The sequence below is a fragment of the Mycena indigotica genome, assembly GCF_014461135.1.
Source record: "Mycena indigotica strain 171206Taipei chromosome Unknown Mind.scaff0003, whole genome shotgun sequence".
NCBI classification, from domain to species: Eukaryota; Fungi; Basidiomycota; class Agaricomycetes; order Agaricales; family Mycenaceae; genus Mycena; species Mycena indigotica.
The window spans coordinates 3,750,341-3,820,275 of NW_023503002.1; the positions used below are offsets into that span (position 1 = coordinate 3,750,341).

The following is a 69,935-nucleotide window of genomic DNA, read 5'->3' on the forward strand; positions in this document are numbered from 1 at the left end:
TATTGATTATACCAAACACACCTACCTGTTTGGCCCATTGGGAGTCTATCACACTGGTAACAAACTCCTACCATCTTATGAATCCTCCCTTTACCTTGTTCAACAGAGCCATCACTTGATCACCCATTCAGTTGACCCATCATTTGATCAAGCTCTGTTTGTGACAATAATATGTATATTGGGGGATAAGAGCTAAAGAACAGGGAAGGTCCACATATGATTGGTAATAAGGGGTAGTATGAAATAGGAAATTACCTGCCAACCTGCACGGCTCCATCTCCAACATATTATAGCACTATGAAGTACAGCCAAAGTACAATATCTCATATAAGTCTGGGTTAAACTCCAAATTTTGATAGAAGGAAAATTGACCGCATCAAAAGACTGTAAGTGTTAAGTATGGCAAGAAGAGAGTTTTATGGTCAATTATCTTCATCTCATTACCCAATTTCCTCTTGAACTAATATCTGTGTATTGGCTTTTTTTTCCATGATATTTGACTATTTAAAGCCTTAGTTAACTTCAATATCAGGGGTCCCCAGAGGGTCAGAAAAAACTTTCTGACCCTAATTTTGAACCCCCCTTGTTGAACAGTATACATTGTCCTGGTTGTTTCCAAACGAGGCATGATATCGATCCCGTCCGATAATCAATGATTATCGGATAAATCAAATGCGGTCGTCTCGAGATCCGTGTGACGTGACGTCACGGCTATCGACGGTGCTTTGCTCTCAGATCCCCAAAATGCTTCTCATGTGGCTATTGACCACTGAAGACTCAATGACGACCCCCACGCCTCCCCCTTGGTGATGGTCGACTCCCCGCCGAATGTCCCTGCGGCTAATCGCCACCGATGGCGGTGTTGACATGAGAACTTTGCGAGCCGGTGCTTCTCTTCCGCCATGACCACCAGCAATGCGAAGGCCGCGACGCGCGCTCCCCGTCGTAAGCACGTCTTCCTGCTCCCTCTGTGTCCACGCGCGGCTCACTATAGACAACGCCAGGCCTATGGGCCCAGACAAAGACGCTGCTGGGCAAATTTTTGCCGCCCGGCGTGCTTGGCCGGCGCTCCAAGCTGCAGCACCCGCCCTCGCCGTCGTCATCCTTCGCCCGCCTCTACACGCGCTCCCCTCCCCCACCCAGCTTTACACGCTCCCCCAAGTCCATCATCTCGTTCGAAACGCCGCCCCGCCCGCCCGCGGATCCAGCGCACAACCCCAACAGGCCGGTCAATCGCCTCCCGCCCGAGCTGCTGGCGCACATCTTCCTATTGCTGTCGGAGGAGTGCCTGCCAAACGACATATCCTGGGTCGCGTGCAGCCAGGTCTGCGCTTCGTGGCGACAGACTGCGCTTGCCTCCCCACAGTTATGGGGCAAGGTTATCTGCTCGTCGCGGGCGTGGATGGAATGCTGCCTTGAGCGGGCCATGTCGGCGCCATTGCGGGTGGAGGCGGACCTGACGGGCTGGAGTCCGAATGTTTCGAAGACGGCCCCGCGGATCGCAGAGGTGTTAGCTCTGGCTCAGCGCATAACAAGCATCGACCTGACGTTCTACTGCACGATACACGCCACGGAACTCCTTGTAGCGCTGCTTGCGGGGCCGTTTCCTGCGCTAGAGGCCCTCGCCGTTCGGGACAACCATGATGACTGGCTCTGGGGTGTGATTGACGCCGACTTCGTCTTCCCTCATGGCGTTGAGGCATACCCGAAGCTGCGCGATTTGGCCATCGGCAAGGGTTCTCGGCTGTTTGCGTCTCTCCCTGCACTTCCTCAGCTAGTTTCGCTGCGACTGGACGAGATCTCGTGGAATGACCCGTGGGATCGTGTCGCCAACGCCCTAGATCCGATGGTCAGCCTGGAGGAGCTGTCCATCGGCTACCTGGCGTTGTATGAAGCAGACGACTATCCCAGAAAAGTGTGCCTTCCGAGTCTGAATAGACTGGGCCTATGTACCGAACAACCTGCCAATGCGACCAAGCTACTGCGCGCACTCATGTTGCCGAAACTACAGGAAGTGCAGATCGAACTCGATACAGTGACAGAGACGAAGCAGCTGTTGTTGGCGCTGTTCGCGCTGGTGGGCCAGCCACGCTCGATGCGACTCGAGTCGGTCTACGGAACGGACCAAAACGTCCGCGGGGCGCTTCCTACCCACTCGCCCCTGCCCGGCTACTTTCAGAACGCGAAACTCGCCTTCTCGCCGCGGCATCTCAAGGAGGCCTGGGCGAGTAGCCAGTATCGCTTCGACGTCTGCCTCGTATGGGAAACGCTTTCCCTGCCCGACGGCGACATGTGCAGCATCATCACCGCCGTGTTCGACACTGACGCGGCGCTCGCCGGCCTGCAGTGGCTTGTGCTTGTCAACTGGCACATGATCGCAGAGGGCTTCTGGCGGCAGTTTGCAGCGCGGATCCCGAGCGTGGAGACGCTTGCTATTGTTGGTGCCCCGCCGTCTGGCCTGCTCTGGGCGATGCTGCACGACACGGAGGCGGACGGCGCGCTCCTGCCGGCGCTACACTCGCTAAGGCTGAACGGCATTAACCTCGGCACGGGTGGCTGGCTGGCGCCGCTGATTGGCCCGCCTGCGGCGACGATTTCGTACTTCGAGCGAGACAACGCGCGCTTCGTAGAAGTGCTTATATGCTACCTCGAGGCCCGTGTTGCACGCCGGCGGAGGACACAACTTGTCCAACCACCGGCAGAAGCACAGGATGTGGACAGCCTGCGACTGGAGGTGTTCAACTGCAGCTGCTTCAGCGTTCCGGAGTTGAAGATCCTGCGCATGCTCGCGAAGGATGTGTTCTGGGACGGTGTTGGCGCGGTCGTTGCGGCGTACGGCATGCATTGGGACGAGGCGGGCGGCGCGACGATATATCATAACCTGTTAGGCAGTCAGCCTGGGTATATGGAGACGGAGAATGTGTGGGATCACGAGATGGGCCGCCGCAGGAAGGAGTTTTGGCGGTAGACGTCACAGTGGGCTTCGACTGTTTTGTGTACTGATATCTTTGTTTTGTGATGGGTTCGGGCGGTGTATCTGGATGGATATAAACACACCGGCGCCGCAAATCCAAAAATTTCTTTCCCAACAGAAAGGTGAATTGAAATTACCTACTTAAATCCATATTTTCGTGCAAAAGAAATAATATATTTCATTTGAATGGAAACAGAAAAAAAAATAGTTACTTTTTGGCATTTTGTGTCATGGATAAGACCCGGCCCGTACTCTCCGGCGCTGGTGTCGGGCCACCACGGGCCCATAACACGCAGCACGTGACGACGGGGAACATGCGCCCCAGTAGGAGGAACACACACGTGACTCGGAGAAGCATGTGACTGAGAACAACGCATCGAGCCGTTGCCGAGCCCAACTCGACACCAGGGGTTGGGGAGGAGTGCTAGGAGGTTAGGAGTAGCGCCTGGCCCGCAAGGGATGTCCGACCATCCCCTCTGCGGCCAGGAACGGGAGAGAGGAGGAGGAGGAGGGGCCTGTAAGGGCAACCCCGGAGGCCTGAGATCAAGGTCCTAGCAGGGGAGGATCCAAAGAGTGAATAGAAGTAAGCAAATACAAGTGAGGCTGACCTAGCAGGGGAGGATCCAAAGAGAAGAAACTCTAAGGGTCCGCCTGCTAGGTAGCGGAACTATATACTGCGCTCTTGACGCGCCAAGGTTGATCGTTGCTCCGTGCAGTATGCCTGCGCCATGTCGCAGGCCAGGTCCCAGGGGGATCGCCAGGCGGGGGCGGCGATGCGCCTGACGGAGGCGGTGATGCGATCACCGGAGTCGGACCGGAATCGGAATCGTCTCCGAGGGGCCGAAAGGGAGGTTCCCCTGACATCACCCCCCCCTTTGAATGCGGCGTCCCGACGCATAGACCGGAATGGAATCGAGTCGAAGGTTGCAGAGGCGATGTGCCGTGGTTTGCCAGGGTACTTACGATAGAACTCCGCGATTTTCTCCGGGGCGAAGACGCGGTCGAAGCGGACCCACTGGTCATGCGACGCGTCGTAGCCTTTCCATCTGACGAAGTAATTCAGCCGTTTATACCTCACCCTTGCGTCCAGGATTTCCTCTACTTCCCACTCCGGGACTCCGTCCTCGAGGTCCGGAGGGGGCTGGTCGTAGCCGGGGCGTCCGTCGAAGGGGTCGTCTTGGGCGAGCTCGAGCTTGACGACGGGGAAGACCGGGTGGAGCTTCGAGTAGCGCGGAGGGAGGTCGAGCTTGTAGGCACCTTTGCTGATCTCCGCGACTATCTTGAATGGTCCGAGGCGGCGGTGGGAGAACTTCTCCGAGGGGCGAGTCGTCCTGATGTCAGAGGCATCCAGCCAAACACGGTCGCCAACCTTAAACTCCGGAGACGGAGTGCGTCTCCGGTCGTAGTAGCGCTTGTACTCCTCTTTGGCCTTAGTGAGCGGCCTTGGCTTCGGCAACACCAGTGGCAATCCGGTCGCGGAACTCGTTCACGGACTCCATAGCGGAACAGACTCCGGGTTCGAAGCCCATCGCGGGAGTCGTCCCGTGTCCATCATGAAGGGGACTTGTTGCGTGGAGGAGTGAACGTGGTTGTTGTAGGCGAACTCCGCGGCCGGAATCAGCTCATCCCAGTCGTCCTGCTGATAGTTGGTAAAGATCCGCAGGTACTGCTCCAGCTCCTGGTTGACGCGCTCTGTTTGACCGTCTGTCTGCGGGTGGTACGCGGTGGACGTGGCAGGCTTGATGCCGATTAGACGCCAGAGTTCTCGGGTGAAGTCCGCGATGAACTGCGAGCCGCGGTCGGAGACGTACTTCTCCGGAGTCCCGTGATGGCGCCAGACATTCCGGTAGTAGAGGCGAGCCGCCCCTACTGCGTCGACCGTGGTGTGACACTCCGAGAAGTGGGCACGCTTCCCAAGGGTGTCGACGACGACCATGATCGCGTCGTACCCATGGGCCTCCGGAAGCTCGACGATGAAGTCGACGGAGACGGTATGCCAACGCTCTGGGGGCGTTTCCGTCGGGTGCAGCTCTCCGTGGGGCAGTCTCCGGAGTGCTTTGGTGCGACAGCACAAGTCACAGGTCGCGACGTACCGGCCAATATGGCGAGACATCTGAGGCCACCAGTAGTTCCGGGAGACCAACTCCAAGGTCTTGAAGCGACCCGCGTGTCCGGCAACTCGAGTGTCGTGGCAGAGCTCGATGATGCGTCTCCGGAGGTCCTTATCCTTAGGTACGACAATCTTCCCACGAAAGTGAAGAAGACCACCGGAGACAGCCCACTCGTCGGAGCGCGAGGAGCGGGGGCCTCGAGCTTGACCTTGGACCTTTAGGAGTTGCCGGGCCGCTAGTGCGACGGGCTCCTCCAGGTCAGGCTCACCGGAGAGGGCATCGCGGATGTCGCGAAGGAGTTCAGAACCAGGGCCGGAAACGGAAACGCCTTCGAGCGCGGACATGGAAGAGTTCGGGCCGCAGAAGGACGACGTCGGAGTTGTCGGAATCGATTCCGTGGTCTGGTCTCCGAGAGAGGGCGTCAGGTCGGCCCATGTCGCGGCCGGGCTTGTGGTGCAGCGTGAAGTCGAACCGGGAGAGGTAGAGGGACCAGCGGGCCTGTCTCCGGTTGAGGTGCTGCGTCTTCCTGAAGTACTCCAGATTCTTATGGTCAGTCCAAATCTCGACGGGATGGCGGCGCCCTCGAGGAAGTGTCTATACTCCTCGAGTGCGCGGATGATCACCAGCATCTCCTTGTCGTGGATTTTGTAGTTGCGCTGGACATCATTTAAGCTTTTGGAATAGAATGCTACAGGGTGCCACTTCCCGTCCGGGGCGGATTGTGAAAGAACCGCCCCGTCGCATAATCAGAGCTGTCCGCCTCAAGTCGGAAAGGCCGTGCGTCATCCGGAATCGCCAGGACCGGTTCCGAGGTGACTGCGTCCTTGATCGCTTGGAACGCGGAGGCCTCCGCGTCGCCCCAAGTCCATTGCTGGTCCTTCTTGGTGAGCACAAAAAGAGGGCGCGCAAGGGTCGAGAAGTCCCGAATGAACCTGCGGTAGAAATTAGCGAACCCAAGGAACTGCTGAATGTCCTTCTTGTTTTCCGGAGTCGGCCAAGCGGAGACGCCTGCGACTTTGACGGGGTCCATTTCGACGTGGTTGTGGGAGATGATGACTCCGAGGTACTCAATTGACGATTTTTCAAAGTCGCACTTCTCCGCTCGGAGGTACAACTTGTGCTCTCGGAGTCGCTGCAAGACCTCCTGAACGATCTGCCGGTGTTTCCGGAGGTCGGAATGGGCGATCAGGATGTCGTCAAGGTAGATCATGACGTCTCCGGAGAGGATGAGGTCCTGGAAAATGTCATTCATCATCGTTTGGAACGTCGCGGGAGAGTTTGTCAGGCCGAAATACATCACCAAGGGCTCGAACAGGCCTCGGTTAGTCCGGAAAGCCGCTTTCCACTCGTCACCTTCCTTGATCCGGACGTTGTTGAAGCCCCAACGGACGTCGAGTTTGGTGAAGTAACGAGCGCCTTTGAGCCGGTTGATGAGGTCGTTGATCAGCGGAAGGGGGTACCGGTTTTTGACAGTCATCGCATTGAGAGCACGGTAGTCCTGGACGAAGCGGAGTCCGCCGTCCTTCTTCTTGACGAAGAAGACCGGAGACGCCATCGGAGACTTGGAGGGGGCGAATCCGGCCCGTCGAAAGCCCTTCCTCGATGAGAGCGTCGAGCTCGCGTTGCTCGAGGGGCGAGATGGGGTACACCTTGCAGTTGGTGGGCTTAGCGTCGGGGACGAGTTCAATGGCGTGGTCCCAGGCTCTCCGCTCCGGTAGCGTGTCGAAGGACTCCTTGTTGAAGACGTCCTGAAACTCCTTAGCCCAGTCCGGGATCTCGGAGGGCGGAGGGGCGGAGTTCCTGGCGAAGGCTTCGGCCAGGCGCTGTGAGACAGTACTGCCAGCGCGTATCTCCTCCGAGGGGCGGAACGAGGTGTAGAAGATGCGGTCACCATCTTCAAGCTGACCATCGTCTTCATCGTCGTCGGAGTCCGGCATCAGATCAGGCAGGGCGGAGTCGTCACCGGGGATGGAATCGTCTCCGTCGTCAGGCCCAGAGAGGTCCATGGCGCAGACCGAGGGGAACGGGCCGGAGCGGAGTCGCTTCTGGAGCAGCCGGAGTCGCCGTAGCTCAGTCCGTTCAACGCGTTCTTCCTCGCGGCAAGTGGAGCAACCGCGGGGGCACCGTGTCATCTTGACCTCCTTGGTTTCCCAATTGATTTCCGGGTTATGCTTCCGCAGCCAGGAGTACCCCAGAATAAGGTCTTGTTTACCAAGATGAGTGACGGCGAAGTTGAACGCGCTCGGAATGGCCTTTGTAGCGTAAGACCAAGTCCGCGATCTGGTTGATGGAGCCGGCGTCGTTCGGAGTGCCATCAACGTTAAAGACCGGAATCCAGCCAGGAGTACCCCAGAATAAGGTCTTGTTTACCAAGATGAGTGACGGCGAGTTGAACGCGCTCGGAATGGCCTTTGTAGCGTAAGACCAAGTCCGCGATCTGGTTGATGGAGCCGGCGTCGTTCGGAGTGCCATCAACGTTAAAGACCGGAATCGGTTGCGCCAGGGTGCGGACCGGAATGCCATTCCGAGCGACATAGTTCGTGTCGATAAAGTCGGAGGTGGCACCACAGTCAACCAGGCCAGAGAGCGAGAGCTTAAGCGCGCTGGTAGTGGACTCTAGCTCCAACGGGAGGTGGAGGGAGTTCACTCCAGGGGAAGCAGCGACAGTGTACTGCTTGGGCAGTTTCTTTTCCCAGGCAGTGAGGCGGCGAAGGACGATGACCGGAGTCGCGGGCGAAGTCGGAGACGGAGTCGAAACGGGGGGCGGGGAGGGTATGTCTTTCGTTTCAGGCTCGTTGTAGGGCAAAGGAATTGATTCGTCATACAAACAAGCGAAACGATTTACGGACGCGAACGAGGGCACACCAGTCACTCGTCGCGGGGACAAAATCCTCTCCGGCCATCGACTCCGCGACTGTTTCCGGCAGCGCAGCTGTGTCCGAGTAGCGGGCGATCAACTCCGCTAACATCTCGTCACCGAGTTGTTGGATCACCTCGTCGAGGATGTCCATTGAGCGGACGTCCGCGGGGAGGGGGCAATCCCGGGCGAGATGGTTTGGGTCGCCGCACCTGAAGCAGGCGCGACGAGGGGCACCCCGAGCCCTAGTGCGATCCAACTCCATGGGGACGGGAGCTGGAGGCGCCGGAGCGGGGGGCGCGGGCCACGGGTGGCACGACCCGAGCCACCGGGCGGAAAGGGGCCGGAGCCGGGATGCGGTTGACCGGAAACGGAGTCCGAATCAAACCGCCAGGCGTCTTGGGGGCGGCTGACTTGATCAGCTTGGCCCGGACCAGGGCCTCGTATTGACGGAAGGCCCGGGTGCGCCAGCTAAGGTAGTCCCGGAGGTCCGGGGGGTCGTTCGAGGACGTGATTCCGTTGTTGATCAGGGGGTCAAGTCCGTGGCGGAACTTGGTCACCTTGACCAACGCGTCTTCGAATCCGGCGAGGTCCATTAGGTCCTCGAAGTCGTCGGTGTACTGGTAGACATCCTTTGTGCCCATGTGATAGGCGGAAGTCTCCAGTTTGGAGAGAGCATGATCTTGCTCATTCTCCTCGACGAACCGGAGTCGGAACTCGGAAACGAACGAGCCCCAGGACGGAAACGGAAACGGGGCTTTGCTTCCGTGGCGCTCCGCCCATTGCTGAGCGGGTCCTTCTGCCATAAACGACATGGCATAGCGGACGGCCTTTTCCTCGCTCGCCTCTCCGTTGACCACGAAGGCCTCAGGGGCAAGGCGGGCGTAGGTGCGGACCGCATAGAGAAACGCGCGGCCGCGTTTCCGATCGCCGCTGAAGGTGAACGGAGGGTTTGGTCGCAAGACCAATTTTGAGGCGAGGTTGATGTCGCCAAAAAGGGCCTCGGAACCGCCCTGAACCGGAGTCGGAGTCGGAATCGACGTCTCCGGGGGTGGTGTTGTTTGGGGTCCGCCAGCAGTATTAGCGGCGGCAGCGGCAGCGGAAGCCTGGGTGGTGAGAAGAGTAAGGGCCTCAGTTAGGCGGTCGATTTTCGCCTCGAGTGCATCCAGCCGAGTGTCAGCGTCAGGAGTAGCTCCGGAAGGCATGACAGGTGCGGGGATGACAGGAGTGACAGAGGAGGAGGGGACAAGTGGTAGGGGGGGTGACGAGGGCGGAACGGACTCGTATTCCGAGCCTGAGTCAGCGCCGAACCTAGCAATCTTGTCCGGTTGATCCCGTAGAGAGTTTCTTCTGCTGTAAGGGCAACCCCGGAGGCCTGAGATCAAGGTCCTAGCAGGGGAGGATCCAAAGAGTGAATAGAAGTAAGCAAATACAAGTGAGGCTGACCTAGCAGGGGAGGATCCAAAGAGAAGAAACTCTAAGGGTCCGCCTGCTAGGTAGCGGAACTATATACTGCGCTCTTGACGCGCCAAGGTTGATCGTTGCTCCGTGCAGTATGCCTGCGCCATGTCGCAGGCCAGGTCCCAGGGGGATCGCCAGGCGGGGGCGGCGATGCGCCTGACGGAGGCGGTGATGCGATCACCGGAGTCGGAGCCGGAGTCGGACCGGAATTGGAATCGTCTCCGAGGGGCCGAAAGGGAGGTTCCCCTGACAGGGCCAGGGTGTCCGATTACCCCCTTTGCGGGCCCGCGTATATAAGGCGCGATAGTGTACCATGTACTCTATCGCTTAGATCGTCTGAAGAACTACCTTACTCCATGCAAGGAGGTGCCATCGACTTATCGGGCCCGACACGACCCGATTCGAACCTTCGACCATTACTGACGACAAGGGACCGAGTTAACGGGCCCTTTCAGCTTTGATCTACCCTGCTTGCCATACTCGCGGGCCCAAATATCTGTCTGTTCCGTTCCGGGCGCGCGTTCTTAGGAGAGGACCTTGCATGGCCCAACCCGCAGTCTGACATTTTGCATCCCTTTCAGCTACAAAAAAAATCATCTTTCTCTGCTCATGAAAGGTTATCTAAAATATGACGTTTCTGCATGTCTTTCTGTCTACTAAAAAAGGTGACCTTTTTGAGCGAATGAAAACTTGAAGCTCCCTGGAAATGCCCCTCTTTCAAACTTCCTTTTTTGGCCACACAAAGAACTCATTTCAATGACACAGAAAGTGCACAAAAAGATGTTCTTTCTTTCTGTCTTTTGTCGTTGCACAAAGATGTTCTTTCTTCCTGCAAGAAACTTAAAAGTTTTGCTGCACCTTTCCAACTCAGCAAAAGATAAACTTTTTGTAAAAACAGAGCAATTTTTTTTCAATCTGGACTAGTTTTTTATCCATTCATCAAGGTACTTCCTAGAAATCCTTGTTTCAACAAATCCCCCGCTGTTGAAGATCCAGGTCCTCCTGCATCATTATAAATTCTCACCCAAAGTACAGAACCAAAGCTGTTTCCGGATCATCCTGGAAAAATATGAGCTTTCAAATGTGAATAGCATAAAATGCACCTCTGGCCCACTGATAATGATGCTTTCGTTGTTCATATACAAGAACTGGCAGTCATATCCCGCCGCCGCGGGGGCCGTGATCTCCACATACGCAAGGGCGGACTGTGTGGGCGGGTCGGCGAACGTGTTGAATGCATCCTGCGTGACCACAGTGACGGGGTCGCTGGGGAGTACGAGCCGCAGGACGGCGCCGCTCTCGGTGCGCAGGGTGCCGTCGGCTTCAATGCCCGGCAGGATGCCGAGCCGGCGCCAGATCGGCGGATCAGGACCTATACTGGGCCCTGAGTACATAGCTGTGGACGCCCGGGCGGCGCGCTGTACGAGCTCGACTGTCCATGGGTTAGCATCGATGACGAGAAGCGGGACGGGCCCCATGAAGTTTTCCGGGTTCTGAAACCCGGCGACGCGCTGCCCGGAGTCGGCGAGATGCTGGAGGTGCCAGGTATAGGCGCACAACGGCACGTCGTCCGGCGGCAAGAACGGCGCGGGATCTATCCAGCGTGCACACTGCGGGAGCCAGGCGTCCGGCGTAAAAACGGCTGTGGACGGTGTGGCTGCAAGTACGGCAAGCAGCTTGTCTACCCGCACAATCAGCGTGTGTTCAAACATTATGCCCCCCGTATATAAATCGACCCGGTATGTGATGAACAGGAGCGAATCGCGGTGACGTGGAAGGAAACGCAGCTCGGCATCATCATCGCGTGATGGGAAGCGGGCAGCGCGGTCGAGAGATGCTGTTGGTCGGCAGAAGCAGAACTCTGTCTCCATTGCCACATCGCCATCAAATAGAGGGAACTCCAAGTTGGCCACCGGCTTCACTGCCACGGGCTCCGCTTCCAGCGGCGGAATTAGTACAACCTTAAGGCAACTTGAAGCCTCTGAGGCGTGGGCGATGAGGAGCACGTCCGGGCGGAGGAAGGCGAGTACGGGTACGTTGCACTCCATAGGTCTCTGCAGCCAGATGAGTTAGTTGTACGCGACTGTGGGTCTATGGACCATTGACGTCAACGTACAATAATATCTCTACCGCTCGGCCAGTCGAGCACGTGGAGCCGTAGGACCTCGTTGCCAGGAGTCTCATACCAGAAAACAATCACCGCAAGCGTGCTACCAGCGCGCTGCATTGAGCTCGTTCTCCCGAGCGGCGTACGGTCCCAGAATTCCGGCGATAATGTACATTCTTCGAGAATGATGGTAGCTTGTGCCCCGCTCGGATGCGGGAGGCCTGTCGAGAGCGAAAGGAAACGGAGCTGCGCCACCAACACCTCATTCGTTAAATCGGGTAGACTACAATGAATCAGGTAATGAAGGTAATAGCGGGCAAGGATGACGCAACTGTTCCAAGACGATGATCAAGTCTTCCTCCTCGGACACGCACATCGCCGCGAGATGGAAGGTGAGGGTGCATTCGGCCCATTCGAGCCGCCGCTGCAGCTCGCGCTGTGGGCCCGGAGTGGCTACTGCTGCTACCCTCGTGGTAACGAGTTTCACCCCGTAATCCTCGTCGAACTTCTCCTCGTTCCACGATGATTGTTCCTGGGAATCAAACCCGGACGTGCAAACGAGTCCCCCCGGGACCACGTGTGCTTCCATGTCTCCCGGCCAGCGCAGCATCGCCGTCTGCGCTGGCGCTAAATTGAGCCAGCGTCGCTCGCGCTCAATGAGGAGCTCCAGCTGGCGCGCGGTTGGCGGGTCTGGCCCGGGGCCCGCGGGCAATTGCTCTTGCACGGCAAAGCATTCGAGGTAAAACTGGTATTGGAGCCGAATGGACGTGGAGAGGATAAATGTGCGCAGTGCACGGTTGGTCGCGGTGAGGGAGATGAGATCGCGAAATGACAAGCGAGACAAAGCTAGCTCGAGGAGCTCCTCCGGCATGTCGAGGAGCTGGGGCATGGCGATCCACTGGCAGAGTGCCATGTCGCACCGCCCGCGGTATTTAAACGGACACGGGCTTATTGTTTCTGGGTGGTCTGGTGAGCAATGAAACAGAAATAGCGAGATACCGACAAAGAGAAGCAATGTCAATTTGGACAATTGGGCTGGGCCCAGTGGCGGTCTGTGTACGCGTGTGTATCGGAAGCAGAGGTTGGAGCCAGCCTGAGAATCAGAAGACGATAAGCAGTCATGATCTGGCCCGGCGGACCGCGGTCGCGGTGGCGAAGGCGTGGGAGTTTGGGATTAGGAGCCTGGAAGTTAATATCTGGGGTGTCCGCAGTCTGACCGTGCGTCGTGAGGCGAGTTCGTTGTGGGGGTCGCTTTTGACACCGCCGGAGAGTCGGAAAGACTAGTGTTCGTCACGGGCCACCCGCGGGTAAATCCGGGGTGGCCCGTACCCGTCCCCGCCGATGGCCCGGGCCCGTGGCGGCGGGTGCGGGTACCCGCGCTTTGGCGGGCGGGCCGCGGGTAGCCCGGTTGCCCACGGCCCGCACGATCTGATCAGCGGCGGATCTCGCCGGATGCACTGCCAAATGTGTGTCGATGTCGAGTTATCGCCCGACAACGAGGTCTGGGCTGCCCGGACCTTGGCCAGACCTCCGTTCAAGGGACGCGACAGCTCCCGGCCTTGCCCGCCGACCACCGGTATGCCGGTCAGCCGGGCCCGGCGGGCCAAGGTGCGGGCCAGCGGGTTCAAGGCACCAGGCCCGTACCCGTACCCGCACCGGCCCGTCCTCGCGGCCCGTCACGGGTCACGCCACCCGTGACGAACACTAGGAAAGACTGCCGCACCCTGAGGTTATGTCGCCGGCGTAATTTCGACAGACTGTCAATGTGAGAGACTTGGGCAAACAATAGTTGCGACCGGCCGAAGCTCTGAGAAGCCATGATGGCCGTTGACGACAAGCAAGGAATGTGACGTGCTGTGTGACGTGTGAAGAGAGGTGAAGAGGCACGTCACACGTCACTTTTTTCCCTCCCTAACTTCGTCCCGACTCCCGACCATGAGTGGCCCGCGGCTGCCACTCGAGCTTCTCGGCCTCATAGTGGAGCACCTCCCGGACCGTGCCTGCCTACAGAACTGTGCGCTTGCCGCGTCCGTATTCGTCCACGCCTGCCAAAAGCGGCTGCACAACCAATTGTCGTTCACGACGTCGAGCGACAAAGACGACGCCCGTGAGGCCAGCCAAGCGATGCCCGAGCTACAACCGGTATATACCTATGTGGAAGCGGGGCGCCATTTAGCGGCAACGCCCCATCTTGCGCGCTATGTCCTGAGGGTCAACATCCTCCTGGCGTCCGAGGAAGGGGACGACCCAGCGGACGCGGAAGAGCTGGTGACAGCGATCTTCAAAGGATTGATGCGGGTCACACGATGCGCACTCTTCGGGGCGGATGGGATCATGTGGGGAACTGTGAGCAGCGCAGTGCGGAGTTCGTTGCTCGAATGGCTTTTGGCGCAGGCGACGCTGGTGCAGATCATGCTATCGCGCATTGCGGAGCTATCCAAGGCGGCGCTACTTGTGCTCCTCATCTCCAGCCCGACTTTTCATGTCATCGAAGTCAGTCTCAGCGTCGACCCCGAACCGGGGACCGAGAGTGCAGAAGAGGAGGCGGAGTGGATTCGGCGGGTGAACGAAAGGGAATGGCAGCTCATTATTCGGGAGCTGCGCATCGCGTATGCTTCAAGTGCAGAGGACGTACTGCAGCAGTCTGAATTCACAGAACACCTCAACCAGCTCCACATGCTAGAGACGAGAGCGACGCCGATGAACCTGAGCACACTGTGTTACCCATCGGCAGCAACACTCACCATGCTCCAGTTGAACTGCGTCTGTGCGTCAAGCTTTGGCCTTCCGCATGACCATACTGAGCGCACATTGTAGGGTTAACAGACGCAGCTCCCGTAGCGCTCCCCGCCCGCCTTCCCCAGCTCCGCGCTCTCCAACTAACCATCGGATTGTACCATCTCTATAGGCCGACAAACAACCCATCTGTGGCCCCCCAGTCCCAAGTCCTTCCGCGCCTCCTGCGCGCCGTCGCAGCGGATGAAGCATGCCCCAAACTTTCGGAAATCACCCTCGTCGTTCTGCTGGGGCCGCAGTCCGCGCTCCCGCTGGCGCCGCTCTCTGACGACATAATGCACCCGCTCGACGACGCGCTGCAGGCACTCACGTCACTGAGCATGCTGCGATGGTTGCCGGTGGCCGGCGCCTTTGAGGACCGGAGACACGAGGCCGTGGTGTCATTTGAGCAGGTGGTGCTGCGCGGCCTACCGCACATGGCCAAGACGGGAAAGATCGTCGTCCAAGATTCAAGTTACGAGCCTAGATTGATTCTGTAAGATTATAATAATGCTGATGCATTTACTGGCTCCGACGCATGCTCCGAATCTCGTTGAGCTTTTACTCCGGTGCAACGCGGACCCGGACGTGACGACTCCGCCGTTTCCGGACCGCCGCCCCCGCCCATCGTCCCTCTGTTGTACTTGAATGGTAGCCATGTACTTGAATGGTAGCCACCTGGAGCACCCGTGGTCGAGAGCTCAAGCTCGGAGATGGAACCCGCTCCTAACTAAAAGAAACAGATCAAGACGACGTTGGCGATGCCGATCAGCAAATGGCGTAAAGCCGACGTCGACAACCAACCGCTGGACAGGTTTCGGTGACCAGGCAGAGGCAGGATAGATGTGGGGCCATTGACGAGCTATCTTGCCTTGGCATTGAAGAGAAGGCAAATTTTGGGAGAGGCGGAGGAGTTCAAGTTGATGTGCGCATCTCGTTGGAGTAACCATGGGTGTGGGTACCACTCACACGGATGACTATTTGTGGTCTGACGTCTCGAATGTATCATTCATATCATTCATATCATTCATACAACTGCTGATGAGCCTGACTTCAGGAGGCGTCATTTCAATAACTCTGCCACTTCTCCCGATCATGGACAGTGACAGATGAAACCCACAAGGTCTCACATTGTATCTGCTACTCAACGTCTTTCCTCCCAACTACCATGTTGCCACTCCCCCTCCCCCCTGCACAGAAGTCTGCACAAAAGACAATTGAAGCCCTGGATGTTGCAGCTGAAGCAGTCGGACTGGCTGCTAAGGTTACACCGAGTATTCCGGTTGCTGGTCAAGCAATCAGCGCAGCACTGGCAGGAGTCCAAAGCCTTCTGCAGCTAGTCTCGGTAAGGCAAGACTATTGTTATGTTACATATTCTCACAGGCCATAGACTGCAAGTTCAAACAAAGAGGAGCTTCCTGAGCTTATCAGACGGCTTGAAGCCTTGTGTGGAATGCAAATAGTCCACATGAATCAAGTGTCACAGTCCCAGAAGGATTTCAATGAGTTGCAGAGGTTAGACATCAATTATAAGACCCCCTGTATGCTGAATCTTTGAGTTTAGTAATTTGAAGCCATTTATCTTGGAATGTCAAGCACTTTATGAAGCTTCAAAAAAGAAGAGAAATCTTTTAAAGAGTTCCTTTATCAAGAAAAGTATAAGTGATATCAAAGTCAAGCTTCAGGAACTATCTCAAGACTTTCTGGTAAGATCTCAAATAAACCTTGTCATAGATAACTTAAATGGCTGGTAGCTAAGAAGCATCAGTATTTTAAATGAAGCTGTTCACAGAATAGAGACAGATAGTGAGTCTAAAACTATGGTAATATTCAATTAACTCTATTATTAGATAAAATCAACAGGGTCATGGATAAACTTGCTATCAAATATAAAGTCCCAGCCCAATATAATGCCGAAAACACTCCGGACTTATGTCTTGAGGATACACGAGTGGAAGTTATAAATGATATCATTGATCACTTGATTTCCCCCAGTCACACATCACAATTTGTACTTCTTAGTGGATCTGCAGGTTCTGGAAAGTCAACTATTGCCAAAACTATAGCAACACTACTAGCAAAAGACAAGAATCTTGCTGCATCATTCTTCTTTTCATACCGCTTTCCTGGACGAAGTGATAGTTCTAGCTTGCCTGTTGCACTTGCATGTCAGCTAGCCAAGTACAATATGCAGTTTAAGAAGCTTCTGGTAGACTTTCTTCTTGAAACCCAGTTTCAGGTTCTAGATGAAAACACTTCGGATCAGTTTGACAAACTTGTGGTACAGTTGTTAGGCAAACTAAATTTTACCTCTGGGTCACCATTTTGGATTATTTGTCTAGATGCCCTGGATGAATGTGGGGAAAGTCATGGTGACATCATAATATCATGGCTTAATGCTGCAAAGGGCCAGCTTCCTCCATATGTTCGGGTTTTTCTTGACTGGTCGGCCAGAGATTCCTAGGTCTATCATGAGAGAACAGCATAATTTGTCACTATTTCATGTGAAATTAGACAATTTGGATAGGACAACTGTACAAACAGATATTAGCAAATATCTCAACTCTAAATTGCCTAGCACTTCAGTAAAATGGCATGACAAGTCAAAAGCTGCTTTAGCTCTCTCATATATCACACAACATTCAGCTGGACTATTTATATATGCGGCCACTTGTGTACGTTTTATCCATAAGGGACATAAAATATGGGATAGGCAAGCAGAGTATCTTCAGACTCTTCCAAAGGGTCATAAAGCACTGAAGGAACTCTATAATGGCATTATTTCAGTGGTAATCCAACCACTTGGTCAAGATCCTGATCCACAGGAGCAGGATAGATATCAAGAACAACTTGCTGTCTTGCACACTGTTCTGAATTTGGTAGAGCCATTAGATCTTGATAGTCTCTCTACATTTCTCAATATGACCAGAGAGGATACTCACAGCACTCTGATGGAATTCAGTGCAGTAATACACATTCCTGATGAGAATGATCATACTGGACTAGTACAGATATATCACTTATCCTTCAAAGATTTCATGCACTTGCCACCTAGAGACCACTATAATCCAGATCTAAGTTGCAGTGCTGGGAAAGCTCAGACATATGTTATAGGACAAGTGCTACAGATATTATCAAAACAGTTGAAATTTAACATTTGTAACATCCCAACATCTCACAAATCAAATCAAGAACAGATGATTGATATCAGGGGAAACATTTCCAGGGTGCTAGAATACTGCAGCAGGCACTGGATAGAGCATATCACTACACATGATCAAAGTTTGGAGAGTATTCTGAACTTCTTAAAGCTCAAGTGGTGCTTCTGGGTTGAGGTGATAAGTCTGGTAGATCATGTTGGCAAGACAATACAGCAGATCCAGCATTGTGCAAAAGAGATTAAGGTCAGTTATGTCTCTATCTATTCAGAGGGTTTATAATTTTAAAACATTTGCAGAACCCAGGACTCAAAGCCCTGCTACTAGACATTGGTAGATTTCTCCAAGTCTTTGGGAAATGTATTACCAAGAGCACACCACATCTTTACATATCAGCATTGTCTCAACTTCCCTTACAGGCACTGACATATGAGCTATCAAATCCTCAACAGCAAGCATTGGTCTTGGAGACAGGTCGCTGGAGCAACTGGTCAACAATCCTATCTGAAATTCAGGTTGGGTCTGGGTTATGTGCAGTTGCATTTTCACCTGATGGCAATATGATTGTCTCTGGGTCTTATATGACATCTATCTGCCTATGGAATGCTACAAGTGGGGAGCAAATTGGAAAGCCAATTGGAGCTCATCTTGCTGAAAACAGAGACTGGGTAAATTCTGTTGCATTCTCACCAGATGGGAAGATTATTGCCTCAGGGTCTGGTGATGGGACTATCCGCATCTGGGAAGCCACAAGTGGGAAGCAGTTAGGAGAGCATCTAACTGGACACAGTGATGAAATCATATCCCTTTCATTCTCACAGGATGGCAACACAATTATGTCAGGGTCTAAGGATAGAACAATCTGCATCTGGGATATGACAACCAAACAGAAAACTCAGTGTAGTATAGCAATGCAAGCTCAGGCCATCTCCCCCAATCACACAAAAATTGTCTCATTGTCTGATGATCAGAGTATCTGTATATGGGATGCAATTAGTGGAGAACAAATTGGGGCTTGTTTGTTCAGCAATAGTGAGCCTGTAATTTCTGTTGCATTCTCACCAGATGAAGACAAAATTGCCTCTGGACATAGAGATGGGACAATCTGTATTTGGGATGTTACTAGTGGAAAGCAAATTGGAACTCCTTTTGCAGGGCATGATGCCAGTGAGCAGGTTATATCTGTTTCATTCTCACCAGATGGCAATAGAATTGCCTCTGCATCTAGTTCCAGTATCTATATCTGGGATGTCATAAGTCAACAGGAAGGTAGAGTGGCTATGAGTGAGCACACAAGTGCCTCAGTGAGGGCAGTTGCATTCTCACTAGATGGTAACAGAATTGTTTCTGGGTCTAGTGACAGCACAGTCTGCATATGGGATGCCAAAACTGGGAAGCAAATTGGAGCTCCTCTTTCTCGGCATACTGGTCCAGTGAGGTCAGTTGCATACTCTCCAGATGCTAAGAGAATTGTCTCTGGATCTGAAGACAGGACAATCAACATATGGGATGCCACCAGTAGAGACCCAATTGGACCTCCTCTGATTGGGCATAATGACTCAGTGACATCTCTGATATTCTCACAAGATGGCACCAGAATGGCTTCTGCATCTCTTGATAAGACAATTTGTATATGGGATGTCATAAGTGGAAAACAAATTGGAGCACCACTTGTGGGGCATGATGGCTGGGTATTGTCAGTTACATTCTCATTAGCTGGTGATAGAATTGCCTCTGTCTCTAATACAACAAGCCTTATTTGGGATCTTACAAGGGAGGCACAAGGTAAACCTCCTGCAGCTAGAATTGTATCTGGATCGCCCGATTTAAAGGCTTTTGTGTGGGATGCAAAGACTGGAGAGCAGATTGTGGCTCCTCTTGTTGGCAAGGGTCAGCTGGTGATATCTATTGCATTTTCCCAGGATACCAAGAAGATGGTTTGTGGGTTTCATGATGGAACTGTCCACATTATAAATACTGCTGGTCAAGAGCATACTGAAGCAGTTCTTGTTGGAACTGGGCATAGTAGCTCAGTAGAATCAGTTGTATTCTCACCTGATGGTACCAGAGTTGCATCTGGTTCTCAAGATGGAATGATCTGTATATGGAATGTTCTAACAGGAGAACAAATTGGACCTTCTCTTGTTGGGCACAGTGGTCCTGTGATCTCTCTTACATTCTCACCTGATAGTAGTATAGTTGCCTCTGGGTCTCATGACAGGATGGTCTCCATATGGGATGCTACATATGGAAAACAAATTGGAATTCCTCTTGCTGGCCATACAGAGCGGGTACTGTCTGTTATATTTTCACCAGATGGTGATAAAGTTGCATCTAAGTCACTTGATGGGACAGTCCGTATATCAGATATCACAAATGAAAAGCTAATCTCTGCCCCATTCTGGAGGACTGAAGAGAGTGGTTGGGTGATGTCTGGAGATGATGACTTATTGTTGTGGTTACCTCCAGATCGCATACATGGCCTTTAACTACAAAGGTTATTGGTGCTCCTCAGGTTAGCTTCAACTATGAGAATTTTATTCATGGGAAGGATTGGGCCACCTATTATGACAAACAATTTTCTTGATATCATCCTAAATACTAATTTAATATGTATGAGAAACTGTTTTTTTATAACTTGAAAGGAGCAGATACCAGTTTTGCTAAACAGTAGTCTTCAAAGCAACATTTATTAGTCAAGAATGGTAGGAGAACAACAAAGGGATAGTTTAGCAGGCTGTTACACATGCATGCAAATGTGTGTTTGAAAGTTTCAGGTACATATATACCTACACACATATACAAATACATATTTTTGTTAAAAAAAAGTTTCATGAAGATTAAATTTTTTGGCTCACTTTTTGATCGCATCAGTGGTCACATGATGCTAATCATCGGCACATATTACCCTATATGGCAGGAGGGGGTCGAAACAAGACTTTCCAACCCTATATTCGGATCTTGAATTGGTTTCAACAATGATGTCTTCAACACTTCTTATGAGTACAGGTACTACAGTCACGTCCAATTCCACACGTTAGGGCTTGCTGGGCCTACAAGCAGCCGTGGCTCTCGCGGCAGTGCGAGCGGTCGTTGCACTCGGGGAGCGTCGCGCACTTGCTGCTCCCGCCCGCGTTGCACGTGTTCCCGTTCGCGTCGTGCACCGTCTGGCACACCGCTGCGCAGTCCGTGTTCGTGTCGCCCGCCTGCGGGACGGGGCAGTCAGCAACTGCGGGAGCGACGAGGCTGGGAGAGGGGACGCACGGTGTAGAGGCAGCAGTGCCCGCCGCTCGCGTTGAGGCACTGGCACCAGCGGCACGCGGAGGCCGTGGCCGCCGCGGCGAGGAGCGCGAGCGTCGTGGTGAGGAGGCGCATGTTGTCAAGTTCGGGTTTTGGGTGCTGTGGGTGTGCGATGCCGTCAGACTCAGCAGGGCGACGACGCAAGGGAGCACGTACAGTTTTTGCGACGAGTCAAGTTTGTTTGTTTGGGGGTCTGGGGAGCTACGGTAGGGTGCTGCTCCTTTATATACGCAAAGAAGATGGTGACTAGCGGCGGGATGCGGACGGCGAAGCTGCAGCTGGACGCCGCTTCTGGCGCGGGTGGGTGGAGCGAGCGTTGTGCGTTGCTTGTTTCTACAAACTCTGGATCTGTTGCCGCGGCGAGCGGGCATTGGGAGTCCACATAAGTAAGTAGTACCATTATCCATACCGGGGCATAGAGCGATTTAGTGGCGGGACGCGGACGGCGAACCCCGCCCTTCTTGCTCCCTCGAGTTCCGAAGCGGGCGAGCGCAGCGCTGCAAGTGGGATGGGGCGTCACCGTCGTCCCCGCCCGGGCCCGGTGCTTCGCTTAATCTCCTCGAGGAGCGGAGGCGGCTTAAACGGGGGCGGGCGTGAATGCGCGTCAAGCCAGTGTGCGCTCCGCAGTTTTGAGGCCCAGCGACTGGAGCGGAAAGAACGTGGGTATCGAGGCCAAGTTGCGACCCGATCACGCCCTGGCCGTGACGTCGACGTGCTGACGTACCCATCCACTCTGTCCGCCCAGCCTGAGCCTGCACCCTCGGCTTGCCCCAGCCAAGTGCCAACGCGGGCCTGACGACCGTCGAGCGGCGACCGTCGTCCGTCGTCCGTCGCGGGGGGCTAGGCGTAAGATGTGCGGCGATGGAGAACCGCACGTCTGCGTGATGGCTTCGCGGGCTGCTGATTGTGTTCTGGCCCCAATTTAGCCGCGGTCGGAGGACGTGTGCGGCGCCGATCTTCCCGCACGTATAGCATGGGCATGATCGCCGCGATGGGCATGTGGCGGCGCTGGGGCGTGATATGCTGATGGCAGACTGGTTGGCTTGGGCCACAATTAATAGGAGTTGGTGAGTGCGAAGCTAGCCCTGGGATGATCATCTCGTGCGGTGTGCCTCCCGTCGAAGGCGCACGACGTTCACTGCTGGTGGGCATGGCTGCGGCCATGGCAACGTCTTGTCGCAACGCCGCAGCGCCACTGATGTGATGTGATATGCGATCGCTTCTCCGCTTGGCACGCGGCACGGTATAAAGGGCCTTGTGGAGCGTCGGACGGGCAGAGCTCCCGGTCTCCCTCGCCCTCGCCCTCACCCCGCCCCTTTCTTTTTCCTTTCTTCCAGAGCACACTGCGTGTGTCTTTGTCTGCCTTTTTCCCGCCTCTTCGCCAGTCCCGCTTATACTTCTTTCCTAACGACTACGACTACCTACTCTAACAACCATGGTCGCGACTTCTTTCCTGAGGGTCGCGTTCGCCGTTAACAGTGCGTCTCCCTTCCTTCCTTGCCACAGATGCTGACATGCGCTTGCAGTGGCGCTCGCCGTCTCCGGCATGGTAATCCCCCGTGTCCCCGCTGGCACGCAGTTCATCACGGGCCCCTGCTCGTCCGACGCCGACTGCGCCTCGGGCTGCTGCACCAAGAACAGTGCGTCCCCTTCCCCTTCCTTCCTCCTCGCTGACCTTGGCCACAGCCGGCAAATGCGGTGCCCGTGCAGTCGCCGAAGGCCCCGGCGGCGGCGGAGGCTGCGGATTCGGCGCCGGTGGTGCTGCCGCCGCCGCGCCCGCCCCGGCAGCCGCAGCAGCCGCCGCCCCACCGCCCAACGTCGGCGGCCCGCCGTTCGACCCCGCCGGCGTCCCCAACGTCGGCAACGGCGCGGGCAAGCAGTTCATCGGCGGCCAATGCCTCTCCGCCGCCGACTGCAACTCCGGGTGCTGTGCCGGCCCGTCGGGCATCTGCTCCGGCGTCGGCGCGCAGACGCAGGCGGGCAAGACCGGGTGTGGATTTGTTGCTGGCGGTGTTGGCGCGGCTAAGCCTGCTGCTCCCCCGGCCGCTGCTGCGCCCCCCGCGGCCGCCGCCCCCGCTACGCCCCCACCGAATGTTGGTGGCCCGCCCTTCGACCCCGCTGGTGCGGCCAACGTCGGTAACGGCGTCGGCAAACAGTTCATCGGCGGCCAATGTCTCTCCGAGAAGGACTGTGCCTCCGGCTGCTGCGCCGGCCCGTCCGGAATCTGCTCGGGCGTCGGCGCGCAGACCCAGGCTGGCAAGACCGGATGCGGCTTCGTCGCTGGCGGCGTCGGCGCCGCTAAGCCCGCTGCACCCCCCGCCGCCGCTGCTCCTCCCGCCGCCGCCGCGCCCCCCGCTGCAGCTGCTGGAAGCGGCAAGCCCGCGGGCACGCAGTTCATCACCGGCCCGTGTGCGAACGACGGCGAGTGCGCGTCTGGTTGCTGCACCAAGAACAGTGCGTCTTGCTCCCCTTCCACTCTCCCACTGAACTGACCGCGTTTAGCTGGCAAATGTGGCGCACGTGCTGTCGCTGAAGGCCCCGGCGGTGGAGGAGGCTGCGGCTTCGGCGCTGCCCCCGCTGCTGGAGGCGCCCCCGCTGCTGCTGCACCCCCTGCTGCTGCTGCACCACCCGCTGCGGCGGCTGGCAGCGGCAAGCCGCCCGGCACGCAGTTCATCACCGGCGCGTGCGCGAACGACGGCGAGTGTGCGAGCGGGTGCTGCACCAAGAACAGTGCGTCTCTTCTTTCTACTTACGACTGAGCGTTCCGTGCTGACGGTGTTGTAGCTGGCAAGTGCGGCGCGCGCGCGGTCGCGGAGGGCCCCGGCGGCGGAGGCGGATGTGGATTCGGCGCCTAAGTTAAAAGTATAGTCGATTTGGAGTGTATATTGAGACGGAAACAATCAGAATGATAGGATCGAGCTGTTGATTCTCGTTGTGTGGTGTTGTTGTCCCTCGGTCGCTGTCGCACTGAAGTTGTTATAAGAATAGCCTTGAAGTATACTGTAGTCTGGCAATCAAGTTTCCATGTTACCTATTACGCAGCCTATACTAATAGCCTTGAAGTATACTGTGTAGTCTGGCGACCAAGTGTCCAGGTTACCCATTACACAGCCAAAAAGAAAAGACCTTGCCAAAATCAAAATGAAATTTTTCAGTCTTCTTGGGCACATAAAAAAATATAAAATCAGGGGGCAGTTAATCAAAGTACTACTGTAGCTGTTTGTAGGAGTGAAACAGTTTTCCAACCATGATGCACTTGCAACGGACTGAAACAGGAAACAGTGGTTGCATTGAGCGTGATGGGTGTCATGTGACTGAAACAATGAGTGCATGAGGGACGGATGAGTTGAAGTGGCAGGGATGACTCTCATGCATTGTTTGACACATTCTGTCAGTGCTTCGACAATTTTACTGCTGATCATATATAAAGAGAATATTGTACTGTCTGTACCTACTTTCACGCTCACTCCGCACCCTGCATCGCATCCGCATCCGCCATGAAACGCAAACATATATCTACTCCTCGTCCATCAACTATAATATGCTTCATTGCTCAAAATAATGTATTTTTTCGTTTGGTACAAAACCTGACACAGTATGACCGTTGACCGTGATGCGTTTCACGATACTGCAACGAAACACCCCAGCCGTTCTGTGTGATGTTTCACTCCTACAAACAGCTACAGTATGTCTAAATCCTACATGTATCATCCTTGGCTATATACACTAAGCAGACTTGCAGGGCTAAGTATTACACATATCATACATGCAAGTACTATTGAAGTATATCAAGAAGAAGGAGGCTTATAGTAGGAAGCCCAATCCTCTCCATGAACAAAGTGCTGATAGTCAAAGACAACTTCAGGAACACCAATGACCTTGGTGTTCAGTGGCATGCGGAAGCCAAGGCGGTGATGTGGAGGTAGCCAGAACAGTAGATTCCCAGTGGAGGAGAGAACCCAACCATCATCATCAATATTCCAGGATAGGGAGAGATTAACCTGTGCTGTGCTACTATCCCATATGCGGATTGTGGTATCATATGACCCAGAAACAACTGTATTTCCATCTGGGGAGAAGGCAACAGATTGAACCCCATGTATGTGGCCTGTGAGAGGAGCTCCTACTGGCTCACCACTTGCTGCATCCCAAATGCGAACTGTTTTGTCATATGACCCAGAGACAATTCTCTTGCCATCTGGGGAGAAGGCAACAGATCGAACCCAATTGCTGTGTCCTGTGAGAGGAGCTCCCACTGGCTCACCACTTGCCGCATCCCAAATGTGAACTGTCTTGTCATCTGACCCAGAGACAATTCTCTGTCCATCTGGGGAGAATGCAATAGATTGAACATAATCAGTGTGTCCTGTGAGAGGAGCTCCTACTGGTTCCCCACTTGCTGCATCCCAAATGCGAACTGTCTTGTCATCTGACCCAGAGACAATTCTCTGTCCATCTGGGGAGAATGCAATAGATTGAACATAATCAGTGTGTCCTGTGAGAGGAGCTCCTACTGGCTCACCACTTGCTGCATCCCAAATGTGAACTGTTCTGTCAGCTGACCCAGAGACAATTCTCTTGCCATCTGGGGAGAAGGCAACAGATTGAACCCAATTGCTGTGTCCTGTGAGAGGAGCTCCCACTGGCTCACCACTTGCCGCATCCCAAATGTGAACTGTTTTGTCATATGACCCAGAGACAATTCTCTTCCCATCTGGGGAGAAGGCAACAGATCGAACATCATTACTGTGTCCTGTGAGAGGAGCTCCTACAGGCTCACCACTTGCTGCATCCCAAATGCGAACTGTTTCATCATTTGACCCAGAGACAATTCTCTTGCCATCTGGGGAGAACGCAACAGATTGAACCCAACTATTGTGTCCTGTGAGAGGAGCTCCTACTGGCTCACCACTTGCTGCATCCCAAATGCGAACTGTTTTATCATCTGACCCAGAGACAATTCTCTTCCCATCTGGGGAGAAGACAACAGATTGAACCCCATATGTGTGTCCTGTGAGAGGAGCTCCCACTGGCTTACCACTTGCTGCATCCCAAATGCGAACTGTCTTGTCATCTGACCCAGAGACAATTCTCTGTCCATCTGGGGAGAAGGCAACAGATTGAACCCAATTGCTGTGTCCTGTGAGAGGAGCTCCCACTGGCTCACCACTTGCCGGATCCCAAATGCGAACTGTTTTGTCATATGACCCAGAGACAATTCTCTTCCCATCTGGGGAGAAGGCAACAGATTGAACCCAATTGCTGTGTCCTGTGAGAGGAGCTCCCACTGGCTCACCACTTGCCGCATCCCAAATGTGAACTGTTTTGTCATATGACCCAGAGACAATTCTCTTCCCATCTGGGGAGAAGGCAACAGATCGAACATCATTACTGTGTCCTGTGAGAGGAGCTCCTACAGGCTCACCACTTGCTGCATCCCAAATGCGAACTGTTTTATCATCTGACCCAGAGACAATTCTCTTGCCATCTGGGGAGAACGCAACAGATTGAACCCAACTATTGTGTCCTGTGAGAGGAGCTCCTACTGGCTCACCACTTGCTGCATCCCAAATGCGAACTGTTTTATCATCTGACCCAGAGACAATTCTCTTCCCATCTGGGGAGAAGACAACAGATTGAACCCCATATGTGTGTCCTGTGAGAGGAGCTCCCACTGGTTCCCCACTTGCTGCATCCCAAATGCGAACTGTTTTGTCATATGACCCAGAGACAATTCTCTTCCCATCTGGGGAGAAGGCAACAGATCGAACATCATTACTGTGTCCTGTGAGAGGAGCTCCTACAGGCTCACCACTTGCTGCATCCCAAATGCGAACTGTCTTGTCATCTGACCCAGAGACAATTCTCTGTCCATCTGGGGAGAATGCAATAGATTGAACATAATCAGTGTGTCCTGTGAGAGGAGCTCCCACTGGCTCACCACTTGCCGCATCCCAAATGTGAACTGTTTTGTCATATGACCCAGAGACAATTCTCTTCCCATCTGGGGAGAAGGCAACAGATCGAACATCATTACTGTGTCCTGTGAGAGGAGCTCCTACAGGCTCACCACTTGCTGCATCCCAAATGCGAACTGTTTTATCATCTGACCCAGAGACAATTCTCTTGCCATCTGGGGGAGAACGCAACAGATTGAACCCAACTATTGTGTCCTGTGAGAGGAGCTCCTACTGGCTCACCACTTGCTGCATCCCAAATGCGAACTGTTTTATCATCTGACCCAGAGACAATTCTCTTCCCATCTGGGGAGAAGACAACAGATTGAACCCCATATGTGTGTCCTGTGAGAGGAGCTCCCACTGGTTCCCCACTTGCTGCATCCCAAATGCGAACTGTTTTGTCATATGACCCAGAGACAATTCTCTTCCCATCTGGGGAGAAGGCAACAGATCGAACATCATTACTGTGTCCTGTGAGAGGAGCTCCTACAGGCTCACCACTTGCTGCATCCCAAATGCGAACTGTTTTATCATCTGACCCAGAGACAATTCTCTTGCCATCTGGGGAGAACGCAACAGATTGAACCCAACTATTGTGTCCTGTGAGAGGAGCTCCTACTGGCTCACCACTTGCTGCATCCCAAATGCGAACTGTTTTATCATCTGACCCAGAGACAATTCTCTTCCCATCTGGGGAGAAGACAACAGATTGAACCCCATATGTGTGTCCTGTGAGAGGAGCTCCCACTGGTTCCCCACTTGCTGCATCCCAAATGCGAACTGTCTTGTCATCTGACCCAGAGACAATTCTCTGTCCATCTGGGGAGAATGCAACAGATTGAACATAATCAGTGTGTCCTGTGAGAGGAGCTCCTACTGGCTCACCACTTGCTGCATCCCAAATGTGAACTGTTCTGTCATCTGACCCAGAGACAATTCTCTTGCCATCTGGGGAGAATGCAACAGATTGAACATAATCAGTGTGTCCTGTGAGAGGAGCTCCTACTGGCTCACCACTTGCTGCATCCCAAATGTGAACTGTTCTGTCATCTGACCCAGAGACAATTCTCTTGCCATCTGGGGAGAAGGCAACAGATCGAACCCAATTGCTGTGTCCTGTGAGAGGAGCTCCCACTGGCTCACCACTTGCCGCATCCCAAATGTGAACTGTTCTGTCAGCTGACCCAGAGACAATTCTCTTGCCATCTGGGGAGAAGGCAACAGATTGAACCCAATTGCTGTGTCCTGTGAGAGGAGCTCCCACTGGCTCACCACTTGCCGCATCCCAAATGTGAACTGTTTTGTCATATGACCCAGAGACAATTCTCTTCCCATCTGGGGAGAAGGCAACAGATCGAACATCATTACTGTGTCCTGTGAGAGGAGCTCCTACAGGCTCACCACTTGCTGCATCCCAAATGCGAACTGTTTCATCATTTGACCCAGAGACAATTCTCTTGCCATCTGGGGAGAACGCAACAGATAGGAGCTCCCACTGGTTCCCCACTTGCTGCATCCCAAATGCGAACTGTCTTGTCATCTGACCCAGAGACAATTCTCTGTCCATCTGGGGAGAATGCAACAGATTGAACATAATCAGTGTGTCCTGTGAGAGGAGCTCCTACTGGCTCACCACTTGCTGCATCCCAAATGTGAACTGTTCTGTCATCTGACCCAGAGACAATTCTCTTGCCATCTGGGGAGAATGCAACAGATTGAACATAATCAGTGTGTCCTGTGAGAGGAGCTCCTACTGGCTCACCACTTGCTGCATCCCAAATGTGAACTGTTCTGTCATCTGACCCAGAGACAATTCTCTTGCCATCTGGGGAGAAGGCAACAGATCGAACCCAATTGCTGTGTCCTGTGAGAGGAGCTCCCACTGGCTCACCACTTGCCGCATCCCAAATGTGAACTGTTCTGTCAGCTGACCCAGAGACAATTCTCTTGCCATCTGGGGAGAAGGCAACAGATTGAACCCAATTGCTGTGTCCTGTGAGAGGAGCTCCCACTGGCTCACCACTTGCCGCATCCCAAATGTGAACTGTTTTGTCATATGACCCAGAGACAATTCTCTTCCCATCTGGGGAGAAGGCAACAGATCGAACATCATTACTGTGTCCTGTGAGAGGAGCTCCTACAGGCTCACCACTTGCTGCATCCCAAATGCGAACTGTTTCATCATTTGACCCAGAGACAATTCTCTTGCCATCTGGGGAGAACGCAACAGATAGGAGCTCCCACTGGTTCCCCACTTGCTGCATCCCAAATGCGAACTGTCTTGTCATCTGACCCAGAGACAATTCTCTGTCCATCTGGGGAGAATGCAACAGATTGAACATAATCAGTGTGTCCTGTGAGAGGAGCTCCTACTGGCTCACCACTTGCTGCATCCCAAATGTGAACTGTTCTGTCATCTGACCCAGAGACAATTCTCTTGCCATCTGGGGAGAATGCAACAGATTGAACATAATCAGTGTGTCCTGTGAGAGGAGCTCCTACTGGCTCACCACTTGCTGCATCCCAAATGTGAACTGTTCTGTCATCTGACCCAGAGACAATTCTCTTGCCATCTGGGGAGAAGGCAACAGATCGAACCCAATTGCTGTGTCCTGTGAGAGGAGCTCCCACTGGCTCACCACTTGCCGCATCCCAAATGTGAACTGTTTTGTCATATGACCCAGAGACAATTCTCTTCCCATCTGGGGAGAAGGCAACAGATCGAACATCATTACTGTGTCCTGTGAGAGGAGCTCCCACTGGCTCACCACTTGCCGCATCCCAAATGTGAACTGTTTTGTCATATGACCCAGAGACAATTCTCTTCCCATCTGGGGAGAAGGCAACAGATCGAACATCATTACTGTGTCCTGTGAGAGGAGCTCCTACAGGCTCACCACTTGCTGCATCCCAAATGCGAACTGTTTTATCATCTGACCCAGAGACAATTCTCTTGCCATCTGGGGAGAACGCAACAGATTGAACCCAACTATTGTGTCCTGTGAGAGGAGCTCCTACAGGCTCACCACTTGCTGCATCCCAAATGCGAACTGTTTCATCATTTGACCCAGAGACAATTCTCTTGCCATCTGGGGAGAACGCAACAGATTGAACCCAACTATTGTGTCCTGTGAGAGGAGCTCCTACTGGCTCACCACTTGCTGCATCCCAAATGCGAACTGTTTTATCATCTGACCCAGAGACAATTCTCTTCCCATCTGGGGAGAAGACAACAGATTGAACCCCATATGTGTGTCCTGTGAGAGGAGCTCCCACTGGCTTACCACTTGCTGCATCCCAAATGCGAACTGTCTTGTCATCTGACCCAGAGACAATTCTCTGTCCATCTGGGGAGAATGCAACAGATTGAACATAATCAGTGTGTCCTGTGAGAGGAGCTCCTACTGGCTCACCACTTGCTGCATCCCAAATGCGAACTGTCTTGTCATCTGACCCAGAGACAATTCTCTGTCCATCTGGGGAGAAGGCAACAGATTGAACCCAATTGCTGTGTCCTGTGAGAGGAGCTCCTACTGGCTCACCACTTGCTGCATCCCAAATGCGAACTGTTTTATCATCTGACCCAGAGACAATTCTCTTCCCATCTGGGGAGAAGACAACAGATTGAACCCCATATGTGTGTCCTGTGAGAGGAGCTCCCACTGGCTTACCACTTGCTGCATCCCAAATGCGAACTGTCTTGTCATCTGACCCAGAGACAATTCTCTGTCCATCTGGGGAGAAGGCAACAGATTGAACCCAATTGCTGTGTCCTGTGAGAGGAGCTCCCACTGGCTCACCACTTGCCGGATCCCAAATGCGAACTGTTTTGTCATATGACCCAGAGACAATTCTCTTCCCATCTGGGGAGAAGGCAACAGATTGAACCCAATTGCTGTGTCCTGTGAGAGGAGCTCCCACTGGCTCACCACTTGCCGCATCCCAAATGTGAACTGTTTTGTCATCTGACCCAGAGACAATTCTCTTGCCATCTGGGGAGAACGCAACAGATTGAACCCAACTATTGTGTCCTGTGAGAGGAGCTCCTACTGGCTCACCACTTGCTGCATCCCAAATGCGAACTGTTTTATCATCTGACCCAGAGACAATTCTCTTCCCATCTGGGGAGAAGACAACAGATTGAACCCCATATGTGTGTCCTGTGAGAGGAGCTCCCACTGGCTCACCACTTGCTGCATCCCAAATGCGAACTGTTTTATCATCTGACCCAGAGACAATTCTCTTCCCATCTGGGGAGAAGACAACAGATTGAACCCCATATGTGTGTCCTGTGAGAGGAGCTCCCACTGGCTTACCACTTGCTGCATCCCAAATGCGAACTGTCTTGTCATCTGACCCAGAGACAATTCTCTGTCCATCTGGGGAGAAGGCAACAGATTGAACCCAATTGCTGTGTCCTGTGAGAGGAGCTCCCACTGGCTCACCACTTGCCGGATCCCAAATGCGAACTGTTTTGTCATATGACCCAGAGACAATTCTCTTCCCATCTGGGGAGAAGGCAACAGATTGAACCCAATTGCTGTGTCCTGTGAGAGGAGCTCCTACAGGCTCACCACTTGCTGCATCCCAAATGCGAACTGTTTTATCATCTGACCCAGAGACAATTCTCTTGCCATCTGGGGAGAACGCAACAGATCGAACATCATTACTGTGTCCTGTGAGAGGAGCTCCTACAGGCTCACCACTTGCTGCATCCCAAATGCGAACTGTTTTATCATCTGACCCAGAGACAATTCTCTTGCCATCTGGGGAGAACGCAACAGATTGAACCCAACTATTGTGTCCTGTGAGAGGAGCTCCTACTGGCTCACCACTTGCTGCATCCCAAATGCGAACTGTTTTATCATCTGACCCAGAGACAATTCTCTTCCCATCTGGGGAGAAGACAACAGATTGAACCCCATATGTGTGTCCTGTGAGAGGAGCTCCCACTGGTTCCCCACTTGCTGCATCCCAAATGCGAACTGTCTTGTCATCTGACCCAGAGACAATTCTCTGTCCATCTGGGGAGAATGCAACAGATTGAACATAATCAGTGTGTCCTGTGAGAGGAGCTCCTACTGGCTCACCACTTGCTGCATCCCAAATGTGAACTGTTCTGTCATCTGACCCAGAGACAATTCTCTTGCCATCTGGGGAGAAGGCAACAGATCGAACCCAATTGCTGTGTCCTGTGAGAGGAGCTCCCACTGGCTCACCACTTGCCGCATCCCAAATGCGGACTGTTCTATCATCTGACCCAGAGACAATTCTCTTCCCATCTGGAGAGAATACTACTGCATTGACCCTACTCTCAGCTTGAATCCCAAGCAGGAAAGTAGGCCACTTTATCCAATGGCCTTGGCTTATAACCAAGCCCTTTATCTTATATTCATCCAGCAACTCATGACATCTTGCTTGCCTTGGAATTTGCCATAGAGCTGAGACATACAAATGAGGTGTGCTCTGACTGATACATTTCCCAAAGACCATCAGAAATCTTCCCATATCCTCTAGCTGATTCCAGAGCCCCTGGTTCTGGCCCTAATCATCCAATAATGTCAATCATAAGTGCATTGTGACATGACAGTGGCCTACCTCCTTATTTAACCTACTAACAATACTCTGAATCTGATAGATTGTCTCCCCAATGTATCCTATCAAGCTAACAACCTCTACCCATAAACACCACTTCATCTTTAGAAACTCTCTCAGAGCATTTGTATCTTGACTATTCATAGTGATGTGCCTTATCCAATGCTTGCTGCAATATTGTAAGACCTTTGAAATGTTTGCCACAATATCAATATTCTGCTCAGAATTCAACTTATGGGATGTAGGAATGTTGCAGATATTGAATTTCAACTGTGCTCTCAATATTTGAAGTACTTGTCCAAAGACATATGTCTGGGCTCCTTCTGAACTACAGCATAAATCTCCATTCTGGTGTTCTTCTGGTGCCTGAAGCATGAACTCCTTGAAGGATAGATGATATATATAGACCAGTCCCATATGATCCCTGAGATCTGGAACATGGATTACTGCACTGAGCTCCATCAAGGTGCTGTGAACATCCTCCTTTGTCTCTTCCAGCAATGTGGAGAGACTTTCAAGATCTAGTGGCTCCACCAAATTAAGTACAACATACAGAATATGAAGTTGTCTTGCATAGGCAACTGCCTCTCGTTCATCTGCTCTGTAGGGTGGCTTAGCCACAGCTGACACAATCCCATGGTAAAGGGCATTGATCTCTTTATGGCCCCTTTTAAGCCCTCGGAGATACTCCGCTTCCTTATCCCATTTCTGGGACCCCTTATGGTCAATATACAGGACAGATGTTGCTGCATAGATAAATAATCCTGCTGACTGTTGTTTAATATATAAGAGAGCTGAAGCAGCCTTTTCCTTGTTATGCCACTTTGGTGAATTGATTGGCAGTTTAAAGTCAAGATACTTCTGAATGTCTGCTTCCACAGTTGTTGGATCTTGATCATCTAGTTTCATCTCAAAGGCAGCTACCCGGAGTGGTCCTGTCATGATAGTCGCAGGAACTTCTGGCCGTCCAGTTAAGAAGAACCGGACTTGGGAAGGAATCTTGTTCCTAGCAGCAGAAAGCCATGAAACTACAGTTTCACCATGATTTTCCCCACATTCATCCAAAGCATCCAGGCAGATTATCCACAATGGAGAGCCAGCAGGAAAGTCCATCTTGCATAGCAGTTGAACCACAAGCTTGTCAAATTGGTTGGCAGTATTTTCATCTAGAACCTGAAACTTGTTCTCCTCCAGAAAATTTGACAGCAGCTGTTGGAACTGTGGATTATACTGAGCTAGCTGATAGGCAAGTGCAATAGGCACGCTGGAGCTGTCACTACGTCCAGTAAAGCGAGATGAAAAGAAAAATGAGGCTGCAAGAGCTGAGCATTTGGCAAGTTTCTCAGCTACAGTCTTAGCAATAGTTGACTTCCCAGAGCCAGCAGAACCACTGAGCAGCAAAAATTGATGTGTGTGAGTGAGAGATGTAAGGTGATCAATGATTTGGGCTATAATTTCCACCCGTGTGCCTTCAAGACATACATCTGGAGTATTGTCAGCATTGTATCTGGCAGACACCTTGTACTTGTTGGCCAGCATATTCATAGCATATTTCATCTTTACTATGGACAGATCAATAGTATACATTTGCAGGGTGTCAACTTACCATCTGCTTCCATCCTTTCTTGAGTTGCACTCAAGATACTGCTGTTTTTTATCTACCATTTATTTAGTGTTTGATAAAAATAAGGATGCAGGATGCAGGACAGGGCATTTCCTACCATGTATTCTTCTGCCAACTCATGGAGTTTGATCTTGACATGTTTAAGATCTTTTGCAAAAATTGGACTTAGCCACAAATATCTCTTCTTCTGGGATTTCTCGCGGAGCTTGTCACACCGAACAATAAAGGGCTGCAATTCACTAGTAAAAGTGTCAGTGTCAGCTGTTTCAGAAGCACCATAGATCTCACCTTTGAAACTCCTGGAAAACCTTATATGACTGTGTAATGGGTTCTACCTGGGCTGTCTCCATATGCATGGCACATAAAGATTTAAGCTTCTGGATGAGTGCTGGAAGCTCTTCCTTGTTGCTATTTGCTGTCTGCAACACATTTGAAACTCATGTCAGAGATACTTATGAAGTAAGTCTCACCGAGACAAGATTCAGAAGACCTTGTACTCCTTCAAGTGCTATCCCAATCGCGTCACCAGCCACAGGGATACTAGGTGCAACCTTGGCAGCTAATCCAACAGCTTCAGCTGCATAATCAAGGGCATGACTATGGCTCTTCTTCTGCTGAGGTGGGGGAGACGACATAGTGGTGGTTTGAGACGAAGGGGACGTCGAGGGGTCGAGCTGTCCGCTGCATGCCTCTGCCTATCCGCGTGGCTTCTGCGAGGCCGTGAGAGTTTCCCGTGATGATCGTGGGTATGCGGGGGGCTTCTTATCCCTGCGCTGTGGAACTAAAATTCAGGTTGATGAGGGGCACTGGCAGATGCGCTAAACCGCCACAGTCTGCTCACCTTTCACTCGATTCCCGCAACACGCATGCACACTCAACTCCAAGCTCGACTCCCCACTTCGCCGCGGCGCCAGCATCCCACGCACGTCTCGGCCCATCGATTCGGACACGTCAGAGTGGATATAGCACCGATGTCCAGGTTTTTGGCGCGAAAGAGTGGACAAGTTCCATTTAAGTATACACTCCACATTCGGCACTGCTGAGGCGTTGCGCGCGTTCGAAATTCCAGCGTCGCGGATCCGGAGTGCGCATTGCGTGAAGTGTTCTTTCCACATGATCCCCGGCTTATGTGGCGCGTGAGGTCGTTGCCCCCCAAGTCTACAAGCAATTGTCTCGACGGGATAGCTGACGCTGGATGTGGCAAGAGATGCGCGAGAAGCCAAGGGACGACGTGGCACCTGATTGCCAGTGATTGATGTGCCGGTGCTGTGATGCAATGGTGGTTATATAAATTGGGATTAGGGTTTTTATAATACAAAAGGTGACAAAATTATTATTCAAGAAGGGAAAAATGTGAACAGTGTTCAGCGATCCCGGTAAAGAATGACAAACTGCCACCATTTGCCGAACTCAGAGATCCGAGCTCTGCATTTCGCCGTGGTGTGCTCAATTTTACTTCAAGAAGCGGCGGGCTAAAACTCTGGCTCTGGCTGGCGGACGATGATCCGCCTGCGCGCAGCCGTCATCGGGAGCGCCAAGCACAGGCCTTCTTTGAACATGCGCATCACTTTAGCTTGGCCTGGGCCCGGTGGTGCGAAGGGTGTCCAGAGCACGGTCCGGAGCGCCGGGAACGCGTCAAGCGCGGGCGTCGAGTGCGTGCATAGCGGGGCCGGGGCCAGGGAGCACATCCGGGCCAGGGACGGAGACAATGAAGGCGATGCCACACGAGGCCCGGGGCAGCGTGCGGGCGGGAGAAGAGCGCGAGCAGCCGTGGGACGAGCGTGGTGCCGCCATTGTTGGTGATATATTGCTCGTCCACGTGGAGCTCGAGCTCGCGCAGGAGTGGGAGGGATGCGGGAAGCGCGAACTCCTCATCATCGGCGAGGACTGGCAGGTGCAATCAATTAGCAGACACATCAAGTAAGAAGGATGACGTACAGAGGCACGCGAGGCGCAGGCGCTCGTCGCTCGACTGTCGGCGCCGCAGCGAAGGACAGAATGTTCATGCCGCTGATGTCGAGACCCAATGTGGGCGTGGTAAGGTAGCAAGCAAACTCGGGGTCTAAAAAGGCATGCTCCACCGTAGGGGCAACCGCTATGCACAAGACGGTGCAGGCCGGGCCAGTCGGGCCGCGATACACATCCCCCGCGGCGTCGCCTTGTGCCAGCCCCATCGCGAGCAGCGTCACCGTCCACGCCGATCGGAGCACAACATGGAGTACGCTCCGCGGCAGCCCGTAGATCATCTCTATCGCCAGATCGCGGAGCATCGCCCGTGACGCTGCAGCCACACCTGTACACGGGGTTTTTTTTAAAAAAGCCTTCTCATTACCAGTGTTAATGTTTTTAAAAAATGCCTCTAATTTATGCCCCTGCCAAAAGGCGGGTTTTACATAGGGAAATGAGAGATCAAAAAAAGGTTTAAAAGGTTGAAAAGCCTTGTCAGGGTGGGCAGTGTGGTAGCTATAAGGCCCCAGACCTGACGTGTGGAAAATTCCTTAAGTATGGGGAAAATACTGAGTAGGGGAAAGGCTAAAAAAGATGAAAAAAATTGTTGATGCCAAGGTGCCAAGAAAGATACAGAGTTTGACAGCGTGGATTTTATTAAAATGAGGGGAAGACTTGTAAATCACTGATGTTTTTTAAAAATGTTAATATTCTAATTACAAGGGATCTTTTTAAAAAAAACCCCGTATACGCCTGGCAGCCAGCCAAGTAACGAGAGCATCCGTTATCCCCCGTGGCACGGCAGCCCATTGGATGTCGTCGTCTCCTAGCACTCGGACCTGCGTAACCCGGGTTATCCGCCCGAGTACCGCATGTAGCGCCGCCACCTCTTCCAAGCCCCCCTGGGTCGGCTGGAGCACGATCAGCAGCGTAACCACATATGCCCCGAGATGCGGGGCCGCCTCCAGCTGCCGCGCCGCCTCTATGTAAGGGACACAATGGAGGGTCAGCGGTTCGGGGGCAGCCCTTGGATCACCATCGCCGTCGACCGTCGTAACATCGGCAGGGTCAGAATAACGCGTGGTCGCCAGCAGCAGCCGTTGGTGGATGCGCCGCTGGCACGGCTCGACGAACACTGAAGCCGCCAGCGCACAGCTCCGCAGTGACTCGCGGTCGGTTATATGCCCCACTATGAGGGCGACAAGCTCTGGGGGCAGCCGTGGAGGTGCCATGGGTCGAGAGGAAGAAAAAGGTGTCTTACGTGTTCGTTACGGGTGACAGATCACGATCAGGTTGCGCGTGACTACGCGTAACGCACAGATGATCGTAACCTCTGGGAGAGTTATACATGGATGAATGAATTCCTAATTTATCTATAGATTTTTTGTATGATAAAACCCCCTATATAAATGATAGTTTTTGCTACAAGGAAAATCCGGGAATAAAGCTGACATTTTTTCAGCACAAAAACTCAGAGTAAAACTTATAAATCAATGTGATATTTATCCATTGATTTATCCTGACATTTTTACAAAGGAAAAAACTAGTGATAAATTTTAGATAAATCCAGACATTTCTCTGTAAGAAAAATGTACATGGGTGGTTTTCCTACTGGATAAACCCACAAAAAATTATCATTCAGAAGCCAAAGACAAGTTCATCTGTTGCTTTATCTGTCAGAAATATCCGAGGTTTTTCCTGAAGATCAATGCTCAGATATATCTAAGATTTATACCTAGTTTTTTCCTGTGTCAAAATCACAGCTCAAATTACTGTCTAAATATGGCATTTATCAGACAAACTACTCTGTACAGACTCGCCCATCATTGCGCCGTTCTCTTGGTGCCACTCTGTCTCGCGAGGTTGCCCTTACAAGAACAACAATCTTATGAGAAAAAAGGAATCAACATTGTCATACAAAAAAGCCTCTAATGCCCAGATATACTCCAGTTTTCCCACATAGGCACCCTCTTTATATTACAATCTGACAAGTATTTTTCTGTTTAAATTTCTTTCCTATCTAGTTGACATTTTTTAAACTTTTTTTTCTGATCAATAAAGGTGACCATTGTTAAAATTGTAAAAAATGCTCCAGTTTTCTTCTGAGTCCTCGGGTGGGCACTCGGCACCTATACACACCCGCGGCTCTCGCGGCAGTGCGAGCGGTCGTCGCACTCAGCGAGCGACGCGCACTTGTAGTTGATGTTCCCGCCGTCGCGGCACGTGTCGCCGTTCGCGTTGTGCACCGACGCGCACACGGTCGTGCAGTCGCTCTCGCTGCCAGTGCCGGCCTGGAAGACTGTCCGTCAATTATTGTGCATTGAGAGAGTGCATGCGTACGGTGTAGAGACAGCAGTGGCTACCGTCCTCGTAGAGACATTGGCAGTATTCGCATGCTTGGGCGGTGAGGGAGGCGGCGAGGAAGGCGACCACGGTGCTGAGCAGGCGGACCATTGCCAAGATGATTTAGTGGTGGAGGAAAGTGAATGGGAGAATTTGAATGTCGAAGGAGGAAGGAGCTTCTTTTAAGCCTGCTAGTAGGCCAAGGTAGAGCAGGAGAAGCTCCGAGCTGGAGCAGAAGACGAGGATCCAGGTAGCGCTAAGTATCCCATCATTGATTCCCAGCCGTGGCGAGAAGAGCTCCTCAGCGAGACTGTTTTTAGTTGGACAGGCTCAGGTAAGACCACAGTACAGCCAAACTGCTTTCCATTTATATGCACATACACACAATAATAGCACCCACCCTCAGCCCGCGATCGGGACCTCCGCCTGCGGCGTCAACCTCACCGCATGGCGCCGCCTCGCGCGCTCAAAATCAAGCGTCGCCGAGTGGCACGTCACGCGGTTGTCCCACACAACGACGGTCCCGGGCTCATACGCCGCGCGGATCTGGAAGTCCGCCCCCGTCACAAGGTGGTTGAAGAGGAAGTTGAGTAGGTAGTCGGACTCCTCGCGCTTGAAGCCGACGATCGAGCGCGTGAACGCCTGGTTGACGTACAGCGCCTTCTCGCCCGTCACGGGGTGTACGCGGACTAGCGGGTGCTGCCGAGGTAATATGAGAAGTGAAGTCAGTAGAAGTGGTAGGGAGACGCACGATGGACTCGATTGGCTCGCGCCGAACAGGCCCATTCCGTTTGCGCGAAAATTCGGCTTGGGCGACGCCGGAATGGAGGACTTTCAGGCCCTCGAGGCGTTTCTGGAACTCGGGCGAGAGCCGTTTGTAGGCCTCGACTTGAGAGAGGAAGAGCGTGTCCCCACCCGCGCCTTCGGGCTTCATAACGAATCAATGCATGACAGATCAGTAGAAATCTGTGAACATACGGTGTCGAGGATGAAGAAGATGGTGGTGCCGGGAGGCTGTCGTTCATAAGTCTGCAAGCAATCAATTGACGTCCAGGGTATGATAAGGAAAAAAAAGGCGTACAATATCGGAGTGCCAGCTTGTGCGATTCGTGCGCTCGCCGCCCAAATAGTCTTCGAAGCGGTCCTGGTCCTCATCGCGATAGACTAAGGAAAGCCGTCATTTTTGGCTTTCGAATGAAACAAGTAGTAGACTTACCGACATGGAACTGCGGGTATCCAACAACATTCCCCGAAGTCGGATGCTGGTGAATGGGGCCAAAGTATCTGCACTAGTTAGAGCATTGCTATTTGTTAAAACAATCACGCACGATCCGATCTCCAACTGCCGGTCTGGCCCGATGTCCTTGAAGTCCTGGTCGCGGAACACGAGGACCTTGCGCTCGGCAGCGTACAGCGCGAGCTCGTCGAGGCCAGCGTTGGAGAGCTGCGAGATCTGCACGCCCTTGATCTCCGTCCCGAGGTACGGGCTGATGTCGCGCGTTGTCGTGTTGGGGGTGAGCAGGTGCGGTTTGGCGCGGTCAGCGCGGTGGCCCGCGTCAGAATGCTCTGCACAAAAAGTCAGCCAGAGGGAGGAGGGAAGCGTGATACCGCACCGAAGGGCTCGATCGGCGGGTACTTCTGCGTGTTGTCGAAGACGGGGTAGTAGAACGGGTACGAGGGGCCTTTCTTCAAGTTCGCCTGCTTGAATACCGTCAGTCTTGCAAACAAGATAGCGAGCCATGAACACACCTCTTTCTTCACCGCATCGATGATGCTCTCCTCTCCCGCGTCTCCGGCGGCGCGACAGGCTGTAAGTCGGACACAGAGGGCGCCATGGATTCCGGCCTATCGCTGCGCCTATCTGCCGCTTTTATCGCCAAATCGAATCGACGGAATCAGCCCAGCCGCCCCGCGCGATTGCACGCCATTCCCAGCCAATATTGCTCGTCCTTCTCCCACAAAAGATGGCCCAGCGAGGTCAGATGCCGCAGAAGCAATCCGAGAATGGCGCAAGCATGGTTTTGCCCACATGTGTGATTCAGCGGAAGAGCGTGACGACGTGCGGGGCTCGTGCGCGGGCGCATGGGGTGTGGGGTCAGCAGGCGCGAGTTATGCGCCCTCGGTGACCGGCGCGAAGGGGAGGAGGGAGAGAAGGAGAAATTTTGGCTGTGACAGTGTGCTGGCACTTCGGGCCGATCGGGATCGGCTATCATCGAGCTTCTTTCGCCGCTTCAAGTTACTGCTTGCTCACAACCCTCACGACCACGAGACAACATGGCGCCTCCCGTTCCTGCCTCCGTGCCAGGGTGCGGGCGGCCTCTCTTCTTCTTCTTCTGTGCGCCGTTCTACCCATCCGCCCAAACCTCAGGCCAGCGTTGAGTTATATAGATGATTTTCACACTGCAAAAAAATATCCAGTGTAGAAATAGTTGATCCTACTGTCACCGGCAAAAGGGTCACTGAGTCCCTAATCGACCATAGGTAGTGGGGAGGAGAAAACCTTTAAGGTTGTCTAATTACAAATTTAGTCCAAATTTCAAAACAAATAAGCATTGAGAGACAAAGCCTAATGCATAGTCTCAAGCTTAGTCATATATAGTCTCAACCTGGGCTAAACTGCTTCCTCATCAACGCTTTGGAGGGTTAAGGTTAGGGAACAACCACAAGCTGCCCAGTCTTTGCACAGGACGTGACCAAGACTTTACTGGGTCAGGACATCATGATGGCCCAGGCCGGTGAATTCTTGTGGCGCAACGGACAGTCGTATAGAATAGATACATTGTTTTTGTATTATCACGAATAAGAAGACTCTGAGTGCTAAGCGGGACTGTGATCAGAAGTTGGGGTGGACAAGAACTTTCTGATGTGTGCAGTATTTTAGGATGAGGTGTGCAGTATTTTAGATGAGGTGCAGTATTCTATGGACATGTGCAGTATTTCCGGATCAGGCGTGCGGGCCTAATCTCGTCGGTCCCGGTGTCTGAGCGTGGTGTGGCGGCTCGTGACAGATCAGCGATCAGCCGTGACACTTCAGCCACGTCACCACCTTTTCCTCCATTCTTTTCACTCGACTGGTTTCTATTACTTCTGGTATGTCCCTCCAAACCTACTACGTACAGGAATCGACCGCGGTAGGCTTCAAGTACACATGTCCAGTATGCTCAGCGCCGCGCGACATTCAACTCCAGCTTGCCAACCCGCGTAATGTGATACTCCCCAATCGATTTCTCCGCCCATTTCCGCCCCTCCGCGTCCATGAAACTCAGGTCGTAGCGCTTCAGTACGGCCGCGAGCGCCATAAGCATCTCCTGGTTGGCCAGGTTCTTCGCAGCGCAATTTGCTGCGCCATACGACCACGCGAGGTATGCCGTCCGATTGAGGATCTCGGACCCGGATTCGGGACGGAGCCAGCGGTCGGGGTCGAAGCTGTCCGGTGCCGGGAAGAAGTTCTTGGGGTTGCGGTGCATGACATATGGCGGCATGTAGATCTGGGTTTGTCCCGGGAGGAGACGACCCGCAACGAGGCGGGGTTCGCCGAGGGGAATCTTGCGAGCGCCGTTGGTTGGGACCGGCGGGAACAGACGGAGGGACTCTTGGCTAGAGGAAGGGTGCGTCAGACTAGCCGAATTCGGAGCACAACAGCTGAAACTACTTACAGACAGGCATTCAATAACTTGAGATCGTCGTACTTGTCGCAGTCGTAAACGCTGGTACCGTCGGGGAATACAGCGTCAAGCTCCGCGCGGACCCGAGCATGTATGTCTGGATGCATTATCATGCACCACATGAAGCTGGTCATGAAGGTCAGTCATGTCAAGTCTCGATGCGAAGAGACTGACGTGGTAAGAGCCACCGCTACAGTGTCCGACCCCGCGATGACGGCCATGATACCGTCAGCCAGCACCTCGTTGACAGTGGGCTTGACTTTCTCGAGGTCATCTTCGTCCATCTGAAGGAATTTGTCAGATTGTTACCGGAACGATGTGCGTTGGAACCCACCAAATGGTACCACAAGTCTTTCAGCTCCTGCGGCCCAGCCGCAATACGTTTCTGGCCGCTGACCATTGCAAAATGGAATGCCTTCTGGACAAGCGCTTGCACACCAGGCAGGCGGTTGAACGTCGGGGTAAACCATGGTATTTGTGTGAAAACGGACGTCAACCTTGGTATGCTCAGAACCTGGCGATAGGAGCAGCATCAGACACCTACTTGACGGCAGTTTGGAGCATCGGGAAGACGCCATCTTTGTCGCTGCCTTCCTTCAGCATGTCGAATCCACCGCCGAATCTGCCAGACAAGGTGAGCATCGCGGCGAATCATTCGAAGCACACTGACGCCATGTCGCCCATGAAATCGAAGGCATAGAAGCCGAACCATGCGGCGATATTGACCGGCTTCTTCGACTCAACGATGCGGTCGATCTGGTCGAGCATAGTTTGTACACGGTGAGACATGACCTCCTCGAAGCCCTTGAGCGAGTCGGTGCTTAACCCGCGGTTCCAGAGCTTGCGTCGGTTGGCATGCGCACCGTCGCGCATGTTAAACAAGTTGCGCTCGTTGAGAGCCGGGTCGGTATATGGCTCATAGTCTGACCGGATCGTCATCAGCCCTGGGAGTGCGTCAAACAAGTTCGGCTTACAATGGCCCTTATTGAATCCCCCAGATCCATATACCGTCTTGATTGCCTCTGCGTTGCAGCACGAAACATCGTTGGGGCCTGATAATGCGATATATGGTCAGAAGGCTTCTGTCTGAGGCGGACAGAGACAAACCAATTCGGACGAAATCTCCGTACTGGTCGTGGAGCTCCTTCAAGATGCGATGTTTGCGACCGCTGAGTTGGATATGGACCGACCACAGCTTGGTCACCTTCGCCAAGGTCGGGCCGGGGATGCTTGCAAGTGGATGCCACGGAGAGAGACGATAGGAGATGATGGACGTCGAAAGAACGGTGAGGAAGATGGCCGTGGAGAAGATCACATTCCAAATAGTGAGTGTCGAGCAGATCAAGACGATTCCGATGGGCTGGAGCAACAGTGCGATAATGGGATAGTGGGCCGTCATTGGCTCGTTCTCCTTGAAATAGACATGGTTCGCCTGCACATGACTTGAGATGGATCAGAGCAACATCAGGCTTACCAGTCCTGCTGCGGCCGAGAAAATAGTGAGTTGGTCTATGAACATCGTCTGTGTGAGTTGTATACAAGATGGTGGGTTAGGAAGCGACTTTATACCAGTGGAACCACTGGCAGCGTTGAGTTATTTCTCATGAGAACAAAGATTTCTGAATGGGGGATTATCATGATCCCAATCATCGAATTGAAGACTCCGAGTCGGAACATATATCTGCCGAAACACTGTCATCAAGCTCTTGACAAGGACACCAGGGAACATATTACAAAGCTCCACTCGGGATGAGAATGATCCCCCTCCTTCCCTTGCACTGGCACCACATTCTGTAGTTTTCTTAGTTTAATGATCACTGGCCCGGCAGACCGCCAGCCTGAGTGCGGGGCCGGCGAATCCGTTGGATGGAATTGGGATGTCATTACTAGTAAAGCTGCAGGCACGTCACGGTCAGGGGAAATGGAAGAACGTTACGGCCGCCTCAGGCTCGCGTCCCCCTGGTGGCCATGCGTCTCGATGTAGCCACTGGATTTCGCCGCACATGTATCGCAAATCACATGACTGAGAAATGCGCAAGTCAAGTTTTATTCCCATGCGCGCGCTCGCGTCAAAATGGTTTTTTGCCGTCATCGATACGTAAGTGTTCAAAGTGCTGAGCCGTCATCTTTCGCTGTATATTTCGAGTCAGTGCTGCGAAATAGCGGAAGACTGGCCACTGGCAGTGGCAGTTATGAGTACTAGTACGTGACTGGTGCGGCCATGTCCTACTAGTATTAGTTCAGAGTGATCCCGAAGCTAAGCAGTGCAACTTGCATAGGAGGCAACATAGTACTCAGGCTTACGAGTAAAGAAAGTCGGAGTACACCCATTGGAAGGCCGAGGCCTTTCTACATGCATTGTCAACGTTTCGCAATGCATCTCAAGTCGACATATGTATTGTCCTGCTTCCTGCCAGTGGTTGCAATTGGTGACTTACAAGAGCATAGATTCATCCTACGTTTTGTACCCTGTCATCCTGATTCTTCCGCGATTCATCATGCACAAGCCTATCAAATGCCTAAAAATGATGCGCTGCTCTCGGTGGAGGGTTGTTATGGATGTGATAAGTATGTTCTCGCAGTAACTTTCGCCTTGACAACCGAATGCGGCGGCGGACTTGCGGAATACACATGCAGGGGTAGGAGATCAGGCCGATTCGGGCCCGAGGCCGAGCCACCCGGATGGCGTCAAAGTATGGTTTGAGGGTCAATACACGTACTAAATTTGCCGCTGGTGATAACGGGCGCTGGACGCGTGCACGGTGGGAAAATACACAGAAGCGCCAGGGCAACTTCCAAATGCCCCCGTTGCGGGCTGAGTTGATGCGAAGGCGCGGAGAACCGGACCGAGTCGTGCCGAGGCGGACATCACATTCGGAGGACAGTGAAGCCAGACCAGTGGTTACCGGAGCTCGAGAACTGCAGCAGGAGGAAAGAGAGAATCAAAGAGAGTATCCCCAATGGTGCATGACACCCCGATGTCAACAAGCGCATCGCGAAGCGCGACGAAAGCAAGCGCAAGTGGATTTAGGATGCTGAGAGGGATGCAGTAAGGTCGAGTTGACTCAGTTGAGTTGTCGTTCGAATTGGCAATCATGGTTGGGCACTGGAGAGAGATGCTCTGTCCGCAGGTGAACGATAAAGCAACAATCGAATTGAAATCTACTGTTGTTTTTATTCGTCTATAACCAAACCCGGCGTGCAATGCTGGACCACGACCTTACCCGCCGCTACCATCGTCGGCAGGCCCCGCAGCATGCCTTCCCGGAACGCGTCCATTGAGTAGTCGCTCTGTCGCAGCTCCGAGGCCACCAGCAACCAGCGAGCGAGCGCCAAGGATCTGAGCGCGTGAAGTGCCTCGTCCAATTGGCGCAGCATTTGTTCTGAGAGCGGCATCATGAAGCGCGGAAGCAGGACGATAAAGGTGATGGTGCGCAGTTTGGGGCAGGATGTGTCCTCGCCGAGGGTGCGGAGCAGCTGTGGGAGGAAGCGCAAGTCGCTAAGTGGACTGTCGTCGTCGCCGGCGAGGTGGTGCAGCCCGACTGTGAACCGGAGGTTCAGAAGCTGCGGGAGGGAGGGTGGAAACCGGACCAGGTGATCGTGCGTGGTCTCTATTGGGTTGTCAGTTCCGGCCACATAGTGAACCAATACACGACGCACGGATGCAGTCAAGCTTGAGCGTGTCGAGTGTTGCCGCAGACGCAAAGCAGACGGTGCTCAGCGGCGTCGCATCAATAGTCGTGTCCAGGACTTCAAGGTGGTTGAGATACTGTGCGAACTCGGGCTGTTGCAATACACGGTTGATCGTTGGACTTGTCGCTACAGACAGCTCCAGCAGCATAACGCGCGTATCCGTTGCGTCCACACGCCGCATCCACTCGGCCTCCTCCGTACTCGGGCCGTCCGCGTGATCGACGTCGCCTTGGAGGATGTGGAGCGACGGGCTGGCGCCGAGCAGCACGTGCAGCGCAGCCCGGGGGAGCCCCCAGATACCGGACACCATGATCTTCTCCAGCGTCCCCTGAGCCAGGAGCCACCCCAGCAGCGCATCCCGCATCCCGCCTGCCACCGTGGCCCACACAACCGCCTCTTCCCGCAGCGCCAACAGACAGCACCGCCTCACGCCCGTCAGCCCCGCCAAGAGCGCCGAAACCATCTCCGCCGTCTCGATTGCGTCTCCAGACTCTGACTCGAGCGCGGACATGGCCAGGTAGACCGTCGCCACGTAGCCCGCGAGGTGCGGCGCGGCGGCGAAGTGGCGGGCTGCATCGGCATACGTGTGTACTGGGCGCAGCGAGCGCAATGCCTCCTTCACCGGGAGGACCGCGCCGTCGTCGATCGACGTAGTTAGCGACAGCTGGTCATACAGCCGCTTTTGGCAGGGGTGCAGGAAGACGGACGCGGCCAGGGCGCAGTTATGCAGACAGTCGCGATAAGAGAGATTCTCCACTACAAGGGCGAAGAGCTCTAGGGGCAATCGCGGCGAGGCCATCATGGTCGGGACAAAAGAAGAGAAAAAAAGTGATGTGGAATGTGACCGGTGATAAATGATAAATTAAATCGGTCATCACCAATCGGTCACGTCACTCGTCGGTTGTCGATCAATGAGCATTGTCATTGAGCAAGGGTAAGATCATATCTCACTGGGCTGATTTAGGAATTTTCCCCCTGGGAAAGTTAGAGGATAAATGGATGAATAAATTCTAAATTTATCTATAGCTTGTCTTTATGATAAAACCACTGTATAAATGGTAGTTTTTGACACAAGGAAAATCCAGAGATAAAGCTGGCCTTTTTCCAGCACAAAAACCCAGAGTAAAACTCATAGATAAATGTCATATTTATCCACTAATTTACCTGAGATTTCCACAAAGGAAAAACCTGAAGATAAATCTTGAATAAATCTGGACATTTATCTGTAAGAAAAATGTGGGGGTTTTCTGCTGGATAAAGCTGTAGGAAAATCTGCTATTCAAAAGACAAAGACAAGTGTATCTGTTGCTTTGTTTTTCAGAGAAACCCCAGGTTTTCCCTGCAGATCAATGGTCAGATATATCTGAGATTTATCTCTTGTTTTTTTCCTTTGTAAAAATCACAGCTTAAAATAGTGAATAAATGTGACATTTATCAAACAGTTTTACTTCAGGTTTTTTGAAAAAAGAACAGCTTTGTCCACAGGTTTACTTTGTGTTCAAAGCTATCATTTACATTGCAGTTTTTTCACACAAAAAATCAATAGATAAATCTGGGATTTACTTTTACCTTTATCCTATAACTTTCCCAACAGTGTCAGGGGAACCCCCGCTTCGGCCGCCTTCGGACCCTCCGAACGCATCCGAGGTGCATCCGACCAGCGCCCCCTCGGACGCTCCGACCCACCCCGACCATCGTCCACGGCCTCCTTCGCCCGCACAATCACCGATCCGTCAAGACCCTCCCAATGATCACCTTGGGACAGAGCCTGCGACGCCGCTCAGGCCTTCTGCGCTCTACGTCGGCAGTTACGGATGACCAGTATATAGTTGGCGCCCTAGCAGGCGGACCCTTAGAGTTTCTTCTCTTTGGATCCTCCCCTGCTAGGTCGGTCCCTCCGTGTATTTCTGTAGCTTTTATTCACGCTTTGGATCCTCCCCTGCTAGGCTTTCGTTGGAGTCTCCAGGGTTGCCCTTACAGTTCGCAGGACCTGGCTTCACTCGTGATGGCCAAAGTCGTTGTGCTGCTCTCCGCTATCCTCAACATGATCACTGCTATCGTCCTTTCCCAGCCATCCTTTCAGCCATCCGACGCGCTCATGGTACGTGGTTTCTGTACTCTGGTTTGTTTGCTGACTGTCGACAGAAAAACATGAAAAGATAGGCAATTGCCATCATGCTCTCTCCACAACAAGCGTCTTACAAGGGCAAAACGCCGGTCAATGTTCTTCTGGTGCGTGGTATACTTCTAGCTGTATTATCGTCTCATCTTCATTGTCAGAACATTCTCAAAACCCATCCGTTCGACCTCCCGCCTGGCATTGAGTATAATGCTGCGGACTACGTCACGCTCAAGCGTGCCGTGCGCAATCTATTCACCCAACAGCGGTCGGACATAAAAAAGGCAGTGCGTCCTTGTTTCCCAATGGGTTTCGACTTACTTTATGTCCAGATTGCGAAGTCTCTAGGCTACACTTATAGACACCCACACATCAAGGCAGCAAAGGCTTGCGACAACATTTACGCCCTCACCCAAGCCATTGTCGGCTCTTCTGACTGTGTGGTCACCGTCGAGCTGTGTGCTCGTGTCGCACTGATGGTGATAGTCTCATTTTTGCGTCAATACATTGCCTAATACCCCAGTACATATAGCTGCATCTATGCAAAAGATGTGGGTACCATCCCAAGGGGGTAATGCAAAAGATGTTGTGACAGATGTATTTCATGAATTTCTCACTGGAATTAAGAGATATGACTAATATAAAAATACATATAGGAAGAGAAATCACCTTTTCTTTGGGCCGAATATTCGTAATATTATATTTGGGACTTATAAGCCAAGGGACCAAAAAATTAATAATCGATTAAGTAAGGTTGATGTAGCAAGATGCAGTCATCAAAAGCTCTGATGGCAATCAAAAATCGTTCCACATGGATCAACAGACCTAGATGCTGTTGATCCCATCACTGATACCTTGATATAGCAGCCACAAACAAGAAAACACTGTTATTTAATTTAGTTTCCAAGTAGTTGCCCTCATCTTTTGCATTACCCCCCCAGGATGCTACCCATATCTTTTGCATAGATGCAGCCATATGAGCTGAATACCCTTGGCAGCATTTGGATGGCAACATACAAGGATGATACTTCCAAGTTTTGGGATGAGGTCGATGGGCTGCTAGAGGATATCCGCGAACAGGCCAAGGGGAATCAGCAACAAGTGGCTCAGTGCATTGTGCTTTTCTTTTCTTCTCATTACTCATACCTATGTCAGGGCATTCCGCAAAGTCCTTAAGAAGGATCGCGAGATGTATGGCTACAACGACTACACGACCAAGGATGGTGCAGCAGACCGTGTGCAGCAGGAGGTTGACCAGGCCATTGACGCTACTGTGATGAACGCAGCAGGGGCAGTCGTAGACGATGAAGACGATGACCCAATGGATGGCGCGGGTGAGGCAGAGGGTAATGGGATGGAGTAGTCGTGTCGCAGTACAGCTAGATATATATAATAGACATTTTCATCTCCTTACCAACTGAGCACAAATTCTAAGTAGGGTCCTGGCGTGAGTATACATACAATTATAAGCAGCAGCCTTGAGCCCATGTTGTTTATATCAGCAAAATTATGTGCATATCATATAAATCTTTGGCTGGTTTCCAGGAACTCTGGACCCGGCGTGGATCCATTTGCTCCCAAATGCGGGTGACATATGGTGTCAATCCCGGATTTCCAGCTATGAGATAGCTGGAAAGCGATTGGCGGTGTATGGTTCAGGGTTGCAGTAGACATTCAAATTTCCTCATACACCCACCTCAAGGTCCAACACTCAGTCTATAGACCTCACTATTCATGTAAACCAGTACTGCATACGCATGTCTTGGAATGTTCATCCCAATTCATCCTCCAAGAATATACAGAGATCAATCCAAGTATGCTGGTAGGTGTATACACCTCATTTGCCAAGTTTGACATATTTGATCCATAATCAACTACTAGATTATAGCTGTATTGCCAATATGATGTGCAGTCCTATTTATCATTATAATGGAGAATAACAGGATCTTCCATGCATATATGGTGGTATGAGAAATCTAATCTTATAAGGGGACCCCTCTGTATGCTTCCTACCCTGATTCCACTAGAGACCCCTTAGTTCTAAGTGAGTTATTGGGAAATTTGTGGTATAGGATATATGTTATATATAAAGGTAGACCTGATACTTAAAATTATGGGGAGCAGTCATGTCAATGGTGACATATATTAGACCAGGTTGCAACTTGAATCATACTTATCCATTAAGTTTACAGTGAGATATCAAGTGATCATTAGCTCTGATCAAATTTGAAATGTAGAAACTAGAGAAGAGTGGTATAATATCATAATCTAAAGATATAGGACTATGATCACAACAGACCATATCAACATTAGGTTATTACCTACTTACCAGTACAAAAATCATCTGACTTAAGCTAGGATTGGTAGAAATATTACAGTATCAATGTAGGTGATGAACCATCAGAAGATGATATAGCTATATTAATAATATTCGTTGTCTAGGGTATTGATCCTATCATTTAGGTACCCTTGGTAGTGCTTCAATCATCTATATAAATCAGCTACTTAGGCACCTTACATTTTTTGGTACTAGATATTCTCTTTTTAATGACTGAATGCTCAATATGATAATTATATCAGATGATAATAATTAAAATATGCTATCAATCAATAGGACTTTTGAGACCCTTCCTTCTAGTACATCATCCATGCTGGTAGCTCAAGCAGCTATGGAGATAGAGGCTCATCAGTTATATATATAAGCTAGTGATGGGTCAGTGCTAACACTAACACATTTATTGAGCTGTCACTGTAGGTCACTTAATGAAAGTTGTTTGTATATTCAGAATACACAAATTTAATTTTGTGATGATGTGTGACATTCTCTGATGATTGTACAGTCAAACGGGTGGAAATTTTCCTTTTGGGAGAAATGTCACCTTATATAATATTGTGTAACAGCATGTCTGGAGCTGCGATCAATGTTTGATCATCAATATGTATAGTATCACATCAATGAGTATAACAAACCCTTTGATGTCACATACCAGTGTCACATCTTGTTTTCCAAGTCTTACCGCATCACAATTATTTATAATTATTCATACCTGAGCTTAGATATTGACTTGTATCCTTCAGGAAAAGTTACCATATATGGAAGCAGCATCGATCACATCAGATTATGTTGATTCATCACCACACCTGTCATATACACAAAAAAATACTCTAAGTCTCAGAATTATTGGAGAATTATCTGAGCAAATATCACACCATAGGCCCAGACGCTGTTCTCTTCATGTTAGAAGGCTCAACCAGATGGGTCGAGCCTTCTAGTATGTGAGGATATCTGGGATTAACAGGTGATAACGTCTCCTGAGAGGATGAGGTCCTGGAAAATGTCATTCATCATCGTTTGGAACGTCGCAGGGGAGTTCGTCAGGCCAAAATACATCACCAAAGGTTCGAACAACCCTCGGTTAGTCCGAAAGGCGGCAGGCCGCCTTCCACTCGTCTCCTTCTTTAATCCAGACATTATTAAAGCCCCAACAAACATCGAGTTTAGTGAAGTAGCGGGCGCCCTTGAGCCTGTTGATAAGGTCATTAATCAACGGGAGGGGGTACCGGTTCTTAATCGTCATTGCGTTGAGGGTGCGATAGTCCTGGACCAACCGAAGCCCTCCGTCCTTTTTCTTGACGAAGAAGACGGGGGAAGCCATCGGAGATTTCGAAGGGCAAATACGGCCTGTGGCAAGTCCTTCCTCAATGAACGTGTCGAGTTCGAGTCGTTCGAGGGGAGAGATCGGATACACCTTACAGTTGGCAGGCTTTGCGTCAGGGACGAGTTCGATGGCGTGGTCCCAGGCCCTTCGTTCTGGTAGCATATCGAAGGACTCCTTGTCAAAGACGTCTTGGAACTCCTTGGCCCAGTCCAGAATCTCCAAAGGCGGGGGGGGCGAGTTATGGGCGAAGGCTTCTGCGAGGCGTTGTGATACCATGCTCCCAGCTCGAATCTCCTCTACTGGGCGGAAGGAGGTGTAGAAGATGCAGTCGCCCTTGTCAAGCTGCTCGTCGTTGTCAGGATCTGGCGAGGGGTTCGGAGGGTCCGAAGCGGCTCCAAATTCGTCCTCAGCATCATCTGGGCCAGCAATGTCAACAGCGCAGATGGTGGGGAAGGCACCTGCGAGTAGTCGTGATTTAAGGATGCCGAACCTCTGCGCATTCGGTCTGTTCCTCATCTCGGCAGGTAGAGCAGCTACGAGGGCAGCGACTCATTTTCACCTCCTTTGTTTCCCAGTTGATCTCGGGGTTGTGCTTTTTTGAGCCAGGAGTATCCGAGTATCAGGTCTTGCTTCCCAGGGTGGGTCACAGCCAGCTGGACGCGTTCGGAGTGTCCATTGTACCGCAGAACAAGGTCCGCGATTTGGCGAATAGACCCAGCATCATTGGGGGTACCGTCGATGTTATAAACCGGGATGGGCACTGAGAGGTTTCAGACCGGTATATGGTTTCGGTTGATGTATTCTGTGTCGATAAAGTCCGGAGTCGCTCCGCAGTCGACCAGGCCTGAGAGGGAGAGCTTGAGCGTGTTTGCAGTGGACTCAAGTTCTAGGGGGAGGTGGAGCGAGTTAGTCCCAGGCGCGGCGGAGATGGTATAGCTGCCAGGTAGCTTTTTCTCCCAGGCAAGTTGGCAAATCTGAACGGGGGGCTTCGGAGAGGGTAGGGGGGGTGTCTTTCGTTTCAGGCTTGTTGTAGGGCAGAGGAGTTGATTCATCATACAAACAAGTGAAACGATTTATAGACGCGAACGAGGACACACCAGTCACTCGTCGCGGGGGACAAAATCCTCTACCGGAACCTCCGAATGCGCCTCCGCTAGGGCAGCCATGTCAGAGTAACGGGCAACCAGCTCTGCTAGCATCTCGTCGCCGAGTTGTTGGATTACCTTGTCAAGGATGTCCATATGGTGAATGTTGGCGGGGAGCTGACAGTCTTGAGCCAAGTGGTTGGGGTCTCCACATCTGAAGCAGGCTTGACGGGGGCGCAGGCCGCGGGTGGCGCAGGTGCGGCCACCGGGCGGATGGGGAACGGGGTTGCCGAACAGGCGATAGGGAATGCGCCACGCGGAGCCCCGAAGGCGTCTGTGGGGTTGTCCCTTTGATGAGCTTCGCCCACACCAAGAGTGCGCCAGCCCAGATAGTCACGGAGGTCTGGGGGGTCGTTCGAGGATGTGATGCCGTTGTTGATCAGGGGGTCAAGTCCGTGGCGGTACTTGGTCACCTTAACCAACGCGTCTTCGAATCCAGCGAGGTCCATTAGGTCCTCGAAGTCGTCGGTGTATCCGTAGACGTCCCGCATTCCCATATGATAACCCGCGCTCTCCAACTTGGCGAGCGCAAGGTCTTGCTCGTTCTCCTCAACGAACTGAAGGCGAAACTCAGAGAGGAATAGGTTCCACCGAGGGAAGGGGAAAGGGGTTTTGCTCCCATGACGCTCTGCCCACTGCTGAGCAGGTCCCTCCGCCATATAGGACATGGCGTAGCTGACGGCCTTTTCTTCGCTCGGCTCTCCGTTGACCACGAAGGCCTCCGGGGCAAGCCGGGCGTAAGTCTTGACCGCGTATAGGAAGGCACGGCCACGTTTGCAATTCAACATGTCCGGGGAAGCTGCAAGAGGCGCCTCTTCTCTCAGAAGCCAAATTGGTCGCAACTGACATCCAGAAAGAACTGCGGGGCGACTATCGTGGATCTGCGACTGTAAGGGGAGCATGTGATGTGACAGCTGTGACTGATCACGTGACTGGTTCGTGCGCAGATAGCCCTGTACTTAAGTAGTTGGCCGAGGGGCTGTTCCCCCAGCTTTGGTATCAACTAGGCACCTGGACCCTCATCCCCTGACAGCGACAAATACACTGTTTGGAAAGCGCGGTGTTGGCTATCGCGATCAGGGACACTCACTATTCACTCGAAATCGTCTTTGGGGTATCCAGGCTCTGCTTAACTTCTACACGAGACCCGACTCAAAAACATACGGCAAATGGGGTGAATCGGCAACTATGGCCTCAATTATGCTGAACCGGGGCAAGCATTGCACATGAATGCTGGCAAAGTTGGCGCGGGAGTACATCCTCGATCGTGATGTGCTTGACTCGGTTAACCCTTATTGTGGGTGGACAACAAGCATGCTTGCCGATGAAGACCTGGCTAATGAGCTGCGACTCCATCTTCAGTCTCGCGGAGAAGCTGCGTGCATACTTGATGGATCCTGAAGTCCGAAGCCGACATGAGATTGACCGTGAAATCTCGGTCCGGACAGCACGGCGATACCTTGCGACATTGGGATACTGGTCAGTTCCTTCGAATAGATGATCAATAGTGTTAACTTGTTTTGAGGTTTACATTTGCGAAGAAAGGGCAATATGTTGACGGACATGAGCGAACAGATGTGGTTCAATACCGCAATGAAGTTTATTTGCCTCGGTTATTTGAGTTACAACAATGGGTCCATCCATTTGATAGTGAGACTGGCGAGCTGATCGATACTGTCCTGGCTCGAGGGTGTCGAGTTATCATCTGGTATCATGATGAAAGTATCTTTTATGCACATGATCGACGGCGGAAAACTTGGTACCACAAAGATGTGAATGTGGTTCCGTACCGGAAAGGCAAGGGAGTCTCCTACATGGTTGCTGATTACTTTTCCGCCGATTTTGGCTGGCTTCATCCACCGACTGGTGCCCACGCTCGGGAGGCAATCTGTACAGGCAAGAATCGTGATGGTTATTTCACCACAGCCAAGGTCTTGGCCCAAGCGGAGAAGGCAATGGCAATCGTGAAAGCAGCTTGGCCTGAATATAATCATGTTTTCGTTTACGATAACGCAACAACACACCGCAAGCAAGCTGACGGTGCACTGTCGGCACAGGCAATGCCCAAGTCTACCTCAGGCAGTCGCAGCTCCAAAAATCCCGATGCCAACTTTCTAGTCGAAATCAATCAATGTGTCGATGGCCATCTGGTATACGACATGAAGGGGTGCCTTGTCAAGGACAAGATAAAGATGACAGCCGCCTACCATGGTCCTAACCGGATGCCACAAGACCTTTACTGGCCAGATAATCATTCCAACAACAAATTCCATGGTAAATTCAAAGGCATGCAACAAATCTTAATCGAGCGTGGTCTAACACAGTTCGCTGATCTCCCAGCTGAATGCCACAACTTTTAATATAAGGACATCACAGCCTCTGCGTGCTGCTGCTGCCGGCGCATTTTGTTCAATGAACCTGATTTTTCTTCCGTCAAATCAATTCGTGAGCAGACTTGCATTGAATCTGGGATGGAAGTTCTGTTTCTTCCTAAATTTCATTGCGAGCTCAACCCGATTAAAATGGTCTGGGGCTATGCTAAGCGGTTGTATCGGACGAAGCCTGAGTCATCAAAGGAGGATGACCGGGAGCGGAACACTATTGATGCTCTAAATCATGTTCCATTACTCTTAATGCATCGGTAAGCATAGATCAGCTTACTCTGTTTGGCTTGTATGTAGGGTTTACAATTTGGAAGGTACGTCAATCACACCTATCGATTTGCGCAGGGGTATGGACATCTTGGACTCTCTGGTCGTGAGCTGGCATGGGCATCTAAGTGTTACCATGGCCATCGGACATTTCCTAGCTTTATCTTTGATGATGTACTCAAATAAGTAATAGTATTTTGATGAATTTAACAGGAAATATGAAACTTTTGATCACATCATCAGATCACATGATGAGCGATCATGGGAATATATTACCCGATATAGTAAGGGGGTCCCCAGAAGGCCCTTAAAAAACCTTTTGACAGTATATCCGATTTTCGAATAATGACACCCCCTTGATCTTATAAGTAGTTCTAAAGTAAATAACATGAAAAATTTCCATAAAAAATTCCGGCCACAACCTCGAGCGCGTTGCACCTAAAAAAGAAGGTCACAGTGTCACGCATGTGATGTTGACACACGATGGATGGCGAATACCTTATGATGTAGCTGTGTAAGGACAATAATGTTGCAATGTGTGATTGTCTTATTTTACATTTGTCAAATATCCAAGAAAATATCAAGACAAACATGACTCGGAGCTGTGCTACTAGGCAACCTGTGAACCATTTATAAAACTTCTGCTGATCAGTCGGTGCCCATTTTATTCGCCGTAATGCTGGACGACGACCTTTCCCACCGCTGCCATCTTCGACAGGCCGCGCACCATGTCTTCCCGGAACGCCTCCATCGCGTCGTCGTCGCTCTGCCCCAGCTCCGAGGCCACCAGCAGCCAGCGCACGCGCGCTAAGGATGTGAACGCGTGCAGCGTTTTGTCAAGTTGGCTCAGCATTTCTTCTGAGAGCGGTACCATGTCGTCCTGCAACAGGACGATAAATGTGATGGTACGCAGTTTCGGGCAGGATGTGTCCTCGTTGAGAGCGCGGAGCAGCTGTGGGAGGAAAAGCAAGTCGCTAAGTGGACTGTCGGCGAGGTGGTGCAGCCCGATGGTCAGCTGGAGGCCCTGAAGCAGCGGGAGGGAGGGTGGAAACCGAAACAGGTTATCTTTTGTAGCGTCTAATGGGTAGTCAGTTCCAGCCACATGATAGAACAATACCCGACGCACGGACACAGTCGAGCTTGAGCGTGTCGATCGTTGCCGCAGACGAGAAGCAGACGGTGCTCAGCGGCATCGCTTGGATATTCGTGTTCAGAACTTGAAGTTGGTTGAGATACTGCGCGAATTCGGGCTGCTGCAGCACGCGGTCAATCAACGGACTGGTCGCGACAGCGAGCTCGAGTAGCATCACGCGCGTATCCGTGGCGGCCACCCGCCGCATCCACTCCAGCTCCTCGGAAACTTGAAGTGCACTCTGACTGTTCGCGTGATCGACGTCGCCTTGGAGAATGTGGAGCGACGGGCTGGCGCCGAGCAGCACGTGCAGCGTAGCCCGGGGGAGCCTCACGACGCCGTACACCGTGATCTTTTCAAGCGTCCCTTGCGCCAGCAGCCACCCCAGCAGCGCATCCCGCACCCCACCCGCCACCGTGGCCCACACAACCGCCTCTTCTTGCAGCCCCAACAGACAGCACCGTCTCACCCCCGTCAGCACCGCCAAGAGCGCCGAAATCATCTCCGCCGTCTCGCTTGCGTCACGGTCCCCAGACTCTGGCTCTATAGCCACGTAGACCATCGCCACGTAGCCCGCGAGATGCGGCGCAGCGGCGAAATGTCGGGCTGCCTCGGCATACGTGTGCAGCGGGCGCAGCGAGCCCAGAGGGCGCAATGCCTCCCTCACCGGGAGGACCGCGCCGTCGTCGATCGACGTGGTTAGCGACAGCTGGTCATACAGCCGCTTTTGGCAGGGGTACAGAAAGACGGACGCGGCCAGGGCGCAGTTATGCAGGCAGTCGCGATCAGAGAGGTTTTCCACCACAAGAGCGATGAGCTCGAGGGGCACTCGCGGCGAGCGCATCGTCGTCAGAAGAAAAAAAAAAAATGACGTACAATGTCACAGTGACGAGACGTCACGCGCGTTGTCACGTGGATCAACAGCTTCACAGCCTGGATTCAAAATTGTTTGGGTTACTGGGGTTCTGGGGAATTTTTCTGAGCCTAAAAACGCATTTGAAAACTTTAAATATTTCGTTTCTAAAAATCCAAGCTTTACCCCAGCCAAGTAAGCCTTTATGACCTACACCGCAACGGGATCTCCACCCGGTCAGCGGCTGAATCTGACATCCATGACATCTGTCGTCGTCGGATGGCATAGAGGGGGTGAGCAGCTGGAAGTTGGGGTCGGTCACAAATGACACCAGCTGGTGGCCAGGTCCAGCTGGCGGCAACCTGGAGGCTGGACCAGCGCTATTGTACCACCTTGTGGCAAGGCTTCAACAGACATACAAAAAGCTTCAACGGACATTCAAATAAGGCTTTGACATATGTATTTACATCATGTAGATCTATAGCTAATTGGTAGTGTCCATGCTGTTGGCGTTAGCAGAGGAGGCTGCATTCATCAGCGTCGCATCAATGACACTCGAAACCTGCTGCTGAACAGCGTCACCGACAGTCGCGTTGATTGTGTAATTGTTGACACCATGACTTGCGCGGTCGTGCTCGAGAATGTTGCGGAAAGCACTGAAGAGGGTCGGAAATGTACAGGGATAGATAGAGAACTCGGGCTTACCGAGTAATCATGCGTGTATCGCCCTTCGCCTGCGTGAGAATTGCCACAAGGTACTCGTCAACCTTGTTCCAGAATTTGGGGTGGGAGCGATGCTGCATGTAAACGTCGCGCTGCCATCTAATCAGACCACAATACAAGGATGGGAGAGTAGAGCAGCTTACAATGAGTGCTACACGCGCGCAGAGCTCGATAGTGACGACAGAATTGGTGCCTTCCACAAGCTCCTCCGCAAGATCATAAACGTTGACGTGTTGGTTGGCCGGACCGAAGGTGTCGTCATTGCGATTGTACTGGACTGAAAGGGCGACCTATGTGGAATATATCAGACACAGAAGTATTCGAGCATGACACATACCTGCTTCTTAATCTTCGAGCGGAGCTGGGTGAGGATTTCTTGGATCTCCTTCTTGACTGTCTCGTAATCGGCTGGTTTGTTCTCAATACCGGGAGGGAGGTCGAAACGATGATGCTTGAGAATGTTCTGCGCACTGTCAGCCAACGTATCACAGAAAGGAACTCGTACCAAGATGATATTGACTGGGGTCTTGCCTTTATAAGCACTGAGTTGTGTCGACAAAAGGGTGGCAAGACCGAATTTGGTAAGGCCGCGCTAAGAAAGTATTCAGACAATATGCTAACATATGGGACGGTACTTACGCGAGTAGCATCCGACATTGCATATGGTGGCGTGGCGACAATGATGTTCCCGACAAAGTTCTTGAGTGCCATGACCTCGGCCAAGATCTTGGCAAGGACCACAGTCTCCGCTTCCTACAGCACGATTTGCTTAAGTCTAGCATATGAAATAACGAAGAAAACATACCACAAGAGTTCCGACGCATTCGGCTGTCTGGTCTTGATGAAGCTGACATGAGGCAGCAAATCGTTCAACGACTTCTCTTGCGTTCTGGTGCGGAATGAGGTTGAGACCGGGGAGGGGTTGCAGCTCGTCTGTGCCAGTATCAAGGCTGCCGGGGTTGAAGGCGAATTCAGGCGTGAGTTGCTGCATGGCACCGAAGATGTTGTTGAGACGACTGGCAGTGGGGGTACTGGGTTCAGACATTGAGGGTGCGTGGAACAAACACGTTGATGAGGATTGGGGGTGCTGTCGCGCTTTTTTGAGTAGTTTTACGCCGTATGATGATCTTGTGGTCGGATTTGGGACGAACAAGTCTTCGATACGATTCAGGGTGGTGGACATGTGGTGGACAGGTGATAGGGATGATTCGGATGGCTGGACAATAGCTGGAGGGGGGGGGGTGGAGGAGTGAAAGTTGCCGAGAGGGGAGTCTCACTTTTCGCCTTGTGGACGACCAATGCCAGCCCGAGGAAGTGGCGCGGGGCTAAATGAAGACGGTGCGAATCAGTAGCGGCAACGGGAACACACAGGACACTCACCAGTTGCAGTTTGGATAACACGCCGTGAAGACGACCGAGTCTTGTGTCGAGCTTGCTCTGCTGGAAGCCCCCCAGAACGGCACATGTGGATTGCGCGGAGGAGCGCAACAAAACACGAGGGCTCAGCAGACCATTGTAAAGCGTTGGCGGTTGTCAGCGCTGGGCAGCAGCGACTGAAGGACCTGGAGTTAGAGCGTGAAGCGTCTGCTCGCATCCGAGTGGCGCTACAACAAACACCCCACCCTATCCTCGCCCCAGTCCCGATGCAGCGTGTCGCGGGTGTGCCAAGTATGTAGAGATGGCGAGGTTCGGTTCGGTTCAGGTTCAGGGCGCTTTTCGGCGAACCCCGAACCTGAACTTCGGTTCAGGTTCAGCTTTTACCTGAACTCTGAACTGAACTTGGTGTTCAGGTTCAATCCGGTTCGGTTCAGGTTCAGAACCGGTTCGAACCTTGAACCTATGTGTTCATAATAAGCCACCCCAGCGCACCCGCGGGCCTATCCGGGGTGGCCCACACTCATCCCCATCGATGCCCCGGGCCTGCAACGGCAGCGTGCTTGAGTTAGCAGGCCGTGGATGGCCCTGTGTGCTTGCTGCCAGTTGCTGTCGGGGGCATCCGGGCTAGGGTGTATCAATTTTGTGGGGATAACAGCCACAGAATCACCCACCTTCTGTCAGCGGCTGTCCGGAGGAACACTGATTGCTCCCGGCATGTAACTCCATTCGGGATTTTTGTCATCCGGAGCACCTTATGCCGTCGGTCCGGCCCCTCCGGCGTTCGGGCGTTTGAACACGTTCGGACCTGGTTCAGGTCAAGCCAACACTGGCCGAACGCCGAACTGAACTTCAGGTTCAGGTTCGGCCTTGCACTGAACTTTGAACCTGAACGTGCGTTCGGTTCGGTCCGGTTCAGGTTCGAACCGGAAGGCCGAACCGGACGCCGCCATCGCTACAAGTATGGCGGAGGCTGAGATGTGGCGCGCGTATGAGGAGGACGGGGCAGCCTTCAGTGCGGGGCTGGACACGACTGAAGACAGTCGAGTGGCTCACAGCCTCTTGGATCGACAGGTGGAGCTTTTTGGGCTGTGGGACCCGGAGGGAGTAACACGACGGTTGGGGTTTGGAGATGGGACGGTGGAGGAGGTGCTAAATGAGGCCGAGGAGGAGGAGGACTTCCTCGCTGAGCTGCTGGCCAATGCAGGTGGGTGTTGTCGTCAACGCGGGATGACAGCGGACATGTGACATGCGGACTTGATTCTGCTGTCAATGTCCATTTTGCTCATGCCTTCATCCTTCATCTAATTTGCCTTACAGGTGTTGCTGGGCCTACTGAGGAGGACATTCAAGCTGCTGGCACCCAGAGAACCGCGCCAACGGCTGGATACTTTCCATATCCGAATAAAACAGTGTGTTTTCTGCCCTTTTCGAGATGCTCTTTTTTTTTCTGAATTGAACATGGTGCAGATGTTCCTCCTTGATATTCTCGACAACCTGCCACGACTGCGGGTCTCGAAATCTCTCATGCGCGTTATTCTGTGGATCATGCACGAAACGGGGGCTCAAGATGTCCCTTCTCTCGAAGGCCTCAACCGCGTTCAGAAGGAAATTCGCGCCGAATCGGGTATCCCCACTCTCCCTTGCATGTCGCCGCTAGGCAATGTCTTTTTCATGAATGATCCTTGTCCAATTATTGCACATGTGAGCATATCTGAGTTCATTGTCCTGTTGAAGACATGCTCATGACTATTTAGGATTGGGCAAATCCCGCAATTCGGAAGCACATTCGTGTCTACCCAGAAGTACCGACTGATGGCATTATTCGCGAGATCTGGCATGCGCAGAAATGGAGGAGGAATATGGACCTCGACGCACTGAGTCCAATGTACGATGCCGGAAATGCCCATTTCTATGTCAACGAACTCTGTCGCCTCAAGGACGGCCGGTTTGTCATTCCCATACGTTGGGTTACCGTCGACTCTGCCATTTGCGCAGACTGTTACAGCGTCAGCATAGACGAGGTGCGCCGGATTGTACCTTGTTGAGGCGGTAGAGATGAAGGAAAACTATCTGGACCTGGTTGATCTAGGAGCGGTACCACAATGGAGTGGTGGGTGTCGTTCGCAGTCAATGATTCTTTTACTCATGCTAGCAGCGGCAACATTTTCGAAGGGACACCCCGGCAGGATGCCCAACCGTAAGCGCGCAATTGCGGGAGGGTGTCCAATGTACACCAGCCTTGTCGACTACTTTGGTGACGATGTATCCGGAAATCGTTCAAAATCGTGGAATAAGCATTGGAACGCGTACATGACGCATCGTAATCTGCCTCGAAAACTGCTTCAGCAACTCCTGACCGCCACTGACCACCTTTCCCGCTTGTAACCCGTTGTTACAAGCACCTCGTGGTCCCGAGCGCGCACACGCGCGTTCGCCTGTCGACACAACGAGGGCCGGCGGCCCCCCGCGGTCACTATGACCTCGCCCCGCCCGCCTGTCGACGCTCGAACGGCGGCCCGCCTCCCGCGCAACTTCTCGTCGTATACCCGGCCGATAGGCTGCGGTAGCGGGAGCGCCGACCGCCCTAGGGCCGGTGCAGCCTGTCGTGCGGCCCCTGCGACCTCCGGGCACTGCTACCCGCCTGTCCGCATGCCCCGACCCCGCGCTCACCTTCGCCGGCGCCCGCATGGCAATCCACCACCCGTCCGGCCCCGAGCCGCGAGCTAGCCCCCCGGGGGCCTTAGTTATGGGTGGCCCGGAAGCCATCGGGCGAGTGCCAGCCTCTGGCGCGGCCGGGACCACCTACGAGCGTTAACCGCTCGTTTGTCGCCGGCCGCACAGCCACGCTCACTTACCGGCTGCACGCGTAAGCCGAGGCGCTCGTGCAACGGTCTAACGACCTGCACTTAGGGATGAGCACGGGTCAACCCACGGGTGTCCGGAGGATGACTCGGACCCAGCCCTGCACAGCCACTGATCTGTGACCCGCGGCTCCGGGTACGGGTCACCCGCCCGGGTTGCAAGGTGGAGGGAGAATTTGGCGACAAATAATACCGATAAAAAAGAGGAGCAAGAGGCATAATTCAACACGGGACCCTTGGTGAAGTTCCAACCGGCAAGGCAACAGTAAATCACCATAAGCCAGCTAGACTGAGTAGGCACGGGTTAAGCTGCAGCTGACCCGGATCCGTACCCGCACGGCTCAAACCCGCCAACCCGCGTGGGTCAGCCGGACCCGTGCTCATCCCTACCTGCACTGGCTTCGCGCTGGGTCTCCGCCCGCGCCGCCCTGCCTCGCCGCCGTGCTTGACCCCACCCGGTCAACAACTATCACCGCCACCTTCGCGCTTGAATCATCAGGCGCCGAGGGGATAGTTGTGCCAGCTGTGGCCAGTTGCGCCCACTCAACCAGTCGCACTCTGCGTGCCTGGCTGACGGCGTCCTCCCCCATTGTCATTATGAGCACCAGCCTCGCCTGAGGCTTGATCTGCTCGACAAACCGGCGGGAGCTGGCTGTTGGTCATACCCTCGTAACGAGACGCCTCGGGTTCCGCCCCAAGCCAACTCGATACGATGGACCCGTCTCTGGGCGAAAACTCAATATATTCCCCCCGGCGTGTTAATACCCGTAGACGCGCCGCGGCGAGTGAGTAGCCATGCAGACGCTTGTTGTAACTCCCGTATCTTCACACATGTATTCAATCATTATGAGTACAGTGAATACATTTTTGGAGTGAAACTTGATTGCATTCCCCCACCACATATAAACTGACCCACAACCTGTTCACCGCTACAGTGTTAGGCTCTGCGGTCATTTTAAGTCTGGGTATCTCATGCTACCCAGTGCTACCTCAGATGGGGAAAGTGTCTACTTTATGAGAGCACATGCAAGCTGGTCCACCCAATAACACTCATATCCATATGTCATGATGCTAGCTGTAGAGCTCTGCTCCACTGCATCCACCTCTGCATGGGTGGTCAAACTTAACCATGCCAGAGAACACCCAAGCCAACTCATTCTGTGGCCAGTAGCCCTGATGCTCACAGAATGGTAACAGTTGCAATGGATGCTCACCATATGCGATAGACACACCCTGCTGATCTTCAAGGTGGATTAGTCAACATGGCCACTATGCTTACTTAAGCTGGTATGTTTCCTCAGTGAGGGAACTCTGTTGTCTGTGAACCCTTAGAGTGCACTGGACTGCCAAATGTGGAACTGAAAAGTTTGGGAACGGCTCCCACCACAAATGGACTAAGTTACAGTAGAATAGGCTAGAGGGCTATAAAGGATTGGCAAATCTGCCATAGCTCTGGCTTCTTCCCCATACTCGCCTTTGACCAGTGACCACCCCGTGAGAACGGGTGTGATTGGCAGGTTAGTCGTGACAGACTATATGCATCAAACGTTTAATATTGTTTTTTCTGTTCCTTCTACTATCTCAGTATAAATGGAATTTTTCCTGCATTTTGCACATATACACGTTGATTTTGCTATACGTTCCTGGTCCGTTGACCCGGTTGCAATGGTTTAAGATCCGTTATGTGGTGCAATTCATATGCACCTATTCTGTTGAGTTCACCATGAATTTTTCTGCTCCACTAACCTGGTTGCCATAGTTTAAAATCCAGTATAGGGGAAGTTATTACTATTTATGCATCCCATTGACTCACTGCATAATGACACAGATGTACTGGTCTGATGTTAGTGCCAGAGTAATGGGAGGATATAGTGATTGCTGGATATGTTGAGTCCTAGCCCTGGGGCAGGATTCCATTCCCCAAATGTCAGCAGCTATGGCTTGATCATTGATCAGATCAGTAGTCGTCACACATATATAAGGGAACGTCACCACCTGATGAGTCTTTTAGACGAAACGCCCAAGCGTCGTGGGTCCCGCCCGTCTTCTCGCCTCTCCCAGTACTGTCAGGGGAACCCCCGCTTCGGCCTCCTTCGGACCCTCCGAACGCATCCGAGGCGCATCCGACCGGCGCCCCCTCGGACGCTCCGACCCACCCCGACCATCGTCCCACGGCCTCCTTCGCCCGCACAATCACCGATCCGTCAAGACCCTCCCAACGATCACCTTGGGACAGAGCCTGCGACGCCGCTCAGGCCTTCTGCGCTCACGTCGGCAGTTACGGACGACCAGTATATAGTTGGCGCCCTAGCAGGCGGACCCTTAGAGTTTCTTCTCTTTGGATCCTCCCCTGCTAGGTCGGTCCCTCCGTGTATTTCCCGTAGCTTTTATTCACGCTTTGGATCCTCCCCTGCTAGGCTTTCGTCGGAGTCTCCAGGGTTGCCCTTACAGCAGAAGAAACTCTCTACGGGATTAACCGGTCAAGATTGCCAGGTTTGGTGCTGACTCAGGCTCGGAGTACGAGTCCGTACCCCCCTCGTCACCGCCCCTGCCACTTGACCCCTCCTCCTCTGCTCTTGTCGTCTTTACGCCCGCTATGTCTACCGGAGCTGCTCCGGACGCTGACGCACGCATGGACGCACTTGAGGCGAAACTAGACAACCTCACCAATCTCCTCACCCACCTTGCTTCCCAGGCTTCCGCTGCCGCACCACCTCCGGCAGCTCCCGAACCGCCCGGCATCTCCGAATGCCCCCCGACGCGGATGCGTTATTTGGTGACATTACTGTCGCCTCAAAACTGGTCTTACGACCAAACCCCCCGCTTTGCGTTTAACGGAGATCGCAAACGCGGCCGCGCCTTCCTATACCGGTCAAAACCTACGCTCGGCTTGCCCCGGAGGCCTTCGTAGTTAACGGAGAGCCGAGCGAAGAAAAAGGCCGTCCGCTACGCCATGTCCTATATGGCGGAGGGACCTGCTCAGCAATGGGCAGAGCGTCATGGGAGCAAAAACCCCTTCCCCTTCCCTCGGTGGAGCCAGTTCCTCTCCGAGTTTCGCCTTCGGTTCGTCGGGGAGAACGAACAGGACCTCGCGCTCGCTAAGTTGGAAAGCGCGGGTTATCACATGGGAACGCGGGACGTCTACGGATATACCGACGACTTCGAGGACTTGATGGACCTCGCTGGCTTCAAGACGCGTTGGTTAAGGTAACCAAGTACCGCCACGGACTTGACCCCTTGATCAACAACGGCATCACCTCTTCGAACGACCCCCCAGACCTCCGTGACTATCTAGGCTGGCGCCTCGGGCTTTCCGACAATATGAAGCCCTGGTGCGAGCGAAGCTCATTAAGGGAACGGCTACCCCGCGGACCGCCTGGGAGCTCCCGCGGCGCCTTCCCCATCACTCGTTCGGCAACTCCGTTCCCCATCCGCCCGGTGGCCGCACCTGCGCCACCCGCGGCCCGCCCCCGTCCCGGTACCTCCGGCTCCCGTCCCTATGGAGTTGGATCGTACTAGGGCTCGGGGCGCCCCTCGTCGAGCCTGCTTCAGATGCGGCGACCCCAATCACTTGGCTCGGGACTGTCCGCTCCCCGCCGATGTTCGCCATATGGACATCCTCGACGAGGTGATCCAGCAACTTGGCGATGAGATGCTAGGAGAGCTACTTGCGCGGTTGTCCGACACCGCGGCCTTAGCAGAAGCGCATTCGGAGGCTCCGGCAGAGGATTTTGTCCCCCGCGACGAGTGACTGGTGTGCCCTCGTTCGCGTCCATAAATCGTTTCACTTGTTTGTATGATGAATCAACTCCCTTGCCTTACAACGAGCCTGAAACGAAAGACGCACCCCCTGCCCCCTCCGAAGCCCCCGCTCGGATACGCCGACTTGCCTGGGAGAAAAAGCTACCTGGCAGTTATACCATCTCTGCCGCTCCTGGCGTTAACTCGCTGCACCTCCCCCTTGAACTTGAGTCCACTGCGAACGCGCTCAAGCTCTCCCTCTCGGGTCTGGTCGACTGCGGAGCCACTTCGGACTTTATCGACACAGAATACGTCAACCGAAACAACGTGCCAGTCCGAAATCTCTCAGTACCCATACCGGTCTACAATGTCGACGGCACCCCCAATGATGCTGGGTCTATTCGCCAAATCGCGGACCTGGTCCTACGATACAACGGACACTCCGAACGCGTTCAGCTGGCTGTAACCCACCTCGGGAAACAGGACTTGATACTCGGGTACTCCTGGCTCAAAAAGCATAACCCCGAGATCAACTGGGAAACAAAGGAGGTGAAAATGAGCCGCTGCCCCCGAAGCTGCTCCACCTGCCGCGACGAGGAACGGACCGAGCGCGCTGAGGTTCGCCGCCTCCGACTCCTTAAATCGCGCTTACTTGCGGGCGCCTTCCCCACCGTTTGCGCTATCGATATCGCTGGCCCAGACGATGCCGACGACGAACTCGGAGCTCCTTCGGACCCTCCGAGCGCTCACCAGACCTTGACGACGACGAGCATCTTGAAGACGGCGACCGCATCTTCTACACCTCCTTTCGCCCAATCGAGGAGATTCGCGCTGGGAGCACCGTGTCCCAACGCCTTGCAGAGGCCTTCGCCCGTAACTCGGCCCCCCCGCCTTCGGAGATTCCGGACTGGGCCAAGGAGTTCCAAGACGTCTTTGACAAGGAGTCCTTCGACACGTTACCAGAGCGGAGGGCTTGGGACCACGCTATCGAACTCGTCCCCGACGCGAAGCCCGCTAATTGCAAGGTGTATCCGATCTCCCCCTTGAACAGCGCGAACTTGACGAGTTCATCGAGGAGGGACTTGCCACAGGCCGTATCCGCCCTTCGAAATCTCCGATGGCTTCCCCGTCTTCTTCGTTAAGAAAAAGGACGGAGGACTTCGGTTTGTCCAGGACTACCGCGCCCTCAACGCAATGACGATTAAGAACCGGTACCCCCTCCCGTTGATTAATGACCTTATCAACAGGCTTAAGGGCGCCCGTTACTTCACCAAACTCGACGTTCGCTGGGGCTTTAATAACGTCCGGATTAAAGAAGGAGACGAGTGGAAGGCGGCCTTTCGGACCAACCGAGGGTTGTTCGAACCTTTGGTGATGATCTCATTCTCTCAGGAGACGTCATGATCTACCTCGACGATATCCTTATCGCGCATTCGGACCTCCGTAAGCACCGCGAGATCGTCCGCGAAGTCCTTCGGCGACTCCGAATGCACAAGCTGTACCTTCGCAAGGAGAAGTGCGACTTCGAGAAATCGTCAATCGAGTACCTGGGGGTTATCATCTCTCACAACCACGTCGAAATGGATCCCGTTAAGGTTGCCGGAGTCTCCGCATGGCCTCCGCCCGAGAACAAGAAGGACGTCCAGCAGTTCCTGGGGTTTGCTAATTTCTACCGCAGGTTCATTCGGGATTTCTCGGCCCTAGCGCAACCCCTCTTTGCGCTCACCAAGAAAGACCAGAAATGGACCTGGGGAGACGCCGAGCCGCCGCCTTTCAAGCTATCAAAGACGCGGTCGTCTCAGAGCCCGTCTTAGCGATCCCGGACGACTCCCGGCCTTTCCGACTTGAAGCAGACAGCTCAGATTATGCGACGGGGGCGGTTCTTTCACAACAATCCGCCCCGGACGGGAAGTGGCACCCTGTAGCGTTCTATTCCAAAAGCTTAAATGATGTCCAGCGCAACTACGAGATTCACGACAAGGAGATGCTCGCGATCATCCGCGCACTCGAGGAGTATCGGCATTTCCTCGAGGGCGCCGCGCATCCGGTCGAGATCTGGACTGACCATAAGAATTTGGAGTATTTCCGAAAGGCACAGCACCTTAACCGTCGGCAAGCCCGATGGTCGTTGTACCTTTCCAGGTTTGACTTTACGCTGCACCACGTCCCAGGTCGCCAGATGGGCCGTCCCGATGCTCTCTCTCGCCCGGCCCGACCACGGTATCTCCGACGACAACTCGGATGTCACCCTCTTACGCCCCGAACTGTTCCACGTTCGCGCGCTTGAGGCCGTCACCGTCTCTGGGCCTGGCTCGAACTTGTCCGCGACATCAAGGAAGCGCTATCCGGTGAGCCTGACCTAGAGGAGCCCGTCGCGCTTGCGGCCCGGCAACTCTTGAAGGTCCGAGGTCAAGTTCGGGGCCCCCGCTCATCACGTTCGGACGAGTGGGCCGTCTCCGGCGACCTCCTGTACTTCCGCGGCAAGGTTGTAGTCCCTAAAGACAAGGACCTAAGGAGGCGCATCATCGAGCTCTGCCACGATACGCGAGTCGCCGGACACGCCGGGCGGTTCAAGACCTTAGAGTTGGTTTCGCGCAACTACTGGTGGCCGCAGATGTCTCGCCATATCGGACGCCACGTCGCGACCTGCGACTTATGCTGCCGCACGAAGGCCCTCCTGAGGCTTCCGCACGGAGAGCTCCATCCGACCGAAGTCCCGCCCGAACGTTGGCACACTGTCACTGTAGACTTCATTGTCGAGCTGCCCGAGGCCCATGGGTATGACGCGGTTATGGTAGTGGTCGACGCCCTCGGAAAGCGCGCCCACTTCACTGAGTGCCATACGACAATAGACGCGGTCGGAGCTGCCCGCTTGTACTATCGGAACGTCTGGAGGCACCACGGAACCCCCGAGAAGTACATTTCGGACCGTGGCTCGCAGTTCATCGCTGACTTCACGCGAACTCTGGCGCTTAATTGGCGTCAAACCGGCTACCTCCACGGCTTACCACCCGCAAACCGACGGACAAACCGAGCGCGTTAACCAAGAGCTCGAGCAGTACATCCGGATCTTCACCAACTACCAACAAGACGACTGGGACGAGCTTATCCCTGCCGCTGAGTTCGCCTATAACAACCACGTTCACTCCTCCACTCAACAGGTACCCTTTATGACGGACACTGGCCGGCTTCCCGAATGGGTTTCGAGCCAGGCGCCCGCTCAGAGTTGGAGTCGGTAAACGAGTTTCGCGATCGGATAGCTAACGGCGTCTCCGAGGCAAAGGCCGCACTCGTTAAAGCCAAAGACGAGTATAAACGGTACTACGATCGGAAACGCTCGGACGCTCCGAAGATTCAAGTTGGTGATAAGGTTTGGTTGGACGCCTCTGACATTAGAACGACTCGGCCCTCCGAGAAGTTCTCCCACAAGCGCCTTGGACCGTTCAAGGTGCTCGCAGAGGTTAGCAAAGGTGCCTACAAGCTAGACCTCCCCCCGCGTTACTCCAAGCTCCACCCCGTCTTCCCCGTTGTTAAGCTCGAGCCCGCTCAGGACGACCCCCTTCGACGGACGACCTGGCTACGACGAACCGCCCCCGAACTAGAGGACGGAGTTCCCGAATGGGAAGTCGAGGAAATCTTGGATGCCAGGATAAGGTATAAGCGTCTTAACTATTTCGTCAGGTGGAAAGGCTACGATGCTTCACACGACTCGTGGGTTCGGTTCGACCGTGTCTTTGCGCCAGACAAGATTGCGGACTTCTATCGGAGATACCCGGGTAAACCACGGCACATCGCCTCAGCAACCTTCGACTCGCTGCCCTTCCGTATTATGCGTCGGGGACGCCGCATTCAAAGGGGGGTGATGTCAGGGGAACCCCCGCTTCGGCCTCCTTCGGACCCTCCGAACGCATCCGAGGCGCATCCGACCGGCGCCCCCTCGGACGCTCCGACCCACCCCGACCATCGTCCACGGCCTCCTTCGCCCGCACAATCACCGATCCGTCAAGACCCTCCCAACGATCACCTTGGGACAGAGCCTGCGACGCCGCTCAGGCCTTCTGCGCTCTACGTCGGCAGTTACGGACGACCAGTATATAGTTGGCG

At 53.1% G+C, this 69,935-nt stretch overlaps 10 protein-coding genes across 10 annotated transcripts; 4 read left to right on the forward strand and 6 right to left on the reverse strand.

Annotated features, from left to right (window-relative positions):
- Positions 1-902: 902 nt before the first annotated feature.
- On the forward strand, positions 903-2,968 carry MIND_00384900 (F-box domain-containing protein; the record flags this gene model as incomplete). The annotated part of the gene is made up of 2 exons (XM_037360680.1): positions 903-945; positions 1,005-2,968. The coding sequence occupies 2 exons, from the start codon at positions 903-905 to the stop codon at positions 2,966-2,968; spliced, it is 2,007 nt and encodes a 668-aa protein (XP_037223565.1).
- Positions 2,969-10,423: 7,455 nt separating this feature from the next.
- On the reverse strand, positions 10,424-12,399 carry MIND_00385000 (uncharacterized protein; the record flags this gene model as incomplete). Its single annotated transcript, XM_037360681.1, has 4 exons — positions 10,424-10,462; positions 10,507-11,457; positions 11,520-11,793; positions 11,843-12,399. The coding sequence occupies 4 exons, from the start codon at positions 12,397-12,399 to the stop codon at positions 10,424-10,426; spliced, it is 1,821 nt and encodes a 606-aa protein (XP_037223566.1).
- A 1,034-nt stretch (positions 12,400-13,433) lies between these two features.
- MIND_00385100 (uncharacterized protein) lies at positions 13,434-14,785 on the forward strand (the record flags this gene model as incomplete). Its single annotated transcript, XM_037360682.1, has 2 exons — positions 13,434-14,277; positions 14,328-14,785. The coding sequence occupies exons 1-2, from the start codon at positions 13,446-13,448 to the stop codon at positions 14,783-14,785; spliced, it is 1,290 nt and encodes a 429-aa protein (XP_037223567.1). The 5' UTR covers positions 13,434-13,445.
- A 7,393-nt stretch (positions 14,786-22,178) lies between these two features.
- Positions 22,179-23,598, forward strand: MIND_00385200 (uncharacterized protein; the record flags this gene model as incomplete). Its single annotated transcript, XM_037360683.1, has 5 exons — positions 22,179-22,221; positions 22,270-22,383; positions 22,430-23,197; positions 23,246-23,473; positions 23,528-23,598. The coding sequence occupies 5 exons, from the start codon at positions 22,179-22,181 to the stop codon at positions 23,596-23,598; spliced, it is 1,224 nt and encodes a 407-aa protein (XP_037223568.1).
- An 8,978-nt stretch (positions 23,599-32,576) lies between these two features.
- Positions 32,577-34,557, reverse strand: MIND_00385300 (WD-REPEATS-REGION domain-containing protein; the record flags this gene model as incomplete). The annotated part of the gene is made up of 6 exons (XM_037360684.1): positions 32,577-32,657; positions 32,707-33,860; positions 33,905-33,956; positions 34,020-34,161; positions 34,211-34,341; positions 34,393-34,557. 6 exons carry the CDS (start codon positions 34,555-34,557, stop codon positions 32,577-32,579), a joined length of 1,725 nt encoding a protein of 574 aa, XP_037223569.1.
- A 4,057-nt stretch (positions 34,558-38,614) lies between these two features.
- On the reverse strand, positions 38,615-40,047 carry MIND_00385400 (Alpha-ketoglutarate-dependent taurine dioxygenase; the record flags this gene model as incomplete). The annotated part of the gene is made up of 8 exons (XM_037360685.1): positions 38,615-38,911; positions 38,964-39,140; positions 39,191-39,241; positions 39,294-39,376; positions 39,429-39,496; positions 39,541-39,778; positions 39,826-39,929; positions 39,974-40,047. 8 exons carry the CDS (start codon positions 40,045-40,047, stop codon positions 38,615-38,617), a joined length of 1,092 nt encoding a protein of 363 aa, XP_037223570.1.
- A 1,326-nt stretch (positions 40,048-41,373) lies between these two features.
- MIND_00385500 (uncharacterized protein) lies at positions 41,374-43,396 on the reverse strand (the record flags this gene model as incomplete). The annotated part of the gene is made up of 9 exons (XM_037360686.1): positions 41,374-41,809; positions 41,869-42,003; positions 42,052-42,161; positions 42,212-42,374; positions 42,422-42,499; positions 42,548-42,800; positions 42,852-42,929; positions 42,985-43,309; positions 43,352-43,396. 9 exons carry the CDS (start codon positions 43,394-43,396, stop codon positions 41,374-41,376), a joined length of 1,623 nt encoding a protein of 540 aa, XP_037223571.1.
- A 1,383-nt stretch (positions 43,397-44,779) lies between these two features.
- MIND_00385600 (uncharacterized protein) lies at positions 44,780-46,372 on the reverse strand (the record flags this gene model as incomplete). Its single annotated transcript, XM_037360687.1, has 3 exons — positions 44,780-45,042; positions 45,102-45,488; positions 45,538-46,372. The coding sequence occupies 3 exons, from the start codon at positions 46,370-46,372 to the stop codon at positions 44,780-44,782; spliced, it is 1,485 nt and encodes a 494-aa protein (XP_037223572.1).
- A 7,445-nt stretch (positions 46,373-53,817) lies between these two features.
- MIND_00385700 (uncharacterized protein) lies at positions 53,818-54,853 on the forward strand (the record flags this gene model as incomplete). Its single annotated transcript, XM_037360688.1, has 2 exons — positions 53,818-53,972; positions 54,019-54,853. 2 exons carry the CDS (start codon positions 53,818-53,820, stop codon positions 54,851-54,853), a joined length of 990 nt encoding a protein of 329 aa, XP_037223573.1.
- Positions 54,854-55,808: 955 nt separating this feature from the next.
- Positions 55,809-57,120, reverse strand: MIND_00385800 (uncharacterized protein; the record flags this gene model as incomplete). The annotated part of the gene is made up of 2 exons (XM_037360689.1): positions 55,809-56,221; positions 56,271-57,120. 2 exons carry the CDS (start codon positions 57,118-57,120, stop codon positions 55,809-55,811), a joined length of 1,263 nt encoding a protein of 420 aa, XP_037223574.1.
- Positions 57,121-69,935: the final 12,815 nt, after the last annotated feature.